Source organism: Astatotilapia calliptera, chromosome 13 (genome assembly GCF_964374335.1).
Source record: "Astatotilapia calliptera chromosome 13, fAstCal68.1, whole genome shotgun sequence".
Taxonomy (NCBI): Eukaryota; Metazoa; Chordata; class Actinopteri; order Cichliformes; family Cichlidae; genus Astatotilapia; species Astatotilapia calliptera.
This window is the reverse complement of record NC_137434.1, coordinates 5,244,918-5,317,006: the sequence shown is the minus strand read 5'-3', so window position 1 is coordinate 5,317,006 and position 72,089 is coordinate 5,244,918. Positions and strand designations below refer to the sequence as shown.

The window sequence follows — 72,089 nt, the reverse complement described above, 5'->3', positions numbered from 1 at the left end:
CAGAGGAAAGCTCAGGAGAGTCTCCTGGGGAAATCATTTTATTACACCCTCTTCTTTTTCCAACAGAAAATTTTGATCCCTCTTTAACCCCTTAGTGTGGCTTTCTCTGTGCAGGCAACACATGCTGTGTGTGTGTGTGTGTGTGTGTGTGTGTGTGTGTGTGTGTGTGTGTGTGTGTGTGTGTGTGTGTGTGTGTGTGTGTGTGTGTGTGTGAGGGGGTGAGGGGTTTCCCCACAACTGCATAGCAGTTATCTATACATGTGGTTTGTATATGCTGTTGTAGTATATCAAATCATACATTAAATCATAAGTGCAGACACATGCAGGCTTTCTCACAAGTTTTCTGAAGGCACATGTGCACAGGCCTCCGGCTCATGCACGGGGAGTGTGAAGGCATGGAAAATTCCCCCCTCACAATGGCAATTCTGCACCTTTTCTGTTGTTGTCAGGCCCATCAGACACGGCTGTCTATGGATATGGGCAGGGCTGGGGTTGGTTATGCTGCATTGTATAGAGGATAGGGGCATAAGCTACGCCCGCACATCCATTCTCCGTTTCACCGAACAGGTTCTCTCATCTGTCACATCATCCCTTTCAACAAGGAGGCCTCCCCTGTCTCCTAAGATCCCTTTTCAGGGACAAAAACAGCTCTAAAAGGAGCTGTGGAGGGTGTGTGTGTGTGTGTGTGTGACAGAGAGAAATGGATTTAAGTTAAACACAAACCAAATCACTACCACCCACTTCCGGTCCTGAAACAAACACTGGCCTCACTGTGAGAGAACGAGTGAGCCTTACTGGCTCTGCTAAAAATAGGACATCTGGTTGGCATTTATTACTTAATAACCACAGTTACATATGCACCAGCACACATGCAAGGACGAATCAAAACATCCAGGGCGATACTACTAACAGAGTTTACTGTAAAGCCTTCAGTGTGTCCACTGAAATTCAACCTGATAAGATTCTTTTAAGACTTGTCATTTACACATGCGTAAATGACAAATACAATAACGATGCACCAGATATCTAAAAATACAGTTTTATTGAAGTGTGTGCACGATTTCCCAGCTCCTACCAACCCACACTCACACAAAGAGGAAAAAGAGACAGAGCCCAGTTGGTTTCACTTATTAACCCAAATGAAGTGGGATTGTGTTACCAGAAATGGTAAGAACAGCAGGCTTTGCTTAGAGTTTGGCACATACAGCAAGGACGCTGGAGAAAAATGGCTCGAAACAGACCTTGACTCAGTCAATGAGCTAACCAGAGAGCAGTGTGTCACAACTCATACACTCCATTTCATCAGAATCCATACGGCCGTACAGGGTAATTGACAAAAAAAGTGGCATTCAACTGTGTGTGTTTAGGTTGGTTTATTTTTCCAAGAAAGAGAAGAGATCATACCTGACAGTAACAGGGTGAAAACCAGTTTAAGTCATAATGTGTCAGACTTTTGTGTCACTGATTGAACCAGCTGACAAAGCTTAGGTTAGAAGGCTGATAACTGACACTCCAGGTGAGTGTGTTAATGCAGCTGCTCTGTAGATGCAAAAATAAATAAACAAAATGCAGGATTAGACCCTGAAATTGCCACTCTTTCCATGCAGCGAGAAGGCTCTGGGTTCAAATGTCAAATGTCAGCAGGGGTCTTTCTGAGGAGTTTTGTGCTCTCTCACAATCCCATGAGACACTTGTTAGGATACGCCTAAAAACACAATGGTGTAGACTTGAGAATGTGGTTTTCCATCTGTTGTGAAAGACTGATGGCCTGTTCAGGTGGACCTCGCCTCTCTCCCTGTGATAGCTGAGATAGACTTCAGCCATGTGAACCTATGAGCAGAACAAGCTTTCGTTCACAGAAATGATTCACAGATGATCTGAAATTCCCCCGTTTACAATGTCGGAGATTTGATGATCACGTCCGGTGATTGTGTTGTTATCATATGTTAACCTCTGCTTGCAGTCAGAGTAACTAGCATACCTGTTCTTTAACTTCTGCTTTCTTCATCTTCTCCTGTTAGACTCAGGGCAGACTGGACACCATGCAAACTGCTACTGCAAGAAAAACTCAGTTTAGAAGGCAGTTACCATTAGCACATTAGCACATTTCATTAGCACAGGGGTTTACACTGGGTATAAACCTGCACAGGTAACCAGTCTGTCACAGATAATCATTTGTACTCAACTTTAAGCAACACAAATGTTTGTCTGGACTATTTCTGCAGTTACTGACTTAAAGGCACATGAATGCTCTGGAAATGTGGGTTTTATAGCAGGACTGATGACGATTCCATCGTGAAGTCACACTTATTATGTTTCAGCAACCGTAACAATAGCATATCTGATTATACACAGTAATTAAAACGTGATTGAGATATTTTATGTTAGTATACATTTCTAGGTCAGCACGAATAAATCACTCAAACATGAAATGTTTGATGAAACGATGAAACGATGAAATGAAACTAAGAGTTTACCTCCTCAAGCCCTCCACATGTGGAAGGTAAGACCACAGTCCTCGTCACCTGGCCGGTGTAATAAACACGTCCTATAAGCTAAGGCAAAGATAAAAGATGATCATTTTTAAAACGCTACATTATTTTGTAATCTTGACATTTAACAAGGTAATTAAGGTGGATTAACTAGATTTCTACATTTCTTACTTTAGAAATTTGTTTATTTTTAGAAGGAAATTTCTTGAATTTAAATGTAATTCAAAGAAATGAGTGTTAAAAATTAATATGAAGGCCTAGATTTGTTTTGAACATCACACCCATCTTCCCAACAAAATGCTGTAACTGCAGCTCACTCGAACATCAGCTAACTTATTTTGTCCCACGAGACTAATATCAAAGCTAAAGAGTCAAAATTGATCCAGAGACCAACATAAATCCCTTTGAAGGCTCATCAGGATGGACATCAGGCGTAAAAATCAACCACACTGGAAGCAGCTAAAAGTAGCTAGAGCCAAAGAGCAAAAACAGTTATTTGCATCTTGTGTCTTGACTTAAAGCTCGCATTTTAATGTTTTATATTTTATTGTCTTTCAAAATTGCTGTAACAGTTGCATTTCAAAACAGAAATACAAATACATTTTTATCTTTTCTTTGTTTAGGGAAGCTCATTTTGTCCAGAAAATGTTAACATTCTGCTAATGCATGACGATTGGCTACTTAAGGATTTACAACATGATACAGTCTCATAATGGCATGTTTTCCAATGGTAATGACACGTTAGAGGTGTAGTCAAACACTACAGAAACTTGTAGACCATCAAGTGGTTCTTAATACAACTGAAACCTAATAATGGGGCTATGTCTGTTGTATTAATCCCTTCTACCAAAAACACAATGAAAACTGCAAATAGAAAAATGTTTTCATTCATTCATTCAATGGAGCCCCAGTTCTTGATCTTATTAAAAGTCCTTCTTATACATTTGCAAATAAAGTTACCAGTATTGACTTTGTTTTGATTCTCCATATGTTTCCTAGCTCCCAATGCACAACATGATCTTATTAGCTAACTCACCATCCAATAAAGGATAATTCCTGTTTATTTCAAAACAGGCATATTTCCCTTTATTATGGCTGTTTTGGCCTTAAGGATGCAGTTAACGGTGCCACCCGATTTTGTAAGTCACATTTCCAAAGTAGCTAGTTGTTTCTAAATGCTTTATTCATGGATTCCTGAATGGTGTAACCCAGTCCAGGTGTTCCTTTCTGCCGTTTCCTGTAACTTCCACCGAACAGGGAAAGCTGATTAAACTGACTAGCACAGCCAAGTGCACCATAGCGCTTAATGGCTTTTCGATGAGAGAACTGAAACAAATCAGCGGTTGTGGTGGGTGAGAGTTATGGGATTGCTGGAAATGACGCTATAGAAGTCATTGTGTTTGTCTTACACGCACTCTTATGTTCAAGAACAAGCTCTCCGAGGCGTACTTCTGCTCATAATTTTTATTTATGTCTTTCCCTTGAGTGTGCTTTCTACAGTCCTTGCATGCATAATTATACTCCTGCATGACCCTTCATGTCTTTCTTTTTAATGGCTTCTATGCAGATGTGTGTATGTTCCAAGTCAAACGAGGGTTCAGGGGTGGGTGTGGCTGCCCCCACCTTTTCTCTGGGTCACCTGCTTTACTGGGTAACATTCCCTCATATTCCCTCGTTTGGAGACCATTAGAGAGGAAATGGGGCTGCCATCTATCTGACCTTCCTCCCCCCTCTCCTCCCCGATCTTTCCCCAAACTCCCCCCAAGCTTTCAGAATTCCCATCATCGCCCAGCGTCCACCCTCCTTCCCTCTGTGTTTTCACAGTGTTAACAATCAAGCCGTGGCCCTGAGTGTTCCGGGGGCCTAATTGGGTTGACTGTTGGCGTTGATTGTGATGGATGGAGGGGGGCTGGAGCCAGAGCCCAGTGTGGACGCTCCTTTCATCTGCCTGCTCCAGCCTGTTGTGCAAGAAGAGCATGGAGAAGTACTGCTGAGTGCGCAGTAGCGACAGACTATAGGCCTGTGACGTTTGGACTGTGCTGGGGACAAGTATCTATTCTTCAGCTGATCCCCACTCATTGGGCAAAATCATTATAATTTGTCTGAATTTCAAAAGTCAGCAGATACTTTCGGCCAAGTTTTTAAGGTAAAAACTTGCACTTCTTCTACATTTTAAGGTGCAGTACCGGTTAAAAAAAAAGAAAGAAATTATTTTTTCTCTTAAAATTTAAGGTTTCACTTGCTGACAAGTTTAATGCTGCATATGTCCTTTATATCGGCTCTACAATGGTGCCGAGATCAGCAGCACTGGTGCCCTACCAAAGCAAAGCAAGGTCGGTCTAATGCTAAAGCTAGCCATAAGTCAAGATAATATCTTCTATTTGTCTGTTTAATAGGAGGCCACATGAACACTCGATGCTGGATGAGTGTACCTAAAGGGGGAAACTGTGCAAGTGTATACAGCCTCTCAAGCCAACAGTGGCACCAGTACCAGTACTGGCACCCGCTACAATACGGTACTTTTCATATGAATCCACTTGTTCAGCTCCATATCCTGAGAATGTTCCAAACACTCAATGCTAAACTGAAGTTTGGAACTCTAAGTTCGCTCGTCGTATGGTTGACTGACTAAAGGAAAAACCAACATTGTAGTTTTTTCACGTCCATGGAGCTCTGCTAGCGAGATGACAACCATTCTTCCAAAATACATGATTAGAGCTCTTTCCTACTGCTCTTTTTAGGGCCATTTCCACTCCTGTTAACATCTGGCCTTGTAATCCTCCCTCCAGACTCCAGTCTTGTGACAGAGCTTGTCAGAGGCTTTGAATCATCATATGTTAATCATGCCCGCATCCCTTGACTGTCGATACACTACCTGTATTGTACTGTACTGTCAGTTTGCGTCAGACCCAAGTACACGTTGGCTTCTTAACCTCCTCATCTCTGCTCAGTAACTCTGGCGCATCTTTTTGGCAGCACATCCAGAAAATTTCATTTTAAGTCCATCTTAATATTCGTCAGGGTGCGTCATCGCCGACGGCGTCACAGATACACTGCTGAAAACAGACCCACTGATTTGATCTGACCTTGCGCTTCTAGATCAAGAGATGAAAGGGGCCCAGCATACTGCCATCTTTATTATATGTATATGTTTTTGTTTTGTCGAGGCTGTGGTTAGGTAATGAAGACTTTTGAAATGAGGCCAGCATTACCTGTGTTTGTACAGCACTTAGAGCCATTGGTGGCTTACAGACCATTTGCTTATCTTTGGGGTGAGTAATGGGAGTTTGTATGTGTCTGTGGTTAAAGCCTGGTTCTGGCTGAAGTCATCAATCAACACTACCATGGGGCTGATTGACTCACGTGACCTCTGGGGGTGGTTGGGTGGGTAGACTTATTAAGAGAAAGAGAGTGCATGTTAGAGAGAGAGAGAGAGAGGGAGAGAGGTGTGTTTTTAGATTGAGCCTGTGTACGGATCTGGGTTAAAGAGGCTACGTCAGAGTCATTCTCATTTGTTTAGTCAAAGTTGTGGTCAAACTCTCTGCTATGTGATCAGATCAGCCATGGTTTGCATAATGCAACTGCTGACAACAGCAACATTGTGCAGTGTGTTTACAAGAACACGTAAACAGAGCAGACAGCAGGGCCTCTACGTACACCTGGATCTGGTGATACTGCTTGCTACATTTTCCACATGCTTTCAATAGGCCTGCAGCTTCTCATCTGTCTGTCTTTAACGTGGAAGCACAAGGCTGGAGTCTGCCGAGCAGATTTTTATACGTTTTTCCATACTGATGTAGAAATTGTGGTCTTTCATCTTCCATCTTAAAATATCCCCTCCAGACATGAAGATGTGACGGTGGTTAAAAATATTCTGCTTTGAATAATAATTTGTATCTGACAAAGATTAAAAGGTTCAATTACCTGGTTAGAAATAACCTAGCTTTCCCATGCCACTGACGGTCCATTCTCTGTGTCTGAAGTTTGCGTCTCACTCCCTGTAAATTGCTTGTTAGACCAGGGTTTACTTACAAATGACTTGTGATGTCCTAAATCATGCCAAACAAAACTTTTAGGAAACAGCGTTTTGACACTGGGAAGAATAAGGCTAAGTATATGGAGCACAAATAATGGCTGAGTTTCCGGTTCCATGCATCCGCCATGCTACATGAACCTCTCGTCTTTTAAATGTACTTTATTTCTTTGTCTATTATTTACTGAATACACATGGTCCACACCTAAACTATCCAGTTGTTAGCGTACGCCTCTACATTTTTTCATCACTATGCATGGTTAGTGTGTCTTTAATGTGACACCAGAGACTTTAATCCATAAAAAAATAACCATTTCAAACATTCTCTTGGCCGAAATTCTGCCTGATTTTGCTGTTTAGTTTAATTCAGTTCAGCTTAACTTATATAGCACAATAACAGTCAGCTCAACAATCAGACAACCCTATGACCAAACACTTGGTGACAGCGGGAACGAAGAACTCCCTTTTAACAAGACTACCCTCCAGCAGAACCGGGCTCAGGGAGGGGCAGCCATCTGTCTGTTTGTGATGTCTTCTTCCTGCTACATGGTAGCATTTGTTTCAGCTAATTAGCAACCCTCAACATGTACAGATGAATTCCCTTTGCTAATGTGTTTATAATAACCTAATAATAATGCTTGCCCAACTTCTCTACGCCTTTAAATCAAACATATTTAAGTCTGAACATAGTCTATCACCTTTAAATGCCAACTAACTGGACAAGTTTGTGCTAGTGTCTAACATTTACCTTTGCTAAATTGTTGCTATAAAATTGATCGCATTAAATATTCGCCTGCTAAATATTTGATATATTAATAATGTAAATGTGTTAACAATACAGCCTTGCAGTCCTACTTGCTTGGCTGTAGAGTATTTGCAGGAATTCTGACAAAAGAATTATAAAGTGTTTGCACTGGTGGGGCTATGTTGTTTCTGTTGCTAGTTAGATAATCAAATCCAAGCAACTTGGTGTAACAAATTAATGCATTTGAAAGCCAAAAAAAAAATACACCAAAATACCTATTTTGCTTTTTTTTAAGTATTATTCATACCTGAATTGCATCATAGTTTATACAGCAGCAATAAACATTCCCCACAGTCATGTCTAATGTTTTAAGTAACAAATCAAAAACACATGCTCTGTATTTAAGTTTCATTTAGATTACATAAAAAAGTATCCTTCCAAGTCATCTTTGATTCATGAGCTTTTTTCTCTAGATGGGTTATGTAATGAAATATACACTAACGGTTTTTACTCCCATGACTGGAGCTGGCTGTGTTCTGTAAAATGACCTGCACTCATAACAATGGGTTAGACACTGGATGACACTGCACAGGTGAGTATTACCAGTTATTGTCTCTTTTTGCTACATGATAAATGTGGTGTCTAAGCCCTCAGCTGTGTCATTACCACAAGGACAAAGTGGTATTCATTTTTTCTTGATTATTTGAAATGTTAACACAAGTTCTCTGAAGTTATAGAGTAGCATCATTATAATACACTAAAAGGTGACCTATACAAAAATGGTGATAAATGGAAAATGAACACCTTGGTTGTTTAGTTTATTCTGTTGCTTTACCACATTAAGACCACTGGCTATCTCTGGCTCTCTTCCACAGCATGTCTTTATCCTGTCTTCCTTCTCTCACCCCAACCGGTCGCGACAGATGGCTCCGCCCCTCACTGAGCCTGGTTCTGCCAGAGGTTTCTTCCTGTTCAAAGGGAGTTTTTCCTTCCCACTGTCACCAAAGTGCTTGCTCATAGGGCCTCATATTATTGTAGGGTCTACCTTACAATATGAAGTGCCTGTTGTTGTGATTTGGTGCTGTATAAATAAAACTGAATAGAATTTAAATGGAATTGGTTACAGCGATGGGAAAAAATTAACCTCAAACCAGTCTGGTCAGCCCTGGAAGCTTTTTTGTTGTTTTTATGACTGACAGTCATATGCAAAAGAAAGCTTTAACAGGCAGTCATGTGAAAACTCTTTTCCATAAAAATAGTAGGGTAATAGGGTAAGTAGCAGCCTGGTGCTGTGAATCACTTGCACTTGATTAACTGATTATCAGTAAGTGTGAGCACCTCTACAATGTTCAGAGAATCTGCAAAAAACCCAAGAGCTCAAATGTCAAAGTTCATGACAGTATGTCTGAACAAGCCACAACATTTTTGGAACAGTGTCTTTTGGATAATGCACAGCTCCACATTTGGCAAAAAACCAAACACAGCACACCAGCACAAACACCTCATACCAACTGCCAAGCACGGTGGTGGAGGGGTAATGATTTGGGCTTGTTCTGTAGTCACAGGGCCTGGGCACCTTGCAATCAATAAATCAGCTGTGGAGGAGTTTCGCTTTATATGAAAGTAATCTAGGCCATCCGTCTGAGAACTAAAGCTTGGTTCAATTTGGGTATTGCAACAGGACAATGATGCCAGGCACCGCAGCAAATCTACAAAAGACTAACTGAAAAAGAAAAGAGTCAATGTGTCACAAGGCCAGACCTGGACTAAAATCCTCCATAACGATGAGAGAGACTGATAAAGTCTCAGAAAATGAATATTTCAAGTTATTGCTGTTAAAGGTGATTCTACAAGCTACAAAATCATGGGGTAACTGTTTTCACAAGACAGCACAGAATTCTGTGAAAACTCTGATTCACATGAACTTAATTCCACACCAAAGAGCCCCCAATATTGTCATCCTGACTCCGGCCATGGTAAAGGTTGCTGAACCACCTTTAACTGTCCATTTCAGAGCTGAAAACCAAGTAATAGATATATAGTAATTAATACCATGATATAGTAATAGACCAATAACTGTAGAAAAAATATTTACTTCCTGTTTGAACGCTGGCAGTGGACCTGTCGCTGTTGAGGTCACAAAATATGGAGTTGCATTTGTGGAATGGGCACGATTAAAAGTTTAGACAGTAAACAAAATCTAGACTCCCATATTAGTCAGATGTTTTGTTCACCCATACAGATGTCCAATCAGCATCTCACAAAGGGAGGAGGTCGTAAGGTGACATAGATACATCTTGTTACCTTACTTCCTTTTTCATTCTCATTATAACTAATAAGCCCAGTTGAAATGTGTCTAACCTTTATCCAGGACACTGGAGTTTAAACATTTTATGCGGCCAATTATGATTTTCAGTTTATCTTGCTATTTGGTTAGGTTTGGCACAATAAATACTTGGTTGGGAAAGAAAATAATGATCTTGGTTAAAACACACCCTTTTCTAGCATACCGGTATGCTCCATTATTTTTTAGGTGACCAGGGTGACAAACTCTAAAGTATCAACGTAATAACTGCTTGCAAAAATAACCCGTGGGCTGAGACAGGGTCTCCAGAAAATCAACTCGTAAAAGAAAATTGTTCATCTGGCAGCAGAAACCATAGTTCCACCAAAACCATGCGCAACGATGTAAAGTCCAGTCTCAGTTGCAGTGTTTTTATACTACACTGTAATACGACACACAAGTGTTGATGTTTCTGTGTGACATGTTCCTGAAACTGGATCTGGCTAATTTAAATTAAGATTAAACTCTACAACAGCTTTTTGTTGCAGCTTGGAATATACAGCTCCACGTCTAGCAGCATGCCTTTGCATCTGTTTCATAGGAGTATGAAAACATTTGACAGTTCCCTTAACTCTGCTTCCTTCCCCAGGCGTGCCAAGCTCCTCTGCTGTCTTTTGTGCTGTATCAGAGCCATGTAAACTCTGGGATCTGCATGAAAATAAACAGCCAGCCAGGGAAGCAGACACGCTGACGTCAAGGAAGAGGACAGAATCTGATCAAAAACACATCGAGGCGAGGGTGTCCGTGACAGTCAGTCGGGATTTTATTGATGGAAACCCATGGTTAAAGATTAAAGATTATCTCGTTGCAGATTAGATTTGTAGCCAGTGCTGATGTCCTGAGCTAGGCACTTATTCCTGCAGCGCTTCCTGTGAAGCAGCAGGCCTGTGCGGGGTGTTTCCCAGGTGTGAGCATGTGTGTTTGAATGTAACCCGAGGGGAGCAGCCCTGCTGACGTCAGGGAGGAGAAGAGGATCTAATCAGAAGCACACAACAGCTGAAGAGGATAAAGACCTGGAACGGGAGCTGATTTATATTCTGATTTGGAAATCATATCTGAGGGTGAAAAGTTCCAGGTTAAATCTGGGCCGAGGTGAAGAGAGAAGCAAAGTAAATTTTGACGCTTGATCGGTGGCGGGATAAAAACACTGTGCACTATTATGTGCGTGCATGTGTGTGAGTGTGTGTGTGCGTGATACTATCCAGACGCCTGAATACTCAACACTCAGCCTATGGTGTTGATAGGGGAGGGGCGGGGCCTGCAGGTTGGAGTGACAGGTCAGCCACTTGCAGGGATCTGACAGCAGGCCAGTGGTTATCTCACTGACCTGCTGACAGCGACGCACAGACCAAAACACACATACACATACCACGTGTATTCCCTGCTGCAAAGTTTATCTTTCAGAAAGCTCCTTGATGAGCCAAAACATCAGGGCTGACTAATGTGCTGTTTGTCTTAAGTGCATGACCAAAACAGCTTAGCTTGGAGTACTGGAGCTTGAGCTGTCCTATGGCATGCGGCATCTAGATCTTTTTTGTTTTTTTAATCATTCTTCGAAGACTTGGCAGTCAGGGGAAAAGAATATAATCTTACACGCATCAAGAACTAATGACCTCTCCAAAAAAGTGCTTTAGGAGCGAGACTGGAACGACTTGGTAAAACTAAAAATTGACTGAATTTAACACTTCATAACGTCTCATTACATTGAGAACTTTTAAACATAGCCTGGTGTAAAGACTGAGCATTGAGTATACAGAGACAGGTTATGCATACTGCACCCACGGCGAGGCCTTTTGGCTTTCATTTTAAATCCAGGTTCCTCCGTAGGAAACACAGGCAGGGAGGCTGAGTTCTCAAAAGGTCCCCGTTCATGCTTAAGTCCCACAACGAAATGTGAAAAGATTGACAAGTGAAAAACTGACCGCAGTCAATCCAACACCCCCCCGTCCCTTCCCAAAAAGCACACATATTCAAACATCAAACAACACCTTGTACTGGCTGAACTCTCTCCCTTTACCCTGTGGTTTACCCTTTGACCCAGTCCAAACCTTCCCCTACAGCAAACACTCCCACTGCTCACCCCTGACCCCCCACGCACACTCAGCAGCCTGCAAAACACGAGCTGGGAATTCCAGCGTTGCAACCCTGATGTGCTGCTCCTCTGGAGGTTTTCTTATCATTTTGACCATTTCCATAATGAACAACAACAACAACAAAAAAAACACAGAGAAGCACCCAAATAATAATACTATAGGGCTTTGGAGCGTGATGTCACTGGGTGGGCGTGGAAAGGATTTTGGCCTGATGCGCCATTTTCCGGGTCCAAACAAAGCGCAAGCAAAAAAGGAGCGAAGGCACACACAACAGCCATCGTTCGTACTTGCTGTGTGGTCGGCTGCAATGTTCGATCGCACGACCGGCACGACCGGCACAGGAATAAGCTTAAAAAGGGTTTGTCTTTTTATTCTTTCGCAACCTGGAAGCAACATGAGGGAGCTCATATGGCGGACCTTACCAAACGAAGGCGTCTAGCCTGGATAGCAGCCGTGAGACGAGCTGATATCCAGTTCGCTTCCATCTCCAGATATCACTTAACTTACCGGACATTTTCATTCAGGTAAGTTCTATATATGTTCATATCACTCTTTATAGCTTAATAATATTATCGTTGGTGGTCTCGGAGGTTATAGAAATTGCGAACAAACATCGAATGGAGTGACTTTGCAGAAATACGTGCTATGTAACGATTCACTAATTCTTTCGCACAACTGTAGGGAAGCCTGCCTATGAAATGGATGTAATATCTTGCCCGATTATCAATGTGGTAGTTTGCATCAACTTTACAATTATGGACACATAATATGACAACGAGATTCATTGATAAATGTATAACATTAATTGTGGTAGGGGGTGAACCATGGCTGTTACACTCGATGCACTGCAGCTGACTTACCTTGGTTTGAATGACGACGTACTCACAGGTTGAAAATAGCCAAATCTTGGACCCAGTCGTTAGTAAATTGGATGTGCGCCTCCAGCGACTTGTAATTACGAAACTGGTTCGCAGTGTAAGCGCTTACTCCACAAACAAGATACGTAAAGATATCGGGGTAGGACAGTGGCGGTAAGTCGTCTGGGTCTTTACTCCACTGCCGTATTTCATATGGGTCCACATTTGCGATCCACTCTATTTTTTTCAAGTACCACTGCTTCGCCTCTGGACGCAATCGGTCTCTATACCGTCCGTTTTCTTTTGAGCTGCTTTTAAACATGTTTCTTGTGGTCGTCGTTCCAACACAGTGTGTTTGTTTTGATTTGTGGACCCGGAAAATGGCGTCGCGCTCCCACAAAACATTGCGGAGTGACATCAACTCCAAAGCCCTATAGTAATTCCAGGCATTTGGATGGCTGAATGTTATTCAAGCTGGTTGCAAATATGAGTTCTACATGGTGGCGTGCTGTTGCGTCACAGCAAGAAGGTCCAGAGTTCAACTCCACACAAAGAACCTACGCAAAAGTTTGCGTAGGTCCTCACACAGTCCAAAGGCATGCAGTTAGTGGGGTTAGATTAACTGGTGATTCTAAATTGTCATTAAGTGTTAATAGTTGTCTGACTCTCAGCATTACCCCTGCGACAGACTGGCTGGGTCTGTCCAGGGTGTGTCTGGCCTCTTGGCCCACTGTAGCTGGGACAGGCTCCAACCCCCACCACCTGCCTCTGCAACCCTGATAAGGATAACTGGAAGAGCACTGATGGATGGATGGATGGACAAAACATATCTCAGGAAACGAAGGTAAGGGCTAAATGTAGTTCTTGCACTCATCAGTTGTGAAAAAGGTTAAATCCAGTACTCAACACACAGATCAGACTTTGCAACACGGGATAAATGACTACAGCCAACAATTTTGTATAAAAAGTCAAGTAAAAATTTGTTTCATCCTGTGTTGCAAACACCTGTAAGCTGAGATTCTCCTGTAGTCCGTGGAATGACAACAAATGCTGACAATCAGAAATGGAGGACATGCTGTCTTTTGCTATTTTAAGGGCTGCCAGAATTGTGTATTTCTATGGTTTTGTAGAGACAGAACTGCCAGTTCCACTAACAGACATTCGATCCTGGCTACAAAAGCAAGTCAGCTTAGAGTAGAGTTAAAGTTAGGAGTGTTGATACTTTGACAGCTGTGCAAGGAGGTGTACACATTGCCTGTGTGCTTTGTCTAACCACTAACTGCAGCTTTCTATTTGTGATATTAATGTCGCCCAGAGCATTTTTATTGGTGTAAACATTTAAAATTCTACTGTTTTATTACTATGTTACTTAGCATTAATTAGCAGATATGTCTGTGTATGCGTTGTGCCCATATATTTTATAAATGCAGCTTGCTGACTAAGCTTGCTAGCATTAGCCGATAACTTGTAGCACTTTACCTTCTAGTCTAAATTTGGTTGCTTTGGGCTTCTTTAGCAGTTTGTACACCTTTTTAATGGTGCATTTAACAGAGAGACAAGTACTGCAGAATGCAAACTGTAAAGGCATTATTTATACAAATTTTCATACAACTTAGCTTTAGATGACTCTGACACTGATGCAGGGGACAATCAATCTCTGCATTCTGTCTATACACTACGTGTGTGCCACACACAGAAGCAACCACCCACACATGCCCACGTACATATCCATTGTTGACCTGAGCCACATGACAGCAAGAGCATTACACACGGCGCACCACATCCCTATCATAAAGTGTCCTCAAGACACCCAAGATGCTTCTAGCCTGTCATTGGCTCTTACAGCTGACCGCTTTTCAACAGCAGTGACACAACACCTCTCTAATTAGCCTCTTTTCAAAGTTACTAATCTGAGTAAAGACAACTCTCAGTGACACACACAAACAATAGCCCCCTACTCTCACCCTCTGTCCCAGGGTTGCCTGTTTGGAGCGGCGCTGCAGGATCCCACACACGCGTGTAAACCGGAGAGTGTGTATTTTTATGTATTTTATCTGTGTGGCGTTCAAGTGTGAAGACAGTGACCATGAAGGAAGATCGACTAAATGAGAGTGAGGGAAGACATTTCTAAAGATTTGGTAGTAATAGCAAAAGTGTTTCTGATATTTTGTGTTTGTCACAGCAGATGTCCCTGTTGTTTGTTTGTGTGTGTTTCTGAGTCTGTCTGTCACTCAGTAGTTTTGGTTGGCTTTGCTCGGGAAGGCCTGTGATCACACAACCTTAAGGACTGTGATTAGGAGGACCACTTAGAGTACGCGCACACAGCAAACGGCAAATCCCACAGTGCACTCATGCATGTGTACCAAAATACTGAAACCACTTACCAGCAGTAGCTTTGCTCACAGGCACACGGTCGCACAAACAGAAGCAAACCACTACGCACACACTTGTTCCTACGCTTGGACTGTGAAATGACACGCACGTCTCTGGATGCTCTCTAATTTCCTGCGGCCGAGCTCTGAGCTTGTGAGGTAACTCATGATGAGTGATGGTTCATCACGCTTGGTGGAGATTATACAGGGAACTTCATCCCAGCACACTCATTCCTGAGCAGATGTGTCATACGCACAAGGTCAGGAGAGTTGAACTCAAAATGGGAATGTGTGGCACATTTGCAAAACACACTGTAATCTTGTAACATAATGTCTTCATTACTCAGGTTTATTTACATGCTGTGTACAAGCTGTATTGAGCTGTTTTTACTGCGTCCAAGTCAAGTCAAAACAAGCCCGAGCCAAATCTCCGGACGATTTACAGTTCAAATCAAGTGTTAAGTGTTGTCATAGTTTTGAGATGATTAAGTCCAATTCGTGTCTTAAGGTAAGTCCAAGTCACGCCTCATATCTGATCAAAGCAAATCAAAGCCAAGGAACAGTGAAACAATCAGGACGAATGGAAGTCAAGTCTCAGCAGAATAACAAGCCCGAGCCTAATGTTACATCTTGAAGTTAGTCTACCTCAAGTCTCAAGGCCTTCAGGACAGAACTCAAAGCCAGGATAAGTGTGGGTCACTCAGAGTAAGTCTAATTAATTTTCTCACGACAATTCCAAGTCAAAATGTAATCGAAGGATTTCTAAGTTGAGTCTCAAGATAATTGAAACTTGAAGGATGTTCGAATAGGTCTTCATCTCATCCAATGAGATTTCTCACAGTTTTAAACAAAGTGATCCAGATCAGTCTTTTGCCCATTTTGTGAAATTTTATGTTAAATGTGGGTAGATGAACTGCATGAACCAGGTAGACTTGATACAATTAAATCAAGTCTCAGTTTGACTAATATAATTTCTATCAAGTGGTTTGATAAAGAGGTTTGTCACATGGATGCCACATGATGTTTGGTCCAGAGACAAGAGAACATTGCCCACCTAATTAGGTTTTTCTTCGGTGCTGAATGACAAAAAATAAGTCTGGGGATGAAGAGGAAATTTGTTGAAATTATTAGTGTTTCAGACACTTTAGCATGGAGTCTCGGGGTGTTTCCACACCTGCTGTTTTAGTCTGTTCAAATCCAACTGTGGTTCTGGTTCGTTTTGGATGTGGACCAGCTGCCTGAGAACCCTTTGGAGGGGGTGATCTTGAGCTGACTCAGCTACGACGTTTATGTTGCTTGTTATGTTGTTCTGTTAAGTTTTAGCTAAAAACTTACCGTAGCCGTGGGTGGTTTGCATTAGTCGTGGCAGTCATGGCTGCTCCTCCCTGAGCCTGGTTCTGCTGGAGGTTTCTTTCTGTTAAAGGACAGATTTTCCTTCCCACTGTCGCAAAGAACTTGTTCATATGGAGTGGTCTAATTTTCAGGGTTTTCTCTGTATTATTATAGGGTCTTTACCTTACAAGACAAATCCTTAAGGTGACTGATGTTGTTATTTGACTTTATATAAATAAAACTGAATTAAATGTCATTGAATTCTGGGATCTAGGACAGTAAAGAACACACCACATTCCTCCTGTATTCACTCTTATTGCTTCTGCCCCAAACACATCTGGTGAACAAGCAGACTGTACATTCTCACGTAGTTTATAAAGACACATTTTGATTTTCTTGGAGTCTACTTGGATTTTTCTCTGTTTTCTCTGGTTTTTCTCTGTCTCAAAAAGGTGCAAGTTCACAAATTAACTAACAGATTCGCACCAGAAAAAATGAATTCTAGGCGTAAAAACGCTCTTACATTCATGCACTTGAAAAGGAGTTTGTCGTTGTGTCACACTGTGTCAGAATCCCTCTGTGACCTGCAAGAGAACAAACACACAAATAGATGAATGAAATTCGGAACTATAGTTGCACACTCACTGCATGCAGAAGTACACGCATTTTTTTTTTTTTAAAAGCATAAAAAGTACCTAATTGCCCATTGTTTTGTAAGTGATTACAATTGCTAGTTTTGTTGTAATTCGGACTTATGTACTCTTTTGCTCCATGGTCCTGAACATTCCCCACAGCTTGGAAGAACTCCCGCATAGTTTGTGGCTGAGTCACACTCATAGCAGGTTTGCAAAGCTATCTATTTTGAGTGAGCCCATATCAAATGTGGCATCTCCTAGTTCAAAATTTCGGACTATGAATTATTATGAAACCCGTCAGTGACAAATGTCTCCTCTGGGTGCTTCCAGCAGAAAAAGTCTTGTAACAAAATCAGATAGTAAAGCACGGTGTGCAGCTTTATGATGCAAACTGGGTTTGATATTTACATTTACAAGTCTTACAATCCAAGCCAGCTCTGCAAAGGTCTGCAGGGCGCCAAAATGGCCGACCTCCTGTTCCCAGGAACTCTAACTACAGGCTTTAGCAGAAAATGACCACTTTAAGCCTGCCTCGACCGCCCTGCATGGCGACAAGCACGGTGATTGGCGGGCTGGTGACAGATGCATGCCATGATTGGTGGGGGCCGTAATTCAGGCTGTAATTTGCAAAGTGGAAATGTAGGTGACTGAATATTTTGTCTGTGTTTGTGTGTGTGTGTGTATGACAGAGAGAGAGAGAAGAAGAAGAAACATTTCTGGCAGACATGCTCAAATTGCAGCAAAGGTCTTAGTTACAGTTTTGCCTCTTCCTGTTTTTTACCACTCCCCCGTCATGTGCTTTTTCCTCTATTGCCACAATGGAAGAAAGACACTAAGTAATGATTTCATTTCCTCTTTCATTCCTTTCAGCTTCCTGTGGTCAGGGAGTTGAAAATGTCTTCCCACATGATCTGCTGATGGCATGACTGTTTCAGTTCACAGGTCAAAAGAAAACGTTCATTCATGTGTCATCACACCAAGACGTGTGATAGCATAATATGTCATTGCCATTTTAGGTTATGTATAGCTGTGTGTAGATCTAATTGTGTAGTTGAATTTGTGTGAGTGAGTGCCAGAGGTGAAATGGCACCAAAGAGGGTTTTTCTCTCAGAGGAAACAGTGGTTAGCAAAGAGGAAGTGTCTCCTCTTTGCCAGGAGATAGCTGCCCAGCTGCAGTGCTGAAAGATGGGTGACTGAAAACACACGCACGCATTCCCATGCACACACACAAATCTTCCCACCTGTTACTCAGTTACGATCGATAGTTCCTTTGATGCTTGGATGTGTGGGGATGATGGTAGGGGGCTTGGGGTTGGGTACAGGGCTACATGGCCCATGGGATCCATGGGTGTCAGGGGCACTTTGATCCTTGTTACAGCCTTACATGCAGAGCACTGTTCTCTAGAGGGGGTACCACATCCCCTCCGTCACCCCTCCTCACAGCACCTTTCCTCTAGACTGTTCCCCCTTACCCCTCGCCTCTGCCCCAGCTCATGTGCTGATCCCTGGGGACAGGTGAACCAGCTACAGAGCACGGGGAAACACTCATGGTGGAATAGCACTGAACAGTTAAATGGCATTTAATACTGCAGACTCAAACACTGACACTTATTTATAGTCCTTTAAACAAAGTCCAAACTCACCACTGACTTGCTCATTTTTAATTTTTTTGCTAATGTCACCGTGACCCCAGCACACATGCACACACGTTAAAATCTCCTCTGCTGTATCCTGTTACCGAGATATTTTCATGTGTGCGCAAAGACGTACGAGCACCCACGTACATTTTACATACACATGTAAAGGTAATTCAGTAACATCAGCCTTAGCATAACCAGATTTATGACTTGTGTGGTTCATACAGAGTTGAAATGTATTCAGTTTGAAACTAAAGAGCCCTGACACCCTAACCACAGCGCAGAAGAAAAGAAACTGACACAAAGGAGTGTAAGAAAAAAGTGAGAGATGGAGGGTAAGACAAAAAAAAAGAGCAGGGTTGTGGGCTTGTGGTTTCAACGACAGTCAAGGCCAATGTTTCACAAGATAAAGAGGAAGAAGAGGGGGCATAGAGAGAGACACACACACAGAGTGAGAAGGGAAGGGAGAAAGAGAAACACAGTCCAGCACGAAGAGGACAGCAGGCCGAACAGTGCATCCATTGTCCATGTGGCCTGGTTAACATTTTAATGAAGGAGCCACATCCACAGTCCTGCCACAAACTGCACACTGACTCACACAATGATTAACACTCTGCTAATACACTGAGACAATATCGCGGCTTACTGCAGGCTCATTGACATGAGCACATATGGACATACCGTACTGTGGACCCTGCCAATCAAATGCACACAGAGGGACACTCATTCACAGAAACTCACACATACAAACATGTGCAAGGGTTCATTTTCATGACTAGACGATATGTTTTCCTAGTTCTGGTCATCACGTAAACTCTTCTTTTTATTTGGCTTCATAAGTAACTCATCATACACAATGTAGATGCCATTTATGATGCTTTGATTTCTGGCTAGCCACATATATTGTGTATGTGTCTTTGTTTTTCTGTGGTACGTGCAAATCAGCATTTGCCCTATATTCAAGTTGCAGAGGTCGGTGGCAATGGACCTGAAGCTAGCTGCCAAAAATACTAAAAGAATACAAGCACTTATGTAATAAGAACAATCAGCTAACAATTGCCCATAAACTCAATACAAACCCATGCCATGACTTGCATGAATGCATCAACAGAGCACACTCAGTACTCTTGTGTTTTTTTTAAATAGCTTGAGCTGCTTATTGCGAAATGGCCCAGAGTGATAGATGCTGTCGATTCGTCAAAACCAGTGGTGTTTCATAATGTGTGACCCAGTACTGACAGAAGATCAGTACTGGGGACAGTGGGATAGGAGTGTGTTGTGTGTGTCGCATTAAAATGGAGGAGAATGTTATTGTTAAAAAAAAAGAAAAAGACATTTCCAACAAATGCTAACTAAGCTACACTCCTGGCTACACTGTGCCAGTTACATCATATAGTGGAGGTGATCAGTCAAGAAAAAAGCTAATGATTCCACAAGACGCACCAGAGAGCATTTTTATAATAATAATGGTTTGTATTTATATAGCGCTTATCGAAACCCTCAAAGCGCTTTACATTCACATTCACACACTGGTGGAGGCAGCTACAGTTGTAGCCACAGCTGCCCTGGGGCAGACTGACAGAAGCGAGGCTGCCATATCGCGCCATCAGCCCCTCTGACTATCACCAGTAGGCGGCAGGTGAAGTGTCTTGCCCAAGGACACAACGACCAACACTGTCCGAGCCGGGTCTCGAACCGGCAACCTTCCAATTACAAGACGAACTGCCAACTCTTGAGCCACGATCGCCCCAGACGATAAGCTGGTCTATTTTCTACTGAACCAAAGAGTCAGAAAGTCGGGATCAGGAATATCATCGTCACAGCTGAAGCTGTGTGTGGACAAAACCCGCTGACACACGCCTGGTATGACTCTTGTGTAATGCATACACCGATCAGCTACAACATTATGACCACTGACAGGTGAAGTGAATAACACTGATTATGTCTTCATCATGGCACCTGTTGGTAGGTGGGAAATATTAGGGAGCATGTAAACATTTTTTACCTTAAAACTGATATGCTACGAGCAGAAAAACTGGTTTCAAAACTACAGTTCTTCTGAGGTGTTCCCTGTCTGCAGTGGTCAGCATCTATCAAGTGTTCCAAGGAAGAACAGTAATGATGCTTTTGGCCAGTTTTCTGCTACTCAACATTGCCACGTACCAGCCACCTAAGCATTCCTGCAGACCATATACACCCTTTGATGGAAACAGTATTCCTCAGCCACAGTTGAACTAGTGCTGGAGTTTGAGGTGTTGACTTGAGCTCCATATTTCCCAAATCTCAATCCAATTGAACATCTGTGGGACAAAGAAGTCCAATCCATGGTGGCTCAACTCACAACTTACAGGACTTAAATGATCTGTTACTAATATCTTGGTGCCAGATACCGCAGAACACCTTCAGGGGTCTAGTGGAGTCTTGATGGGTCACTGCTTTTTTTGAATACAAAGGGAAACAACATGATCAGGCAGGTAGTTACAATGTTATGCCTGGTTGGTATATATGTGCATCCAGAAGAGGTGGATGAATTTATAGCTTTTCAGCACCTAATTAGAATCCGAAGGGGTTGAATCAGGTTTCAAACTCTTCTTTTTCTTGCTTTCAGCTGCACCTAGTCTTTGTGATTTTATTGAACTTTCCAGTATACCTCACAAAGATGAAAAATATTACATTTTATTGTTCAAAGACAGACAGTATATTTAGCCATTCAGAAAGAAGAATCTTTCCTCAAAAACCTTCATCCCACACTACATAATAATTAAAAAAAACTTTGGGTTGTTCATTAGTTGCTTCATGACATGGAAACACTTATATAATGACGCAAATGACACAATGATAGTTTTACTGCAAGCAACACGGGGTTGTGGTCAGAAATGTGCATTTCTGGGAACAAGCAGAGATTATCACCTGACTAAATGCATCAGGACTGATGGAAGCCCCTTCAGAGGGGGCAAAGTCATTGCAGCGCCAAAATCTGCTCGACTGTAAGAACATGTGAGATCATGAAAACATTAACCAACAAACTTTTTCTCAGGGGTTTTTGGCATGAATTAAAACCGAGTTGTCCAGCTTTCCTGACCACAATAATGTAGATGACTTGAGGAGAGAGCTTTGATTCTGACGGGGTAGAACTAATACAGCCGACTTCAACATTTCAAACACAATGACAAGTGAACATGAAAAGATTTATGCTCGTCCAAGAAATGCATGATTTAAATTTGTGGGTGAAATGACCCTTCAGATTTGCGGTGAAATAACCATAAAGACTAGCACTGGGCTTGAATCAGCCCACCACCCGTACTGCTCAATGCACAGGAAGGGAAGGATCGGTCAAATGTTCATATGCATAGGAAGGACTGCCCTTTTGAACGAGCACAAAAGGACCCTCCATCCTCTTTATTCTCCCCCATCCCCACAGACACACACACAATTACACATTACCCAAGTGATGTAAATCTGGCGGACATATGTTGAAGAGGCTATATAGGGGTTGTTTTCAAACCAGATCCAAATGTTTTTGAGAGCAGACTGCAGCAACACGTTCGTATGTGTCAGCAAAAGTTCAAGGTGCCTTATCCTGCCACTGTGTCGAATGCTGTTTCTCCTTGCCTCTCACACTCTTTCCATTAATTCTTTGTGTCCTCGCGACTTTTTAAAAATCTTTTCTTGCAAACCCCCCAAAACACACACACAATAATGTAATGTGTTCTGCAGCTGTCTCTCTGGGGGAGGCAGCGTAAGGGTGATATGATGAAGAGGGTAAAGAAAGGAAAGAAGAAGAAGAAGAGGCGCATGAGGAGGAGAGGGAGGAGGAGAAAGAGGGAGAGTAAATCTTGGGGGTCACTGCCACTGGAGTTGGATTCCTTCACACCAGCTGCTGATAGCTTATGCCTGGGAACATGTGAGTGTGACAGCCCTTACTAATGCTTCTGTACTGAAATGGTCTTGACCAGGTCCTCGTTCTGACAACAACTTGACAGGAAAACGTGAAGGTGAGGAGAACTGCAGGAATTTCTTTAATCTGAAAGAGATACAGCAGCAAGGGAATGGTGGGATTTTCCAAAGTGCGCACCTCACTGAAGACAAAGAAGCCACTGGACTTAAATGCTCTCCTAATTCCTCCAGCCCTGGAACCAGGGCGCCTTATTAAGAGTTTGCCCCCATTGCATTTAGCCAATCCCCTTCTGCTGTGACTAGTTAAATTAATTATTCTCATAGGGCTTTAAAAGCTCATTTTACCACTAGATAACCGAGGCTACAATTTCAAAACAAGGCAGCAAGGAGGGGTACAGAGGTTAGAAGGTGTAATGCAAGCCTGGAGCCAGTAGCAATCCTATTAGTCCCTGAGAATAACAGGGTGCTCTCATGGACATGGGCATTCTGGTTACAGGGCTTTTTTTAAACCTGGGATATCATGTTTATACAGAACACAGAGGAACTGTTGGCATACCCATGTAGACAATGATAAGGTATCATGTAGGTGCCTGTGTGTAGTTTTGTTGTAGTTAATCTGCCACTTCAACTCAGTCTCACTACTAGGTCATCACATATTGACACTTTGTATGTCAATATGTGCTGACCTGGGAGAAACATCCAAAGCAGTCTGTGAGAATGCAGTTAAGTGCGCTTTGCTGGTGTCGTCACTGCTGTGGGACAATGAAGGCTGTACTTCTGACAGAGCAGAGATGCTTTGGTGTCTTTGGTATCTGCTGTTGTATCTTTTGGCTGCTCCCTATAGGAGCTGCCACAGCATCCGTGTAGATTCATTCTATGTCCAGCATCCACTTCTTTCACAACAACCCTCTGCATCTCCTCCTTCCCTACATCCATGAATCTTCTCTGTTGTCTTCCACTTTTCCTCCCGTCTGGCATCTCCATCCCTCCATCCCTCTGAACCTTCTCAGCCTTTCCTCTCTAACTTTGCCTTCAAAGCGCTCAGAGTTGCCCCTGTGATGTATTCATTTCTAATTTTGTCCATCCTGGTCACTCCCAATAAAGATGTTAACCTCTTCAGCTCGGCCTCCTACCTTTTTGTCAGTGCCACCATCTCCGGATCACAGCAGGGACACTCCTCTCCGTCCACTCCACCCTGCATTCACTGTCTTATTCACCACTCTTGCATCTGTTGCTTTGGATGGATGATCCCAGGTATTTAAACTTATTACAATCACTTATTACTTCCATGTTTACCATTACACCTGTCTCCATCTCCTTCACACACACACATCCTGTCCTGCTTCTACTGACTTTCATTTTGGTGTTTTTTTTTATTGTTTTGCTTTTTAATTGAAAGAAAACTTGTGGCTCAACTTCTCCACCTCTGAGCTTAAAATCTGTCATTGGGATCAGTCACATCAGCCCCAACAAGAATTCATGTTGCAACACTGTGCAATATAGACACAATAAAAGTTTACCAACTAACCCACTTAGCAATTATTGGTTACAGGACCACTTTCCTCACATTCCTATTGAGTTATGAAGATATTCTTTTTGTTTTTTTGATGATCTACTGTAATGTGTTTCATTAATGTTTTTAAAGGGAGAAAATCAGCTAAACTTTGAATTAACCAAGTACCAAGTTTTTAGGTAATACACATATGGTATGATAATCTTATAATATACTGCTTATGACAAAATATATAATGATTAGTTGGGACCGACTGACATTCCCAGAAGTCAGGTTTCCCAAAAAAGTTGATTCTGTTGATCTGGATGTAACGTTTTCAGTGGGAGAAACATTTTGTAACTCATCCAAGTGACGTCTTCAGTCTCTATCAGGGATCAGTTTCACCAAAGAAAAAATGACGATTTTGAATTCATTTAATGTATTTATGGTCTAAAAAGGTGCAACTCATCAAACAGTCTATCCATCTATCTATCTAAGGCAGGGGTGTCCAACTTTTGGAACTCCTTTGGAACCACTGGAATAAGCTACCTCCACATCCACAGGCAAAAAATACATTAAGGACATTTGAATTTTTGGAAATTTGAATTTTGTTTTTTCTAATTTGTCTCCTTTATGGCCATTTTTCATTTTCTAAAACAGTTATCCAATGTGTTTAAATATAAAGCCGTGTTGTCCTGTACAAACATCCACGTGCAGTGAGTTACAGTGAGAAGAGTTTCAACATCGTGTTGGGAATGTCACTGACTTCTGCAGTATGTTTGGGAATGATAACTGCAGAAACATTACAATCAGCACAGATTCATTTTCACAATAAGCATTTTCAACACATGCAGTCGTGCCTACGAGGTGAGAAGCTTGTGACTTGGCTGTTTCCTGCAGTCATGTGTGTCATCCATGGGTGTGGATAAACCATAGCTTAAAGTCTACCTGTTTTCTGATTCTTCTTCTGTTTTTTTTTTTGTTTGTTTGTTTGTTTGCTTTTTAAAGTCTTCAGGTCTATAATTACTTACGTTTGTGACTTGACTATAGCACAAGCACAAATTTGTACACACCATGGGAAAAAAACAGCACCTACACACTCTGTATGTGGCTAACCATAAATTAAACTGAATCACAGCTGGGTACCTGGCAGGTACTTCAACAAGTGTGAGCCACAATGACTAGAATGCAGCAGCAGATAACATAACATTCTTAACATTAAATATCTTGAAGATATTCAGCAACATTATGAGCTTAATGTCCTTTAAATGAGTTATGATGTAATACTGAGAAATGTAATCCTGCATTTGAGTCACTCCCACAGCACTGAGTGTACTCAAAGAACAAAATGTTCTAGCAATCCATAAAGCACACGTTTACCCAACACGTACTCTTATCAGCTGTCACAGTCATGTCCATTAGGCTCCATGCCTATATATTTCTACTCATCTGACACTTATTTGCACTACACATTCCCCAACCTTAACCATCATCACTAAATATCTAACCCCAACACTAACCCTAATCTTATTCTTAACCTTCAGACTACCCTTTGAAGGTCTGTCCCACAGTGCTGGGTCCTGCCTAAACATCCCCACTCTCCAATGCAAATACACTCAGACACACACTGCGTGCATATGTGTGTGTGTGTGACACATTTCCTGCCAGGGAATCGTTGATCACCGGCATACATCTTATCTCAAGCACACACAAATGCATGGCTATACACATACCGCAAGACCAACACAGGCTCACCTGCATGGAGTTTACACTGCACACCCACACACAGTTGAGTTAGCGCTGACAGGTACAGTACACAGAATACCGGTTGGTGCAAGCACACACAGACACACAGTGAGAGAGCATGGCTGGAGGTGCCTGGTGTTGTTTTCTGACTCATATTACAGCTCGCTGAAGCAGCTCCTTCTGCTGCGGCAGCGGCTCTCATTCCACTCAAGCCACATGAAGGAGAGCTGGCTTCCCTGTTAAACAGACGCTTTAGTGCAGCACCGCCGCTGGGTCCCACCAACCTAGAGAAAGAGCGAGGAGAGGAGAAGGACAGAAAGAGAGACCCTCCACCCTGCAGCAGTGCAGCCACACCACAGCCATTATGTGCAGATTCAATGGAATCTAATGTGGAGGATGTGGCTGGCTGTATCTCAGATGCTGTTTATGTAACTGTGGGGAAGCCGAGTGTGGAATATTGAACGGAGAATAGCGGAGGCCAAGGACAGAATAAAGCCATCCATTCTCCCCTTCTTTCTTTTTTTTGTCTGTCTGGGTGAGCGCTCCTCTGCAGGACTTGTTCCAACAGCTTAATGAGCTCTTAACAGAGCCATCGTAGACAAGAAATACAATTAAAACATGGTCGTGTGTTTCAAGCTATGGCAATTACAAACTGATGATCATCTGTATGAACAAAAAGAGGGTTGTTTGGCACAGATTTCAAAAAGCAACAGGTCTATGTGTGTTCCAGGACCATACATGCAACTGTCAGCTTGACTGGGAGTGAATCACAACCGCTGCATGCTCTCCCCATGTTTTGTATTAGACTGCCCCCTAGTGTTGGTATCAGGTGGGGCATAGTCTGTCCTGCAGCTTGCTCTCTCTTTGTCTTCGTGCTAACAGGTATTAGCTCTGGGGGAGTCTCAACTTGAGCGAAACTAGCAGATGTGGAGGTGATAATGACTCTCAAAGTCCTCTTGTCCTTGGCTCGGGGAGTTTTCCCAGACCTCATGTGCTCAGTCAGCTGAATTAGAAGAACAACAAGTGCTCTGGGAGTCGGAACATACAGTATGTGTGGATGGCGATGGAAAGATGGAAAGATGATGTGAGCCGTTTGATAAATCCCTCACGTCCAGCCGACGCGATGACCCAGACACCCCCAAGCACACAGATTCCCATTCAGACCGATTTCTTTCGCTCATTGTTCTCCTTCTGTTTTTGCCAACTTGTAATTGTCTCCTGTGTCAGTGCCTGTTTATGCTGTCAAGTCAGTTAATAAGTTTAACAAAGCGAAAGGAGACGCTGGAATCTGTTCAGTTTCTGTTTAACAGCTCCCCTGCACTGTTTATCCGAGCACAATCCCAGGCACTTCATTTTCAAGATGTTCAAACACTGAGAGCGAATTTTCTGGAGCATTGGAAACAGGTGGAGTTATCTCACCACACCGCCTTGAGTAATTCCATTTAGTGCGACTGGATACTTTTTTTCCGCTCCCCAACCAGATTCATCTGACAGCTGCAGTTTTGACTCTGCAGAGTCAAAACATTCACATGAAGGAATTCACATGAAGCGCTCTTACACCGTCAGGCTAACACTAATAAATATGATGTGGTGCAGGGGCAGCACATTTTCTCAACTGTCCAGTTTGATTTACATTGCTTATATCTTTTACTTGAGTATCTAAACTCCAGGAGAAAATAATCACAGTTGTTAGTTTTCCGAGGTTGTGCAATAAACAGGAGCTTTTTTTTCATTAGGTAGTTTACCATTTTTGCTATGACTTCTAATCCTGCTTAAATAACAGTTGTCAGTGTAGCTCTTAGAAGAGGCCTAGTGGGTCATCAGAATAGTACGGCTCCTTTAATTTTCTAATTAAATGACACATATTGCACATTTTAAGAGAAAGGGTAGGATAAACTCCAGTGCTAAATATATATATTAAAATATTTCTTAGTGACTGAACTCTTTTCTCCTGGCTAAACTCTTACAGTTATATATTAATGGTAAATTACATATTTATAATGTTTGCTGAATACAGTTTCACCAGAGAGGCAACAGTGCAGAAGTACCTGCAACTTTATGTTGCCACAAGTCATTATATCCATTTAATGCAGGTTCAATTTAGTTAAATTAAATTCAGTTTTTTTATATAACACCACAGCAGTTGCCTCAAGGAGCTTTATATTGTAAGGTTAACCCTACAATATTACAGAGAAAACGCCAACAATCAGACCGCCCCCCTATGAGCAAGCAGTTGGTGACAGTGGGAAGGAAAAACTCCCTTTTTATAAATAGAAACTTCAGGCAGAACCAGGCTCAGGGAGCGGCAGCCATCTGCTGTGACCGTTTGGGTGTGAGGACAGGAAGAGTGACAAAAGACACAATGTGGGGAAGAGTCAAAGATTAATAATAACTAATGATGAAATGCAGAGTGGTGTATAAACACATTCAGTCCACCATGGGAAGCCCCAGCAGCCTAGACCTATTACCACATGAGTAAGGGATCACCTGATCCAGCACTAACTATGAGATCTGTCTCTGAATCCAAACTGGAAGGTGGTTCCACAGCAGAGTGGCCTGATAGCTGAAGGCTCTGCCTCCCACACAGCTTTAAATATCATAGAAACCACAAGTCTGAAAGGAAATTGCTCTGTTTCTGTTTCTCTCTGATGTTTCCTTAATCATCTTTTCTGTCTGTGCTGTTGCAATTGTAGATGCTCAAATTAAACGATGTGGTCAAAGTATCTGCAAAGAAACCCCTGTAAGCCAAAAGCTTAAATTTCAGATCTAAAAGGTCAGTTTCAGGCAATTTTTTCTACTCTTTCTCTTATGATGTCAGAACAGATTTGCCTAATATGGTCAGCTCATCCACAGAAGTCTCACCCCAAACCTTCTGTTTACAAGAGGAAAGACAATGAGACGAACGTTGGGTTCCAAGGTGTGGGAAGCTAAAACTGAACTGAGAGACTCCAGTAAGGCCCACAATAAACACTGTGAACTCTGAATCATACCCAACTACTTAAAGAGAGTCCAAGCATGAAAATACAGAGCTTGGAATGTGCATAACAGCATATCTGTTTTAAAGAATAATGTGTTTGTGGTTGAGGAGTAACATTAGCAACACCCTTACGGGTTGCTAAGTTTGTACTTGATTGAAACCTGACATGTTAGCACAGTGTTGTTATAGTAGCTAACATTAGGCCATGTGTGGATGGTTGGTGTTCAGTGTGGGGTAGAGGTGTGTGTTTCTGTAATGTGAGAGCCTACACCCAGTGCCCGTTTTATCTAGTGTCTCACCTCAAGAAAGCTTGGCTCCAATCCAAGACGTCACATTTAACTACAACCCTGTTTTTATAAAGTCTGGTACTTTAAGCACTGTGAAGTTTGTCCTCTGCATTTTTACAGTGGTGAGGAGAAATGTTTGCAGTGAACAATTACTCTAGAAATACATTAAACACTTGATCATTTGTCTAGTGTGGATCTGAAACAGTGCTAACATGGCCTTGTTCCCTGTCAGAGGGAGTCTAAAGCACTTATTTATTAATTACTGATCATATATTGTGTATTTTTTCACAGATGGGACAGAAATCCTATTTTACCCCTTCAAAAACCCAATTAGACCACCTGCTCGTGTGTGCGTGAGGAAACTGGGTTTTTGGTTCATATCTCCTGATTTGCCTCACAAGACTATATGGCACTTTCCAAAAGTCATTCATCTCCCTGAGCAAGGCAGGTTTCAGTGCATGCCTCAGACACACACACACACACACACACACACACACAAAGACACGTATGCATTAACAGTAGAGTGTATGTTTAACTTAGCAGCAAGAATAGTCCCTCAGTGAGAGGTGTTGATGGATGGATGTCACGAGGCAATGACTGCCTGGGTCTCCTCTGTTTCACACAGCCACATTAACTGGGTCATCAATCAGTGTGTGTGTGTGTTTCAGAACATGCACAAACACCATGTGTTGAAACTGCAAAAGTATGACTCCGTATGAGCTGGCGATACACTTATTAATAGCAGTGAACAAGCCAATCAAGAGACCAAACAGCAGGCTGATTAGTCGTAGACTTGTGCAAATAAACTGCAAAACATCTGCGAGGAAGAGGAAGGTGTGGACAAGAGAGACTGGGTGAAACAGAGATGAGAGGTAGATGAGTTTAGCTTGAGGTAAGAGTTGTACAAGTTACCCACACAATGCCCCCTCTGCATCCACGTCAGAGTCCCCGTGGATACAGACACAAAAAGGGAACACACACATGCACAAAAGCAAGAACGCACATGAATTCACATACTTATTTTTCTTTCTTTGCACTCATATTTGTCTCTCAAGTGCACCCACTAATGGTAATGGTCCCTGCAAAGAAGATCCATCCAGAGTTGAGCAGTGCTGCAGCTCAGCGGTTGTGATGAATGAAGAAAATCAAAGCTGCAAATTTTATCTGGGGCTCCAATGTGTGTGTGTGTGTGTTTCCCTTCCAGCTGTGCTCCCTGCTGGAGCACAGCTTCACAGCCCAGTCCCCTCTGATACAACCTCTGTGGTTTATATAAGAGTTGGCAGACACAATTGCAGAGTGTGTGAGTAAATTACTACGTATTTTAGTATGTGTAGGGGCAGGTATCTGTGTGCGTGCGTGTGTGTGTGTGTGTGTGTGTGTGTGTGTGTGTGTGTGTGTGTGTGTGTGTGTGTGTGTGTGTGTGTGTGTGTGTGTGTGTGTGTGTGTGTGTGTGAAACACTGCTGTAGAACATAGAGGTTATCAGGAGTGAACATGCAGATGTTTATAGCAGAGATGAAAGAGCCTGCATTTACGCAGACAATCACATGCTCACACACACAGCTAGACATTAGCATACAGGACAGCATGCATGTACAGAGTCAAACACATCCCTGCCACGGTGACACACTCACCAGTGTGAATGGCATTACACTAGCTAAGGAATCTGGCTGCTGGATGTTTCCGCCATTCCTCTGTCAACCATTCATCTCTCTGCTTCGAGGGAGGAGGGGAATGAGGGGCGAGAGAGGTGCACAGACAGCCAGATTCAGAAAGAGAGAGAGAGAGAGCCCGGGTCTTCATTCAGCCACTGGCGATATGCCAAGAACATTCTGTACTGGTTTGTTTGGAGAGAATACGTTTCTATTCGTCATGAAGCTGACCTTCCTGTCTGCTTCTCTGCCCAGTTACTGTCTGCAGGAATCCCCTCCTGACTGCTAGCTCATCTGTCTATGCTAAAAGTCTTACGGGCTCATGCTCTGGAAGAAAAACGTGATGACTGACAACAATAAATACGTCTGCCTTTATAGCTGTATGCATAAATGTTTGAGGACTGCACAGCTTTATAAGACAGTCATTGAGTTCTGCTTCTCCAAATGCCTGAATTAGGCTAGCTAGCCAAAACCCTTACAGATGCCTGGATCTGGCACAAATTCATAGAGTGACTGGTGTCAAACACAAAAAGTTTCTAAACAAGCTTTTCTCACAGACCAAAACCCAAACTTAGCAAAATCTGCCAACTAAATACAGCCAATGTTGTATTATGTAGCACATTGTCTATATTCATACAGGCAACATTTCCCTGCTCCACCCCAGCTGTCCCATAATTAGCAGCTTGTAGAACTACCTTTAGCAGCAATAACTTGAAGTTATCACTTTCTGTTTGAGTTTTTCAGTCTCTCTTGCTTCAGTTCATTGAAGGTTCAGTTCTTTGGCTTGTAGGCATTCATTTAGGCTCAGCTCTCACAGCATTTGGTCTCACAGCTCTCAAATCATTTCATAGAGTTGTATGTTTGCTGTGTTGGGGATCATTGTCTTGTTTCATGAACCAATGTGGGTGAATCTTTTTGTTGGACCTAAACCTTAACATTTAATTCTAGAAATGTTTGATGCTGCAAGGTACCAAGTCCTGTGTTTGCAGAATAATCCCAAATAAGCCCTCCACCACCGTGCTCAATATCTGATCAGATGCAACTTTGCAAACCTAAGGCGTGCCCTCATGTTGTTTTTACAGAGAAGAACCTTTCACCTGTCTTTTTCTAACTGTACTGTCATGACCTTTAACATGCTAACTGAGGCCTGCGGTGTCTGAGATGTAGCTCTTGGGATTCTTAGGGTGAATTTGGTGGGAAGATAGATGAGTAGCAGCACCAAGCCAGAACTTACCGTCAGAAGTTCAGTGGTTCAAGCTTTGGTTACTCTACATACCAAAGTAGAGTGTGAATGTTAGATATAGAAAAAGTGAAAGGGTGGAAAACACTAAAATTATATTAGTTATGAGCGCAGCAGATAAAAATAGCTGTGAATAGTGGGCAAATAAAGTAGAGTGGTCAAACATTTCCATTGAGGTAGTTACAGTTATGCGTTACTCCTTTCTACCATTAGGGGGCCCCAGACTTGAGAAAGTGTCCTATGTAGTTTAAAATTTAGTTGTACTAAATTGCGTGACATGTTAATGGATATGTTTAAAGTATATTTACCTGCCTGAGTGTCTCTTTGTCTGCAGTTTTTTCCTGAACAGACCACAGTGCTACATATGACCAACAGTCTAAACACAACCAGCTGTGGCCTGGAGTGACTGGACTGCTGGGAGCGCCCATCCCAGCAGCTTTGCTTTCTGTTCACACATACAAGCCCAAATACATTTGGTATAATATGCAATTACATATTTCTTAATGTGGAGTTAATGTTTTTCTAAAGCAAATGCTATTCTTTCCCTCTTCCTCTACTTCTTTATTTTCTTAAAGGTTCGCTCCAGGGTCTGCGTCTGTGTGAATTTTTATATGACCACGTCCTTTGCGTGTACATTTATGCGAGTACATGGTGCCCAAATGTCCACTTAGTCCAACAATCAATAAAAGCCTCTTTGTTTGAATTATATTAGAAGGAGTAGACCTCTCTATTGGCCTCGCTGCACCATAAACACCACTTATTAAACTGCATAAACTGGCATTATTCAGCACAGATCTGACAGTAAAAAATATATTTTTGGTGTCGCCTCTGGCTGGGGTATATCAGTAACAGCTTCTATAGGTTATTAGTGAGGGTGTGTGGAAAGACTGATGACAGAGGAATATGTGCTGTACAGCACGGCTATAAACAGACCATGACTTGATGTGAATTGAAGAGTATTAGCATGCAGAGAGCAATTAGAGAAGGGAGTGGAGTTCATTTGTTTGCTGTGAGAGGAGGAAAGTCAGCCAGTGCTGACTGACAGTTCACGAGTGTCTGAGCTGGAACTGGGATGCAAATAGTGATACGGGCAGAGGAACCCATGAGACAAAGAAAAAGAGGTGCACAGTTCTTACTTGCAAACTGTCAGTCAGTGTTAGCATATTAGTTTCATGCAGCATGTAAGTTACAAGTTGTGATTAGTATTTTTTGTATCTCCAGAAAAGGAACTCATGGAGACCTAAGCTGAACTTTTAAGAGCTTACTAAAGCTTTGATAAAAGGTTCAGCAACAGTATATCACTTTTATTTACTGTTAGGTACACAGTGGTTGTTGGAAAGATGAAAATAGAGTGCTACTGACATTCTGTCATATTTAGGTTGGCTCTCTGACAATGCATTGAAACCCCAACCTCTCATATCAATGCTGGCCAGAATCTGTTTTTAAGGCCAAGAAATGTTCTCCATCGTTCTTTCTCTTTAAATCTGCTGTTCTGCCTGATGCAAGTTGTGGCTTTCATTGGTGAATTTGTTTTGTCAAAGTTGCAAAGTGATGGCACAGTACTGTTTCAAACCTGTGAAATGAGCCCAGAAAGTCCTTAAAATCAGTGCCAAGCACTGAAAACAGAAGCTGAAGCTGTGGCAATGGCTTGTGTTGTGACACGTGCACACACACACACACACACACACACACACACACACACACACACACACACACACACACACACACACACACACACACACAGTATCCTTTCACACATTCAGTACACATGAATTATTCAACTGTGCTGCATTCAATTTTGTTTTGTTAAATCTTCTTTAGTTCTGTTTTGGTCTCAATCAATTAATGAGAAAAAATATTGTTCTGTTTAATAGCCATATGTGGCGCTAACTGTAAATAACAAAGCTTCCTGTAAAGACATAGCTTCCTGTTGTCCAGCAGGGGGAGAAGCAGGGGGTTTCTAGATATGTCTAGTGTGGCTCTATGGAAAAAAACTGCTTCTGTTCCCTTATCTATGACCTCAGGATACCTGATAAGTTTGTGGTCTAAGGTCTTACAGACAAAAAGCAGGAAAAATGCTTCACCATGTGACTGACATAATAGCTAGCCAATGAGCATGTCCCCCAGATTCTCAGTCCGATCTACCTCACACTCCTTACATCAGATTTTGAAATACCACATGAACAACGAAAACTCTCAGTTTAAGGATGTCACTAACCAATAGGTGATGTCCCTATCTGGTCTTTAAGTCTGACATCATTAGCTGTTTCGGGGTCCAAACTCTGCTTCAGGTCCCAAAGTCAAATGAACACCGCGGCATCACTGAGAGTCACAAGCTGTCTAAATTCTTTCATCTTTAATAAAATGATCAGTGTGGCTGCTCTACCAGGATGCCTGCGTGTCAAATTAAGTTTAACATCCAGGCATCCATGAAAACAGAATTTATGAAGTTGAATGGAGTTCAAAGTTAACAGGGAGTTAGCGCGCTAGTTTCCACTTAAACATAATATACCATGTTCTGACTGAGGGATTTATGAAAAATTAACCTCCGACATAAACAAAGACAGAAAACTAAACAGCAGTGATGTTTGTAGGATTGCTGAAGTTGGGCTGGTGGTGGCTAGCTACACAGCTATGGTTAGCATAATGTAAACACATGAAGCTGGAGGATGAACGCTAACTTTTTTCACTCAATAAAAGCTAACGTGAGGGTTTGCGATGGTTCGAGACAAATACAACTGCATGGCAGGATGCTGTAAACGGACCAAACTTCAGTCAGGAGAACAACTGAGATAATCCATCCACAATATGAGGTTAGTCATTAATATACTGCTGCATGGGCTGGGCTGTAGTTACATCCTAAGGTTTTACAAACTGAGCTTTAAAATGAACAGCGGTAATAAAAACCGAGAGAGGCCGACAGTGATCACTGACTGTTTTTAGGGGCTTTTTGAGATTAAATAGAACAAGATATAAAGCATTAAAACATGTCAAAAACACAACAGCCTTATTAAACGCAGAGTAGTTTGGACCCGGAAGCAGGGTTCATACGTCATCACTTAACAACAGGATACCTGCATCCATGTTTTATATAAAGTCTATAGTTGCCAAGCTGTCTGTCTGCCAAATGTTTCTGGGATTTGTCACAGATTTTTTTTTACTTAAAATACTCCTTCTTACAGACAGGGAAGTTGTGTAATATAAAACCGAAACAATAAGCTAAAAAACACTAGAAAGCGGGGCAGACTTGGTGGTTCATTTGTCGTTTCACGTGACACAAACATAAATTATCCATGGTTGATATTTTTTAAAAAAGTACTGATTGGATCATGTTTAACTTGCTGCAGGGTAGAAGGGATGTAAGTGTCAGCAAAACCAAATGTGCATGAGACAACAGTAAAAAACATGTTTGTTTTCCTTTTGGCGGTGCCTCTTCAAACCAGTCTTCAGCAGCCTGGGGCTATCTGCGCTTTCACAGGTAGAGCGCTCATCAAAATGAATGACAGCTGCTTGGTTAGTTGGTGGACCAGCTGATGGGGGAGGAGAGCGTGACTAACAATACACTTTACGCCTGCAGGCATTAAGTTGCATGTTAATCTTTCAAGTTGTGTCTTGCAAAATGCTTTAAGCAGCTGACTTTAAAGCCTTTTTAAAGCCAATTCAGAAAACGTCCAACTGGTTTTAAAACTTCACAAACAGCCCTGCTTGGCCAAAAAGGTCATAATTATGCCATCAGTCTTGTTTCTATCCAGCACTCAACCATGGATTTATCCATGTATATACCTTTAAATCACAGCCAATCACACACACACATAAGAAGTAAGCTGTAACACTCTGCTGTTGACTTCATGTTGACTTAGCCATTAAAGGCTGTAAGACGTCTGAAATCAAAACCTGCGTAACTGTTTGGATTGGATTGAGCGTGCATTATAAGTGTACACTTGAGCTGTGTTAAACACTTGTACTTCTGACACACGCAGGTCGTCAGTGCAATTCATAAAGAGAAAAACAATTCATAATAGCGCGTTGCTCTCGCATACTCTCGCAAGAAAAAAGAGGTAAACAACAACAATGAACATAAGCAGTGAAAGTGAAACTCATATTTCAGCAAAACAAGAGCAGACTCGGGCTTTGGTTAAAGGAAGATGTTGTGTAGGCCTGTGCAAACGAGTGCAGATGGGTGATTAATTGCTCTGGCTCAGATGAAACAATAAACAGAGCGAGAGCTGGATTGTTCCCGTCAACCTAACGGTCATGTCAGCCTCTAACATCTTGATTTCAACATTCTTCCAGTCTCCACATTTCACTCGTGACTCACATGTTTGCTCTTTTTGAGTCAACATTTTGAAAAATAAAGACATTTGAAAGACAGATCCACATCCTTTTTTCGTCTTTTCTTTTCCAGTCTTGTTAGCGCCCTCTGAAAATCACACAGTCTCGCTGTGTAAGAGGTCTTCATGACACACTGACACACCTACAGTAAACGTGCACACAGCTTTAAGCTAAATTCCTGAAAAAAAGCAATCGCTACACCAAGTGAAACCTCAGACAGGTTGCATGAACCCACTTGTTTTTCCATTTTACGCTTTTTCTCGTTTTCTTCTTCCTCTACTTCTTTGCTTTGACATTATAAAGACATTTCGACAGATTGTTGAAACAACGCTTAAAGTCTTCCAGATGGACTGTCAATAGGTCCCCTTAAATGAAGTCCTTGTTTTATGGAATCAAAGCACAGTCAGACCGAATTACAGCTGAGAGTGACATGAAAGGAAAGGAAAATTTCCTTTTCCTACTGTAATGCAGCAGAACTTAATATTGCTCTTTTATGATTACTCTGTTGATAAAGTCAATTAGCCATTTGAAAATGTGTGATGGTGGCAAGATGAGAGCTGAAAATACCCCAAAAATCTAAAAGGTTTTTAGAGAAAAAGTCAAAATAAACTTCCCCTTTATTAAGTGTTCCTAGTGTAGAGTTAGAGAAATGCTCCCATGGTGTTGTTTAGTGGTGCTATAGTATGACATCATCAGTTTTCAGATGGATAGTAGTGCTATCTTTCCACGTTGAACTCGTGGGATCCATAAAATGTTCATGAGAGCTGCCACTGGCACAATTGCTGGACTTTCAGGACGCTGGAGACTGAGCATCTGTTGACCCCATTACTCGGTTAAACAGTCCGGTTGGGGTCCTGGGACCTGGAAATACTGAGGGCATGACTAACAGACAAACACGTGGGTGTGTTTATCTGTTTAGCCTGATATCGTGTTCCTTGATGGAGTTATTCAAATGTGCACACACACACAGATACATTTGTCCTGTCTTTACAAAGACATTTGTTGCAAAAATATAATGCTCATCTAAATGGTCGTCTTAACATTGTTTTCTCCCCTAAAACAACTGAAACACCCTTTTGCAGTTCAAAATGAGAACTTTGCCCTGTCAAAGATAGTACATAAATACAAACAGGTGTACTGCACCCTGAACAGGTCTACTCCCTAGCTTGGGATATTGGCATTTTTAAAGTCTTTATTAAACTGTGACGTGCCTAGGCCCAGTGGGTCACCATGTGTGTGCCAAAAACTCTCTGGAATATCCATAAAGATGTCATTAACAGACTTTGCTCTATGGGTGGCTTAAATGGCCTTAGCCTCATTCAGATGCAATTATCTTCATATATTCAATAAAAAAAACAAAACAGGTCCAGCTCCTCTGGCCATTTGTTCATGAAACTGGCCGGGATGATCTATGTGTACCAATGAGTGCTAGCATCAATTTAGCAAGTAGCCTACACTTACATGCCTCCCAGTTATGGATCTGGTTTTCTTGGCTAAATCAGAGCTTCATTTGGTTCCAAAGTGAAAGGGACATTTTTTTATGTTTGTTTTTTAAATACAAAGAACCAGGTTTACACATTCCAGCGCAAACTGGGTTTCGGTACTGTCTGTATTTATAAAGAGGGCACAGTGACGAGACTGTGTATAAGAGTGGGGAAATCAAAATGTTTTGCAACTTAGCTTGTGACGTACATTTCTGTTAGTTTCTTTCTCGAGGCGCAAAATATAAGGAAGAGAATCTTTAAATCAAAGCAAATGGGTTTACTTGTGTTTGTGACATGCTGTTTACCGACAACTGCACGGATATTCAACGGCAAAGAAAGGCGGGTCTAATTTTTTACGCTTGTTATGAAGTGAACCGACAGCACAGCTTAAGCTACTCACTGTTGCTCTTATTTGAGCATATAAAAACTGCTTAAAAACGTAGAGCGTAGAAAATTAGCCCTACTTGCACCAAAAAATGCGAAAATATTCAAACATCTACATTTCGGGACAAATTCTTGTATAAAACTGCCACAAATTCTAATGATAGTGACAAACCTTTACACACTGAGTCTTTTTATTCCAGTGAACATTCTACTTTCTGCACAAAAGACATTTTCTGTGGGTGGCTAACCTTGAGCTAACCCTAAATGTAACACAGCCTGACAGTAATATCACAATAGTTTATTTTCTTCCTGATCCATAGAATAATAAAATATGATTTCCCCAGCCTCTATTATCGTTCCACATGAAACGCCGTTTAGTTCCAGGAGAAACAACCCTGCTGTCATTCTGCTCGCCATTGTGCAGTTATCCACAAAATAATATTTTCTCTCTAAATTAGCATTATGGAGTTTGCACCAGTGCTGAAGGCTTCAACATAACAAGGTTGCAAATCACTGTACACACTCTTGTACTGTAAGCACACACAGTGCGTCAGCTGGCTAGTAATTGTGTAGAGCAGTGTAAACAGGAAACATGTCGCGGGACCTCGAGGTTCGTCATCAGACCTCCCAAAGCTTCAGTACACAGCATAACAATATGAGCATGACACTAAAAATACACACACACTTGTCAGCATATCTGAATTTACCTTCAGTGTGAGAGAGTGCATGTGGGCATTCGTGCATGCCTGCACATGAACGATTCTGTGCGAGTTTATCTACTGTATGCGTCTGTGTGCGTTCATGTGGATGTGTGTGTAGCTGTGTTGTTAAGGAGGCAGCAGTATAAACATACTTGTGGAGAATGGGGCAATTTCCTGGTTCCTGGATAAAACCCTGGACAAGTTAAGACAGTAAAAGAGCGAGAGAGAGAGAGGAAAAGAATAAAAGGCAATGTTTTTCTTTTGCTTCTGCTCAATGCTTTACAGGAAATGGTGGAGGTTTTGTAGATTAAATAGGATCTCTTTCATTTGCAGTTTCGGGAGTTTTGGATGCATTAACACTTTGCTAGGCTTCACTTCCACTAATCAGAGCCACTGAACTGGACCTGTTTACCATGTTTGAGGTACACACCAGTCAAAAAGTTTGTGCTTTAGTTTTTTATAAGCCCAATTCTAATATTTTATTGGTCTGTTATTCAACCCTATGAGCAGATGTCTGTGCATTGCACCAGATTAGTTTTTGAAAGCAGCTTTTAAATCAAGCTTCCTGTTGCTAACTGATAGCTTGCTATCCCCTCTTCATTAAATATGGCTAAATTCTGGCTCCAAAGAGAAAACAGCATAGAGGCAACCAAGAAGCTTACACTGAACGGGTGACATCATGGTAACTGCCTCCATATCTATGTATGGGTATGGTAAACTTCTGTAGAAGGATGGATGTTATTACCTGCTTTATTTTGGACTCTTTTTTTTTTTTTTTTTTTCAGAAAATTAACTCTTCCGAAAATTAAAGCTGGCAGTTTGCTGTTTGTTTTCTCTGAATGGGATCTGACAAAGTTAAAAGTTGAACCTGTCTGCACATGCATATGCAGCTCCTACTGATGTAAACTGCATGGCAAAGAACAATGTTATCATTCTGTCATCTGCAGGACTCACACATGCACACACTCGCACACACAGACACACACACAGTGGGAGGATGAAAGCAGCACATTTCATGCATTGCTTTGGTTGTAGTAAACCTGCCATAAATTAATGGTGCGGTTCCTATATTTAGTTTGGAGCCAGGCCAAATGTTCTCACGGCTTGCTTGCATGTCTGACTAACTTTCTTCATAACTGTTTAAGCTTTAGGCCCAGGATCAGCTACACATGTCCACACACATACACATGCACATGTCATTAATGTGCGGCCCCCACTAAAACACTTAAACCCTTACAGATTACTTCGGGGGTAAGCCCTGTGATGATTTTCATTTGAAGTGTAAAGAGCCCGTTTCAGCACTGCACATTTAAAATATTTTTAAAGCTTAATTGACCACGAACATGACTTAAAATTTTTTCTCTTTATCTGTGCTCCACCGTGTTTTTCCATACAGAGACAAAGGAGGCCAGTGTGTCTGTAGAGTCTGAGGATTATGATTAACTCGTTGATTACCGAGGAAGCACTGGGGAAAGATGGAGGTGTGAGAATGAGAGAGGGAGCTGGAGAAACAATGCAAAAGATAAGGAGAAGGTGTGGGTGGGAGTCAGGGGAAAAGGTGACAAACATCTTAACAGCTAGTGATATGGTGTGTGTGTGTGTGTGTGTGTGTGTGTGTGTGTGTGTGTGTGTGTGTGTGTGTGTGTGTGTGTGTGTGAGAGAGAGAGAGAGAGAGAGAGAGAGAGAGAGATTGTAGCATAATGCCAAGCTATCTCACCTTCTTAGCAACCTGACACCCTTTTCTAATGTTATCTTTGTTTTCCATCAACTTTCAGCAATACAGTATGTATGTGACTGCGAGTGTGTGTGCATTACTCATGTTGTGGGGACATAAATCTGTTTACACTAGCACACTGTGGGGACTTCACTTCCTTATGGAGCCAAACAAACAAGTCCTCATGACATTACTCAATTTCATTCATCCTGAAATAATTGAGTCATTCAGATAAGCTCCACATTTTGAAGTGTGTGTTAGTATTTTGGCTGCCTGCTTGCCCAAAGTTCACTTATTTGGATGAGAGGGTGGAGCACAAAGTTATTAACTAACAGCAGTAAAAACTTTACAGATGCATAAAATGCATGTCTGCTAATGAGTGCTAAGTAGCAGACCAAAATTCTAGAAAATCTAGACACAGGCAATATTATGCGTCATGTAACTCAATTAAAAATGCTCCAAAAGCCACCAACAGCACAAATACTGTCTAAACGTCCCATTAGCCCCTTTTCTGTTAGGACCTTTTTGGATTCAGGGTTTTCCATTAAGCCATAGAACCTGGTACCAGGTACTTTTTTAGTACCTGCTCACCCAGGGTTCTTAGCGATCCAAGCAGGTACTAAAATTTCACCAGCCAATCAGGTATCAGCCAAAGTCCCTAACTGGCTGGTGAGTAGCGTCACTTGATGAGTCATGAGAGCGGCTTGTTCATGAAAATTAAAACTGTCATTTTTGAAACCCAGCAACGAGAGAGAAAGTCTGACAAAAAGCCAAAAACCAAGCAGCAGGTATATTTTTCCTTCGACATCTAACTTTGTTGTAGCGTTCGTGACGCATATTAATGATGTTGTGGGATGCGTCGCTATGATGACAACCATGCACGTTAGGTAGTGCCTGATTGTAGTGGAAAACCAGTTGGTCCAAGTGGAGTCGTGGTGATGCGTGGTGAATTGATCTGAGTAGGTACTAATGGAAAAGGGGCTGTTCTGTGACCCAAGTTTAACTGAGGTGAGTCCTAACTATACTGAGACAACTACTGGCTATAGTTACCTTCAATGGAGCACAATGACCTTCACAGAAATGCAAGCAGAAAACATGAATCTATAATAATGTATCAAAAGAAAATTTTAAAAAATTCAAATTGTTTGTAGCATGGCTGTTTTATGAAGATCACATATGTCTAACTATGGCCACATAAAGGCAGTAATGCAAAGGATGGTTGCAAATATGCAAACAGTTCTGTGATACAGAAAGAGAGGTTGTTTTCCTTTTGGTACATTTTAGTTTGTATCTATTTTTTGATATTACTGGGCAAGCACTGCTTGCCTTGCTTGTCCTAAGTGAAGGCCATTGTTGCCTGTATTGGAACACCTGTCAGGTGAAGCAGTTATACTCCTGATGTTAAGCCTTGTGAATAAATGAAAGAAGGGAAGTAATATCCAAACCCACGTTTTGTACCTGACTGTAAACATGTTTTTATGTTTTGCTGCAGAGTTGGATATTAAACTGTAGCAGTCTATGTAGCCTTGCTTTTGGAGCTGGTCTCAAGTTCGAGTTTAATGTTACAGTTGAGTCCAAGATTACATTTAAGTTGAGAACATTTTAGGATAAGCCCTTAAGATGGGAATATAATGGGTGTCTGTATGTAGCTTCTCAAGTTAACCCCGTTGTAACTGCTGAGGGGAGAACTGCACAAAGCATGCACACTTACTGTAAACCAGTACAGACGGCATTGTACAAAGCACATGGCAACTCCCTACACCATTAATAATTTTACTATAAGCATATGTCACAGTGCTTCTAGTGTTTGCAGGTACTAATGACAACATGCTGACACTATAATGTAAGGAAAATGTTTTTACACCTCACATCGCTGCCTGCTGCATCACTTTGAGTGATCTGACCTTCTGGAGTCAATCATGAGTCCAGCAAAACAGATATTGAAGTGAGTACAATCATTAATCCTGAATGTCAGTGTTCATGTGTGTTTGACTGATGAATAAATTCAAATTTCAAATATAGACTTTTCCTTTCTGTACAATTTGACATCATACTGCCAGAACTATAAGAATCTACACATGGTTAAAACAACTGAATCTGGCTTACAAGCAAACTAAGACGGATGAAGAGTAAAAATAAGCAACTGAAAGTATGTGCAAATACAGAAAGGATATCATACACAGAGAGATGTGATCCCAGTCTACTACTGCCAGCCAAAGATCTGTTCATCCAGAGTGTTATCAGTGTAGTGCCAAATTGATCACAGTCTTTCGTGGTTGTTTTTGCTTCACTGACGAGGTGTTATTTCATTTTTCTTTTCACATGCACCCTGTCCAGAGATTTGACTGCCTCACTCCCGCTGTAATGGAAGCAGCAGTTGGGAAACCACCTCAGCCATGGGGCTGACACATATGTGTAAAGTGAAAGTTTATTCTCTCATGCACTGATGGACCCACAGGATGTTATCACATGGTTGCAGGTTACATCAACTGAATGGAGTATTTTAGCTTCTTGCAGCTTATTGTTGTGGTTTTCTGGACCCAAATGCTACTGTTTCACTCACCACTGTCATCACTCTTGTTTCCAGACAGAAAGCAGATCAAGTTAGTAACTCCCTGAAGCATTTAATGGCAAAAGTGTCAAAAAGAGTTTTATCAGATGGCTGTCTGACTGTAAAATAGGATCTGGAGCAGGTTGCTTCCTGTTAAAAGAGAGTTTTTCTTCCCCACAGTCACCACGGGGTCAAAAGTTTTCTCTCTAATATTACGACGCATTTACCTGCTCTGAGACCACTCTTGTTGTGTACTGGTGTTACAAAAACTTGACTTCATATACAGTTGTCCTATTACGCGGTTCACCTTTCGCGGCCTTGCTGCTTTGCAGATTTTTTTTGTGCAATTTTGCATGTTTTCTTTTTCTTTTTTTTACAGCGCATTGTGTTCTGCGTCCTGATTGGCTGTAGACCATTGTCAATCAATCTCCTCCGTGCCGTGTCTCCTGTCCAACAAACAACAATGTCGACAAAACGTTTTGCACCGTCAAAGTCACCCGCGGTATCACCCAAAAGGCAGAGGAAGATGCTAACCATTGCACAAAAAGTTGGACTTCCTGACATGCTAAAGGAAGGTAGAAATTACCATATTTTTTTAGACCATAAGGCACACCAGATTATAGCGCATTAAGCGAAACAAAACAGTCAGATAAATCAAACTTTACTGAACTTATTCTTCTTGCTTCCTCCACTTCCGTACCATTGAATCATTAATGCTGAATTCTCTGGCAGCTGCTCTCTTCCCATGTTGTTGACCTGAAAACAAGGTTTGATCTTTGGTTTCATTCTATAATACTGGACTTATTTTTCTACAAAGGTTTGAACTTTGAGAGTGTTTAAACAAGAGAAAAGTTGAAAGTGTTCATGCCTGTCTGAGAAAAGTGTACAAAGTGTGTAGTGAGGGGTTTTACAGCCTTAAAACACCTATAAAAATTGTAAAAAATAAAGTTGGCTACTTTGCGTATTTCACCTATCGGGGGTTAATTTTAGAACGTAACCTCCGTTATAAACGAGGGACCACTGTACAGCAACTGTTATTTATCAGTCTGTACAGGTTAACCCTACTTATTATTTCACTCCAAACAAAAATGAGGTGAAGTGAATTTGCTAGAAAAAGTAGCATGTAGTGGGGTAGAAACTAATATTTTAAAACTCAAACCAGAATTATCCACTATATCCGTCCCATATATGCTTATGTGATTTACAATTGGAACCAACCCTTTAACACTGTGCTTCATGGGCCACAACCAAGCAAAGAAACTTTCAGGCTTTTGCAGCAAAATGAGCCAAGCTCCCCCGATCCTGAGACAGACTTATGATTTATGAGTTCATATTGCCACCGAAACTCAGTGGTATTAGAGTACTCAGAGCAGGAGTGATGTATGCTGTGAGATGGATTCGACTCTCATAAACGTACAGATTTGTCTGATTCTTTTCTTGGCTCTGCCTTTGAACTGCGACTCGTGTAATAAACTCTGAATTCCAGCACAATTTCCTGTCCCACTGGAAGATGCTTTGATGAGATGAGATCAGAGTTAAACACGTACAGAAAGGCACATACAGGTCCACGGTACACAGCGTTTATCTCACACACATGCCTATGATTGCACACACAGCTAGGCACACTTAGCTATACAGACTGATTATATGCATCGCGGGCCCCGAGGGGAATCCAGATAAAGTTTAAGGGTGGAGGCAGAGGAGAGGATGAATAAAGCTCAAAGGCAGCCTGACACACCGGCTTACAGAACAAAATGCTCCATAAATACAGGATGTGAAAAGCAGACAGTAAATACCATCCTTGTAACAATACTCCTGAACCTTATTTACTCTGTTTCATGACCGAATGTCTCTTCTCTTCTAATGTACAATAAGAAATAACCCGTTAAGGTAGGAAAATCTGTTCCATGTTTTATAGTATCACCCCATTACAAAAATTTGGAATTAGAAATGAGCCTGAGCATCTATATTTCTATTCTCTGTAATTTAAAGTGGTGTCTTGTCTTAATCAGCAGGTCTTACAACCTGGTATGAATCCTCTAAGCTACCGAACAAGACTCAACTGAAATCCCAAAGCATTCCTTGGCAGCAGAGTGCCTCTCTTTGTCTTATGCATCTAAAAGAGCACACTGATTTACATCAGAGTGGGTCTGGATCAGATGTGCCCGTTCTTCTCATTCTCACGTCATGCTACCGTGGCACCGTCACACTACGCCCACCTCGCAAACGTATCTCCCATCTTTTTTCCACAAAGCATAACAAAATCAGCTTCGTATTTTTTTCTCTCCTGTATGTTTTTCTAAAATTTGCTGACTCTGCAGATTCCTTTTCCTTGAAAGTCTGAAGAATCGGTGACATCTGTTTAACACTTTTTCACTTCTTATTAGGTGCCAGAATTTATCCATCCATCCATTCGCTTCCGCTTATCTTTTTTCAGGGTCGCGGGGGGCGCTGGAGCCTATCCCAGCTGTCATAGGGCGAGAGGCGGGGTACACCCTGGACAGGTCGCCAGTCTGTCGCAGGGCCAACACACAGGGACAAACAACCATTCGCACATTCACACCTAGTGACAATTTGGATTAACCAATTAACCTATCCCCACAAGCTGCATGTCTTTGGACGGTGGGAGGAAGCCGGAGTACCCGGAGGGAACCCACGCAAACACGGGGAGAACATGCAAACTCCACACAGAAAGACCCCGGCCTGATGTTGGAATTGAACTCAGGACCTTCTTGCTGTGCGGCAACAGTGCTAACCACCATGCCACCGTGCTGCCTGCCAGAATTTATAATTTTGCATTTGTGATTATTTTTGAACAAAATGGTAAATGGTCTGTATTTGTATAGCGCTTTACTTGGTCCTAAGGACCCCAAAGCGCTTTACACTATACACAATCATCCACCCATTCACACACTGGTGATGGTAAGCTACAGTGTAGCCACAGCCGCCCTGGGGCGCACTGACAGAGGCGAGGCTGCCGGACACTGGTGCCACCGGGCCCTCTGACCACCACCAGTAGGCAATGGGTGAAGTGTCTTGCCCAAGGACACAACGACCAAGACTGTCCAAGCCGGGGCTCGAAGCGGCAACCTTCCGATTACAAGACAAACGCCCAACTCTTGAGCCACGATTGCAAACCCATTTGAATGAAAAGCAGATGGACATTTTCTTGCTGTACTTCAAATCGTTTAACCCTTTAAAGCCTGAACCATGAAATAATTCCTAAAAAAATGTTGAATGTTTTGAAAATGGAGGATTTATTGAACCATCTGAACCTGCACTGTTGTGTTTCACTGTGGCAGGTCATAACGTGAATTTCTTTCTGATGATAGGTTAACAAAGTAGTTTTTTCTTTGCTCACTGATTGCCAGGATTGAGAGTACGCTCAAGTCAAAATAAATTACACATTTTGATTTGTTAGGTTCAGAATTGTGATCATGACCAATGACAACTTACATGTGAATCATGAATACAGGACTGTGGTCGAGTATTTTACTCCAAGTACATTTAGTAAAGCAAATATGGCATTGCTGCTACTTCCAAAGAGGAGTCAGAAAAAAGAGAAACCACATATGGGTGAATCCACTGATTTACAAGTGGACTGTCACATAACTCTGCAAAATAAAAGCTAAACGACGGCCTCAGAGTTTCACTCTTCCAGTTTTGTCTCCCCTCTCATACACTCTTTGTCTCTTGTACTCTTTAGCCCCGGGACATTGATAAACACAGTTGATCCTGGGCCTGTGCACTGAGCACAGAGTGTTTGAAGGGCAGCCTTTCTACTCAGGACCTTGTTTATTCTGCCCGCTCCCTGTCAACTGTGTTTAATGTCACCAGCCTTTTCTCTCCCCAGCCTGTTGTTCCCATCCTGCATGTGTTTGTGTATGTGTGCATTATTAGACCTGTTGGAACAGTGAGGTATGTGTGCTGTCACATTCAGGTTAAGGTGTGTGATAGTGTGTGTGTAGTTAAGGTTAAAAGTGAACCCGCAGCGTAATCTCTGTGCTGACAGTCTAAATCCCCTGAGTGAAGTGGCTTTTGTGCAGTGAAAAAAAAGGCGTGCTACCTGTAAAGTTTGATTTCAGTCCTATTGCAACAGGAGAATACAGTGTTGCCAGCTTTATTTTTTACAATTACTGTATCTGTTTTAAGGCTGTAAAACTCCTCACTACACATTTTAGACAGTTTTCTCAGACAGGCATGAACATTTTCACACTTTTCTCTCTTGTTTAAACACTCTCAGAGCTCAAACCTGAGGTCCAGTATTATAGAATGAAACCAAAGATCAAACGCTGTTTTCAGGTCCACAACATGGGAATAGAGCAGCTGCAAGAGAATCAATGGTACAGAAGTAGAGGAAGCAAGAAGAATGAGTTGAGTAAAGTTTGACTTATCTGACTGTTTTGTTTAGTTTAATGCGCCTTATAATGAAAAAACTTGATAGATTTATGTAAATTTGACAAGCTGAACGCATTCTGTACTGGGCAGGAGAGACGGCATGGAGGACATTGATTGACCATGGTCTACAGCTGATCAGGATGCAGAACATAGTGCAATGTAAAAAGAAAAAAAAGCATCCAGAATTGCACAAAAAAAATCAGCGAAACAGCGAGGCCGCGAAAAGTGAACCGCGTTATAGCGAGGGACAACTGTACGTTCATGCACCTTTTCATGAAGTTTGCCTTTACAAACATTTGTGAGAGAATGGTTCGTTCCAAAGAGCTCACTGAATTTTAGCATGGTCCTGTATTAGGATGGCACAGTTTCTGTCTTTCCAGGTCAGTTCTTGACATTTCTTCCCTTCTAGATATTCCGTGATTAACTGTAGGTGGTATTTTTGCAAAGCAGAGTTCAGGAGCCACAGCAACTCATCCATAATGTGGCAGGCCGTGTCATGTTAGAGTGGAATGCACCATGCGTAAAAGTCATCATTGCTCTGCTGACTCAGTAACTGCACAGTTCCAAACGTGCTTTTAACATCAGCAGGAAAACTGTGTGCCAGGAGCTTCATGCCATAGGCTTCCATGACTGAGCAGCTCCTGTAGGTGTCGTGTCTAAGTGAGCCGGTACTTTTGTCCACATAGTGGATGTAGAGCTTCTGTTGTTTCCTACACAAATAGCAAACGCCATTGCTAGTATTAATAATTGTGCGTAATGTGCCTCTTTTGCCTTGGAATATCTAGTTGGTGGTTGAGATTCTTCCTTTGAGGTGATCATTTCACTTTCAGTAGATTCAAAAAATGCCAGAAGAAGCCGCTTTAAATACGTAGGAGGACACAACAATAATGTAATCTCACTTTTGAGCTGTTCCGAAACCACATGGATTTACAATTCAAGGGAGGTGCACTTCAGGTTACAGCATTGGTTACTATCTAGATTACAGGATAAAGTTTCAGAGAAGTTTGAGATTACAACATAGATTTAATGCATAGATGTAATGCAGAGTTACTCATAACAGGAGTTGCTCAGCTATGACATGAAGAGCCAGTTTTTGTGCTCATGCTAATGCCAGAGGAGATTTGGCAAAGCACTGGTGACTTTTACGCACTGTGCACATCAGTATGTAGAGACACATTTACTGCTATTTAAATCTTACAATACCCATTACTTTGGTCTTTAAGTCACCATTGTAGCAAGTTATGATCTCATGATACAGATTTGGGAAGATGGTTTGAGATAATCCTCACTTCAGTATGCCACCCACTGCACTCGTTGTGTCACGATGACACCATGCAGCAGCAGCAGGTAAGGCTGAGCAAAAGTCTGCTTTATTGCGTGAGAACTGAGAATAAGATTTCTTCACATAAAAGTTACACAAACTTGCTTTTGCACTCAGCCCACCAACATACTTGTCCCTTCCAAATAAATTTCGGGTTGTAACAGTAGCCAGTAGACAGGCATTTATGTTTTCCCCCCATTTTATCTTTCCAGGTCTACTTCATAGATTTGTATAAATCAAGCAGCAGCGAGAGACATTTATATGTTAGGTCTCATATTTGTGAGTTCTGGGGTCAAGACACACACACACACACACAAGCACGAACACACATACAAACACAACAGATGCATGCATATGCATAAAATCTCTCTATAAGTTTCATGGTCAAGATCATGGAAGCAGGGCTGCTACACAAATACATCTGTACTCTTTTCCAAACTCAAACATGCAACAGCTCCCTTGGTCCAGGCTGCACTACAGCCCTCCCCTACAACCCCCCCCCCCCCCCCCACACACACACACACACACACACACACACACATCTGCTGAGTTCAGTTCACAAAGAATTTAATAGCCAAGCAGAGGCACATCTGCAAGCTATTTCAAATGTTGCTGTTGAGTTGGACCAGGTCATGCAGAAGGACTGGACACTGCATCCACTGCGCAACCCCCCCTCCAAGGTCAGGACATCTGAAGGAGATCCAGGGAAGCAGAGTGGAGGATGGTATGTGGGTGTATGTGAGAGGAGAACAGCAGGAAACCCATCCTCTCTTTTCATGCTCAGGTGGACTTTATTGTCCAGGTTCAGTGTTAAAGCCTTCAAGTTCATTACCATATTTAAACTCTTTCAAGATTTTCTTTTTCACTGACACACCCCAGGCCCCCTACCCCCACCCAAATGCAAAACAATAGTTCTTTTGTCAAGCATCATCATTCAAATGGTGCATACAGTAAAGGCCCTTTGACATTCATATTAATGGACCTATTTCATGTGAATGAGACACAGCAGGGGGGACAGATCTGGATATTTGCATGTTTCATTAATCAGCAAACATTTGTCGCTGGGTGGGCTGCGTAAGTGTGTGTGTGAGCTTATAAATTTCCACAATTTCAGGCAGTCGATCTCTGCTGAATAGAGATGGTCTGTGAAACCGCACAAAAAGAAGTAGAAGGAGCACACAGAAAGTTTGGGTGGCCTCATCATATACAGTTATGTGTAGATGGTTGTGTAAGCGTGTGTGTCTGTGAGCGTATGTGAGGCGAGGATCTACTGTAAGCCACATGCACACACACTATCACTGGTGATGAATGGCCTAACCTGGTGAGATAGTCCCTCATGAACTAACACACACATACGCAGCCAGCTTGCAAATGGATTACACTGTGTTGAGACTAGTCATCTTGTGTTTCATCTTCTTTATCCCACACACACACACACACTGAGTCTAATCCACTGTGTATGTTTATATTGCCCGTGGTCCCCAGGATTACGGTGGCAAGTGGGGAATGCTGGGAACAGCAGGTGACGTGTCGTCAGGTGGCTTCAGGCTGCTTTCCATGACGTTAAGGCCTGAAACAGAAGACGTGTGGTGACTACACAGACCTGTGGAGAGAGAGAGAGAAAAAGAGGCACAAAAAACAAACTTAATATCATCACTTTTATATATGTGAATCAATTCCATTTGAGTTCAATCTGATTTTATTTATATAGGGCCAAAATCACATCAACTGTTGCCTCAAGGCACTTTAGGTTGAAAGTTAAAAACCTTACAATAATACAAAGAAAACAGTCATATGACTCCCTTCCCCCACGAGCTAGCACTTTGGCAACAGTGGGAAGGAAAAAGTTCCTTTAAACAGGAAGAAACCTCCATCAGAACATGGCTCAGGGAGGGGTGGCCATCGGGTGCGACCGGTTGGGGTGAGAGATGATGTTATTTTTTATGTAAAGCAGCTTGATAGCAGCTTTACATCGAATGTAGCAAAACTACCAAAACCTCTACAGTTACACAAAGTCACAAATATCAAGTTGTAGCACAAAGTCAGAGGTGAAACATCGTGACTAATGCGAGAGACGTTTTCACACGATGTCCCATCATTATAGGTACGCTCACCTGGAGGCCCTCTGCTGCCTGCCGCTAACATTTACCAAGTTTGTGTAGCCAAAATGCTGTGAAATCAGAAACACTGACAATCCACTACTACATGCATGTGAACACATAGGAACATAGTTGTCACTGGTGAGTAATTTAAACTGATATTGGACATAAGTTTGAATTATATTTATGTAATATAAGCTATCTAAAATATTACTTCCTTGTTCCTACTGCTCTACTTTTACCCTTAATGTTGCTACGTTGCTAACTTTTCTATTTTGCTAGGTCCTGTTTTTGGTTTAATTGTTAGTTGTATTTCTCTACAAACTACAGTTAGTAGTTTTTCTCATACAAACAATTATGGTTAAGCTAATAATGAATCCATGTGAAGAAATATCTAATCTGCTAAGTACATCAAACAAGCACCAAAGAGAATCATGCAAAGACACAAATATCCTTTGCTGATCACCGGGGCCAGCAGCAGTTAACCTGCCTGTCACTCGCTTTACAACTGAGGAAACCACTGTCCAAACAAGATATGCTGCCACTCTGACACTCGGCTCTGACTCATCTTCCTCGCTTTTATCACCTGCAACTCTTTCCCACTGCTAGAACCAAAGCCACTACAGAGAATCTTCCAGGTCAAAGGTCATATAGAAAGCTTGAAGTGTGAAGATGGATTATGAGATTCCTTGAAATTCTTTATTTCTAAACTGCACGTAGTGACAGGTTACGGTCATGCCAGGGATTTACAAAGGCTTTCAAGTAATGCTGTGTGATGCAGATTTTGGTATTGGTCCAACACCAGGAAACTACAGCGCCTGTATGGCCGATACCAATACTGATGCTTTTTCCCTATAAGGGCAGTTTTTGTAGAGGAGAGCAGTGTGTCGTGACTTATGAGGTGAATCATCATCATTTTGCACATTCTGAACACATTTTAATGACCTCTAAATCACTGTGATTTTTACTTTCCACAATAATTAGTTAACTCAACAAAAAATTCATTTCAGCTTTTAATGCATTTTAAAACTGGGTGTTTTTGGAGATCTGGAATGTAAATATGCCGTCTCTTAAGCACTTTAAATGTATTATATAAATAAATCAGACTTCACAGTCAACACAGAAAGGTTCAGACAGTGGAAGTTTGATGTATATATTCTCATTCCCCCACAAAAAGAATTAATTTCCCATAATTCAGTGGGCTACATGCTGAACTTAGAGAATAGAACCAAAATATTGCTCCTCTCTGATATCTGTACTATTGGTATCAATACTATTGATATCTGGATTGATCCCCCTACCTCTACTTTCAATCCAGTCGTTAAGTGATGACATGACGAATCCTACTTCCGGGCCTAAAGTAGTCTGCGTTTAATATGGCTTTTGTGTTGTTAACATGTTTATGTATTTTCTTCTATTTGATCTCAAAAAGCTCCTAAAACAGTCAGCGATCACTGTTGACCTCCCTCGGCTTTTATTACCGCTAATCATTTATTTAAGCTCAGTTTTTAAACCTTAGGATGTAACTACAGCCCAGCCCATGCAGCAGTATATGAATGACTAACCTCGTATTATGGATGGATTATCTCAGTTGTTCTCCTGGCTGAAGTTTGGTCCTTTTACAGCATCCTGCCATGCGATTACATTTGTTCCTGACCACCGAGAACACTCACGATAACTTTTATCGAGTGGGAAAAAGTTCGCTTGTTTATATTATGCTATCATAGCTGTGTCGCTAGCGGTCACGTAGCACATCATTATATACCAGCTAGCCAAACTTCAGTAACCCTACAAACGTCACTGCTGTTTAGTTTTCTGTCTTCATTTATGCTGGAAGTGATAGCAGAGCTGTACGTTTTAATTTGTTTCCAAAACCCCGCAGTCAGGACATGCTATATTGTATTTAGATAGAAGCTAGCGAGCTAACTCCCTGCTAACTTCTAACTCCGTTAAATGTCATAAATTCTGTTTTCATGGATGCCTGGATGTTAAACTCAATTGTTACACCTGGTAGAGCAGAACGCTGATCATTTTATTAAAGATGAAAGACTTTAGACAGTTTTTCAACTCTCAGTAATGCCATAGTGATCGTTTGATATATGGACCTGCAGCGGAGTTTAGGCCCAGACACGGCTAGTGACGTCAGACTTAACGACCAGATAACATAATGTGCATGTAAACTGCTGCCGGTGTAACACTACGTTTGTGTCTTTTACAGGTGTTCTACTGTCTTACAGTGTATATATAGCCTACTGGTGCCAGGCTACATTATTACTGTAAAATTTCCCAGAATTTCACGTGAGACGATACTGACAGTCATCTTGTCCATAACGTCTGTTTTTGCATGCAGACAGGCCTTGAAAAATTGTTAACAGGCACAATAATGCAGTGTTTTGAGAACTGGTTACCGAGCTTGCCAAGGGAAAATTTATGATGGAAGGATGTTTCTGGTTCCCAGGGCTATTCAAAGCATTAAGCCCTGAATCCACGTGCCAACACAGAAACAGAAATACGTATCAAAGGAAGAATGGCTGCTAAACATAAGAACTAATGTCCAGTGGAGCAGAAATGCTTTGGAAGGATTTGAAAGAAGCAGACAGAATGGTGTATCTGCGGGTTTTATGGACAGCACAGATCAACATTAGGCTGAAAGGTGCCTCCATCAGACTCCACACATTTCTATGAATGTTCTACCGCATGGGAAGGCCAAGTCACTGATGGCTGTTTTGAATTTTAGGATCAAAATGGCTTTTCAACATAACTGCCCATCTCTATGCAAAACCACCATTGGCTGATTGTTAATCTCATGCGAAGGAAAGGCAGCTGTAATTATCTCTTCCTTTCAAATGACAGCTGCTTGGACTTCTCTTCAGCCCGCACGAGTCCTCTGGACAACTTCTGTTAAAGCATCTGGAAAGATTTACCCTACAGAAATGCTTTTTTTGGTCAAATGTTTTTCTAATAGGTATTTTGTGATTTCATCTCGCTTGGTAGCTACAGTTTTGCAAAGATTTTCCTCATGCCAAACTACAGGTTTGTTCTCAAATGACCTGTGGACCCACGTTTAATTATGAGAGACAGAACAACAGAACAAATACAGACGGGTGGGGGAGAGAGAGATGAGGAGACATGCATGTGGTGAGGACGCCAAGAGCTGTAGGCCTGAGTTTGAAAAAAAGAAAGATTGGAGAAGAAAGACAGAAAGTGAAGTAGGGGGCGGACGTGAACAGAAAGCAGGAGGGCGGCAGTCAGTTATATAAGCCAGCTCAATGAATCACTGCAGAAATCAGAGCTATCAGACCGCTGACACAGACAGACTTGGCCGAGGAATTGGAACAATATGAGGAGTAACACAAATGATAGGGCCTCTTGGCTGTTGAGTCATGTTGTTTCTTACCAGATCAAAGGTCGATCATCTAGGTCCAACGCTGCATTCATTCCTGTTTCCTTGTAACTCCTTTTGTCACATGCAAGTCCCGGCACAGGAGCTGTTGATTTGCACATTTACTAGTAACTGGACTTAAACTTCTGGCAACCCAGTTCTGTTGCTCATTTGCCAAAAAATCCATTAACATAGTTTTGTATTTTACCCTAAGCAAACTGAAATAAAACAAACCCGTGTGTGTGCGTGAGCTTGTGTTAGATTTAGGTGTAGATAGGGATTAGAGATACATGTATAGGATTTCATCCCCTTAAACCTAACTTGGGGAATGTGTGTTTATACCCTTGTATTCCCTGTTTTTGTGCCTGTGCGTGTGTGTGTGTGTGTGTGTGTGTGTGTGTGTTGCGACGCCGTAGAGGAGCCTGGCTGTAATGATCCAGCACAGTTTGTTTGCACAGCCACCCAAAGATCCAACAGGTCCACAGATTCAATCAAGGAGGATGTGGTTTCACTTCTAATTTTACACAAACCGTCTCGGCTATGCTCTGGATGACTGTAGAGTTGAGAAAGAATGAACATAGAGAATGACTGAGTGGCAGGAGATATGAGTCTGTAAGCCTTTCTTCCTGCACTTGCATTCATGTCTGCATGTGGGGCATGAAGGAAAAGGATATTCTGTTTGTGCAGAGGCATGGAGAAAGTGCAGAAATCAGCGTGTGCAGTGTGTGTGTGTGTGTGTTTCAGATGTATGCTCAGTATTAGTGCATAATTTTAGTCTGCGTGCAGAACTCCTGACCCACTGCTCTAACAGCACAGCAGTAATGAGCTTATTAGTCTAGTGATGTATTTAAGGCAGGTCACAGCAGTCGGGATTATTAGCAGCAGACTGTACACACATGGACATGTGATTTAGGGTAGTGGCAGTAATTGCAGTCAAGTACCAGTAGTACCAGCAGTGCTGGAGCTAGTTGTTAGTGCTGAGGCGGTATAGTTTTGTTAATAAAGGTGATGTGTTTTTGCCAGTTTTTTTGAAATTATAACCATCTGGCGTTGACTAAATAACATTAAGCTGAAAAAAACATATTTCCTCCAAATTGAAAGTCTAAAAGCTTGTAAAGTGTCCGTTTACACTATTATGCAAACGTCCTGAGCCTCGCCTCATGTCTTTAATCAGAAATCGGGCAGTTAATTATTGTACCACGTGCAAACACGGAAACACAGTGTATAATACAACAACAGAGTTTGTACAGTTCAAAGATTAAAGGTCAATATTTAGTATGAACACCTTTATTCTCCAACACAGCCTCTCTTAGGAAAGCTTTCTTGTTACATCTTTAAATAGTCTTCAGGAAAAGTTCCGCAGGTTCTCAAAGGACGTTCTTTGGATGTTGGCCTCCTTTTGTTCTGTTCGCCACCAAGAAGATGCGGCCTTTGTATATTATGTAGCGGTCCGGGCTCTGGGGAGGCCAATCCATGGCTGAGAATGTTCCATTGTGTATTTTTGTGTTCTTTTACTGCACTACTGCATGTTTGGGATCATTGTCATGCTGAAAAATGAAACAGTCTGATGCTAATGGTGGATCAAAATCTGCGTGTCTTTATAATTTGATCAATTTTAATAAGATCTCCAGCACCACCAGCTAAAATTCAGCTCCAAACCATGAAAGAACCCTTAAACCAAGACCATTTCTGATGAGGCTTCGTGTAATTAGCCTGCTACTTCTGGTTTTGTTCTCCCCCCTTTTCCAGTTTCCTCAAAATTTGTAAGAACACATTGCACACCATGCTGTGATATGCCTGTCAGACTGTGTTCTCTATGGCATTTTGTTAGATTTCAATTCTAATAAAGAAATGAGAATAAGTTTTGTATTTTGCCTCAGGCTGCTAGTAACAAAGTGCCTATAGATACAATTTATTTATTTTTTTCACCCCTCCCTGAGCCTGGTACTGCTGGAGGTATCTTCCTGTTAAAAGAGAGTTTTTCCTTCCCATTGTCGCCAAAGTGCTTGCTCCGAAAAAAGTCAGAATTCTGACTTTTTTCTCAGAATTCTGGAAAAGAAGAAAAAAAGACATGCCTACTTTTTTTTTTCCGGTGGCCCTAATCCTCTTCTGTAGTGAAAAGCCAGAGAGATGTGTTTTGTTTTGTTTTTAATGTTATTTTGTGATGTAACATGATTTATTGGCTTGAACTGAATATAGAAAAAAATAACACTGAACATATTAATGCACCTTTCTAGAAATGAACCTGAGGCACGCCCTATAGTTTCTTTTAAAGAAAAGAGGAACAAGGTGCTTCTCTGTCATCTAGGCCAGTTTTTGCACCAATTCTGACTTTTATCTCAGAATTGTGACTTTTTTTTCAGAATTCTGGAAAAGAAGAAAAGAAAAAGACGTCCCCACTTTTTTTTTTCCAGTGGCCCTAATCCTCTTCCGTATTTCACTGTCACACAAGTTTCCAGTTTTCTCTGAGCTTGACACCAGTGACAGCAGTAATTGAGTACAAAGAAGAGTAAACACGCAGGTCAAAAGTTAAAAGCAAATATTGACCCAATGACTTGACACCGTGCAGCTCGAGAAGAGTGCTTTCAATGAGCAAGGTGGGCACAACTTTTGGGAATTTGTTACTGCTGATTCCCAGAATTGCTGTTCATTTTCAGAGGCAAAGAGAGCTACACCAGAGATCCAACTCTCCATTTGTACATGGGCCTTAAGCTTCCAGCAATAAGACAGCTATTTTAAGTGTAAGTTCCAGTTTAACTATTGGTTTCAACTCAAACGAAAATCGTCCTGACATTTACAGCACCTAGCAGTGCCGTTCACGACATAAACACCCCCATCAGATCGTGCTGGCAGAATAAAGTGCAGACGAAGAAAACAACATGGGCTCTTTGTGTTTAACTGCTTCCTCTGACTTTCACAGGCGTCTTTCTAATAACGTCTCAAACTTAATGACTTCTTCATCCTCCAGTTCCATCTCAGGTTACAGCTGTCTATCTCTAACAAAATTATACCTTTGAAAAGATTTCCAATCTCCAAAACTGGACAAAGAACCTTAGTGCCTTTCATTGTTAATTACCTTTATCAGCGCATATATATCTTAGCTATATCTTCAACTGCTTGCTTTTGCTTCCAGCTTTCATTATGGACACTCTTGAGTTTCAGCTGAACTGCTATCATGATAAAGACTCAGGGCTGGAAATCTAGAGCAGAGGCCATTTTGATTCTTCAGTGACACGTAATGGAGGCCATTGAGTAGTCCCTGGACAGGAAACCAGGGGCCGTTGGGGGTCGTTGACAGGCGTCACTGACCCCTTTCTCCACTCATCTGGGGAGAAACCAGAGCCATCCAGCTGACAACACAACATCTCTTCACATTCAGAGCTGGCCAAAGATTTGGTGCTAATAGCCGAGGAATGATGATTGTCCCCGCGGTCAGGTTTCACAGAGGAGACGTTTGCTGACAAAGGAAGGGAAGGGGGAACGTGAGCTCAGTGTCAAACACCGTGTGCATGAAAGCTCTGAGAAGTATTAGTCACATGCTTTCATTATTTTATCTTTTTGTGACATACATAATCCATGAAAGTTATAAAACTCGCAGACACTTGCATTATATCAGATAATTAAAAGTGACACTGATTATTTCCTATGGGGCTTAGGCTGGTCACACAGTGTGAAGACAACCAGCTGCAACCTGAGCTGTACTGGTCTCAGAATCTCTGCTCAGCGCTTAGTGGAACTCATAGTTCTGAAGAAATTCAACCATACTGTTAAGTGTCCAGACCAAGGTTTATGCTAAATAATAATCATAATCTTTCTTTAACCTTAAATGATTTTGCTCCAATGCACACACACCATACAGTAAACAGGTTGTATCTATCTGAGTACTGTGCGTTTACATCTCCATGTACATAAATCTGGAGCAAGCATAATAGATATTCCTTCGTTTAAAAAAAGATGTCTAAGAAGTCTTCAATGAACCATCAAAAGGCTTTGGACAAGCTACCTGAATGCATCATTTTAGCCTTTCCATAGTTCATCATCTATGCCTGCTGACTCAGGCTTCAGGGTTACTGCTTCACTGAGAGATTTCTCCACAATCTTAGACAACTTTAAGCAGCAGAGTCATTTTTACTCCAATGCTGCTCACAAACCAATTTTCATGTGTAAAAAAGTGCTTAACATTTAAAAGTATACACTATAGGGCACAACATCAGGACTAAAAGTGTCTCTCGGTGAAATCTGAGAGACACTCTTCCCTGAATATGTTTGAATCAGAAGAATAACTACACACAGGAGGAATTGAGCTTTGAATGAAGCAACCAAGTCCTTGATATTAAACTACATAATGTGGATATATAGGGTCAAATAATAGGATTATATGTAGGGATGGGTATTGATAAGATTTTAACGATTCCGATTCCATTTTCGATTCTGTTTAACGATTCGATTCTTTATCGATTCTCTTATCGATTCTTTTTTTTTTTTAAAAAGGAGAACACTAAGGTCGATTAGCTCAGAGCTTTGTTTTATATCTTCTCTTTGAACAAGATAGAAATTTAGGAGTAACATGGCCTTACAAACCCAACAGTGAGATCTTGAGAGATCCAGCCTACGGCTCTTCAATGGGGTGTCACAGGGTCCCCAGGAAAAAAAATTGTAAATGTAAAATAATAAAATAAATATTCTTGTGAGACATATCACATATTGACGGGGTCGGGTTATGTTAAAAAGTATAAATTGTTATACTTTGTTCATTGGTTCAAAGGTACCCCACACTTCTTTTTTTGTTTGCTTGTTTGTTCTGGTGTATTTTTCATTTGAACTGTTACTCTGCCAGAGTACTCATATTTACAAGATGGCATTGAACGCCCCATTGGTGTATCAGGAAAACTATTTTGTACGTATGTTCCTTGAAGGGGATTGAAGTCGTTCTTTTTTCCACCGCAGCGAAGGGCTAGGAGTAGGAGAGGAGCTGCTGTATGTTTTTGTTATCGAATCGATCTGATTGTGAAATAAAGCATATGCAGTGAGAAAGCAACTCCAGGAGTCATCCCTGCCTTAAAGCTGCAACATTCTTCTGTAGCAATAACAAAGTATAACATAAATTGTTCTGTGGCAATTACACAAGAATATCCAGTAATGTCCCTGCCCACAATTAAACACATTCACTTACCAAAAATCGGGGGCATCTGCTGTGGCAAATGGGTGCAAGCCTTTGACCACAAACTTAGACACTGCTCGGTGACATTAGTCTATCCTGGCCTGAAAGGAGACGCTACCGGTAGACTGCAGCGAGAACTGCCAGCATCTGAGCCAGACTCTGTCTGTCTCTCTCATCATGGTCACCTACATGTACAGTAATGGCAGGTTTTGGAATAAGGCAGATTGCGCTAACATAATATGCACTGTTAGTTGATTATTTACCTGCCGCATTAACGGGAGAGGACGTGCAAACGTTAGCGCTGCTGCTGGGTTGAGAGTCACGAGTCCGGAGCGGAATTAAAAACGCGTGTCATCGCGTGTTTTGTGAGCAAATGCTTTTGCATATTCGTAGTGTTTCCTCCCTTAAATGAAATATCTACTTTGCAAGTTGCCCTGTTGTCATCGGTTCTCATAAAGTATAATCAAACTTTTGAGCGTTTGAGCCGCTTAGGCGCCGTGTTTCCTGCCAGGTAAATGACGCTCCGCAACGTGGTGACGTCATTCGGGGCGACTGGAATCGATAAGGGAATCGTTTGCAAAAATGGCAAACGATTCCAAGGAATTGAAACAGTGGGAACCGGTTCTCAGCAAGAACCGGTTTTCGATACCCATCCCTAATTATATGTGTGCATCATTAAATCATTCAAATGGGCCTTTTCATATTTTCTATCACTTTGTCACAACAGTTGATACTCATATTACACACGGCCCATTTTGAAACCATGAAGTCAACATAATACTTTGTAATGTGATTTAGATATTTTTTCCACTCTCTGCTCTATGGTTTCACTGGGAAGAGGTATGCTTGTCACATCACACATCACAGGACCCCACCCACACTTGTTTAAACCATCAGTTTGTGAGCTGCAGCCAATTAAAAGAAAGCTGGCTTAAAAGGAGGGTGGAAAAATAGCTAAAACCACTTGTTTCAGGCAGGACAAACTGAGGGACGCCTAAGTAAATTAGAACTGTGAATTAGGCAAAGTTACTCTAATAGAGTACAAAAAATGCAGAGCTGGAACAACCCAATATCCAGTGATGGGAATAACGGCGTTACAAGTAACGGCGTTACTTTTTTCAGTAATGAGTAATCTAACTAATTACTATTCCTATCGTTGCAACGCCGTTACAGTTACTAACAAGAAAATGCGGTGCGTTACTATTTTTCAACACACACCCGGTTGAAGCTGTCTTCAGCTTACTGGGAGGTAGGAGTGCAAAACAATCGCACAAGTGGTTCTGATTGGCTGAGTAAGAGTAAGGTAGTAAACCAATCAGAGGTACACTTGGGCAGATGTTCACATACAAACAGATAGCACAGTAACAAAAGTCATGGAGAGCCCGGATGATTCGAAGGTAGCATTTTTTAAGTGGAGGTACAGACATTATTTTTCACTCAAAGAGATAAAAGGCAAGAATCTGTATGTGAAATGTAACCTATGCCCTGGAACAAAGTGCCTTTCAACATCAGTTACAAGCAATTCAAATCTTACGCTTCAACAAAACTGGTCGCCAAGAACGACGGTGTTGATGCTAGCAGGCGCAGCTCAAACCCAGATGAGGCTAACATGAGCTCAGCGAGCGATGGAGATGTAGCGACGCAATCCAACCAGTCTAAGCTTGATTTCTCTTCTCCACAAACATTTGTGACTGTGACACAGACTGAATTAAACAAATTGACAGCCAGGTATGTCGTTGAGAACATGCTGCCTTTATCAACAGTCGAGTCAGATTCCTTCAAGTCTCTTCTTTCCAAGATACCAACAAGAGGAGGGGTCGGCCCTCCATGCAGAAAGACTTTTTCCAAATACATCGACACCAAGTAAATGAATGTCGAGCTCAAAAAGACATTTAATGAGTTAGAATACGTCTCTACTACAGCAGACATCTGGACTGCATTTAATAAAAGCTATCTTGGTGTAACAGTACATTGGATAAATCCACACAGCATGCAGAGAGAGAAAGCAGAAGATTCAAGGGTCGCCATACGCAACATTGCTGTTGAGTTGGACATCATTCACTCACACTATGGCATATCCCACAAAATAACATAAACTGTGACGGACAATGGCTCTAATTTTGTCAAGGCCTTCAAAAAGTACCAGCCAGTTGAGGAGGATGACTGAGAATGATGAGGATGAGGTAACTTCTACAAACATGAATGATGCCTTAAAAAACAGTGTTGGTGATGAAAATGACAACGATGAAAATGTAGGTGTGACGATCACTCTGCCGCCACACCAGAGATGTGCTTCACACACATTAAGTCTCGTTTCTTGTAATGATGTTGACAAGTGGCTACTTTCACAATCAGAAACAAAGGCAGTATATAGAAGCGCTACCACAAAGTGCACAGGGTTATGGAACAAGGCCAGTCGTTCAACAGTGGCTGCAGAGACAGTGGATGGCATTATTGGAAAGAAACTGCTAGTTCCTTGCACTACAAGAATTCGTTTTATGATTCCCTGGCTCGAATCTGTGAGATTTCTCTTGTTGAGCTGAACACCATCTTCTCCAAGTTTGGGTTGACAGCCATGACAGAGCGGGAACATCAGTTCATCAGGGAGTACTGCACTGTCATAAGGCCACTTACAGTGGCACTGGACATTCTTCAGGGAGAGGACAACACTTTTTATGGGATACTCCTACCCACATGGGAGACATTGATGTTTAAGACCCTGGAGTCGAGCAGTGGCCTGCAAATTCTTGAAAATCTTCCAGAGGCAGTTGTCACAGTAAGAACTTGTATTTTTAATCAATTGCATTTTATACATATGGATGGAAAATGCATATTGTTAGTTTATACAACTTATTCTACGCTTTAGAGTTGTATGACTAGAGATCAAGAGGCAAGGGTGCTGAAATTGAGGCACAAGAAAACGGACATCTGCTGCAAGTAGTTTTATTTTCAAAACACTCACCAGTGGGATGTAAAATAGAAATGAATAAATGGAAGTTTTCACTTTGGAAGACAGTCTTTACTCGCTGGAAGACCTACACACACAAATACTCGTGTCTTGGATAATGACGTGCAGTAAATCAAGTGACACACAGATCACTTTCAAACACACTCGAACCACCACAGGGGAGGACAGACCACCGCAAAAAGCCAAACTCCATATGAGAACCAAACAAACATGAAGATTTACTCAAGACGAGCGAGACCAGACGAGGATTACGGTCGACTGCATAAACGCAAACACGAAGGACGTACAGGAGCGACTTGGATGTCGCAGACCACACTAGGCTTTAGGTTTCTGACCACAGTTTGCAGTCTCGAGATTTGGATGTAGGTTAGCGGCGCTCATCTCGTTCTGTCTGCGTTTAAAAAGCATCCAGACCTTTCGTCCTTCGTCCAACCGCAGATATCCTACAGTTTCTGCCAAGTCTTCCTTTGGCCTCCGTCCAGCAGGCAAATGCAAGCCTCCCCTCCCTCATTTCCCTCCACCGTCTCACCACCCCCCTCTCTCTCCATCTTATTTTTCTTCTTCTCTAACTGTTGTGTAAACCTCATAATTACAACCATGGGGAATTTTCATGTTTGTACAAGAAATGAAGTTTGACATGGCCCTTAAAGGTACAGCGAGCTGAGTGACCCCGAGCTCCCCTGAAAGTATTCAAACCCCACCAGAGCGAATTAAAAACGCATCGTCATTAATCTCGAGTGCCATCTTTTTTTCTTTAGAAAAGTTTTTTTTTCGTTTATTTTTTTAGAACTTACAAGGTTTCCATTCCACCCGTCCGTCTTAACGGTAAAGCACTATTACCACTAATCCTGCTGTCTGACTCGGGCCTGGGACCCTCTTCACACGGACAGCCAAGAGAGAGAAACCCCATCTGGGCCCAGCCAACCAAAACCACACGGCTTTATGAAGGACGTGTGAAAACTCTGCAAATATCTGGGTTTGGAGTAATAAGAGGGAATCTGATGTATAGCACGGAAACATAAGCGCGCCTTCTTTGTTTTTGTTCTCTTGCCCGCTCCTTCTTCATCCACTTTTCCCTCATGTATCACTGGATTTCTGTTTGCACTGCTGATACATTCTTCGTGGCTGATAGTTGTATCAAACCTAATTTTAACTGGCACAAGTCAAAAGCAAATACCAGTGTTCCAGCAGTGAAGCGTGACACACACACAGTTTTCTTTGTTTAAAGATACAACAGTGTGCCGGGGGTGTAAAATTAATCAACAAAAAACTGCCTTTTTTGTTTCCAGTCGTATATAATTGTCCACAGATCCTCATCCAGTATTTGAGTAGCAAGCAGTGCTTAATGGGCCTGCATTCTTAAAATAAGTATGTTTAAGATGGAGCACCATTTTCATGCCAGCACCCTTCAGTCACTATGACCTGATCTCTTGCAACTTTGCAAAATGTGGCTCACATCTATTTTTATTAGTGCTGGGAACAACAACTCAGGACACATAAAACTGTTGTCATTTTCCCATAACTGCAAGAAGACAGAGTTATGGGAAGATTGATTTCAAAATGTCTTTAGTCACAATGCAAATGTCCCAGCAGAAGAAACAAAAGTCATGCTGGAGCCATCCTTTCATAGCTTTTCTGAGAGCAGCTAATAACAATTCATTGTTACTACTTCAAAAAAAAAAAAAAAGATACCATGATACTCCCTACTAGAAAGTCTAACAAGTCAAAACCCTTAAGCTGTAGAATAGTAGATAACAAATCAGAAGTCTCCTGGCTTTGTCAGTACAGAGCTACAGAGGAGCTGAATATTTTGACTTTGCTTTGCTAAAATTAAGACACATATAATCTTAAGTCTCAGCATCCCACAGAAACTCATGCAAATAAGGCCAGATTTAAATCCCAGTGCTGGGACGCGTATCAGCAGGACTGGAAGGGCCACTCTGGGCGAGGGCTGGTCTAAGTGAGTTTGTATACTTCATACGGTATTTCCTTCCCTGTTTTTCAGACTGACTATTGTCAATACAAACCAGAGCCTGTCAAATATGTGTTTTTTTGCATTGTACTTCACTTTCATAATAACCAATTATGATCTTGGGGGTGGATAATAAAACAAAGGGACCCCACGCTGCGAGAAGTGACTAAACTCTCCCTGTAGTAATTTTGACTCCTTTGGGGTCATTTTGGGTGTTATCTGGGTTGCTTTGTTTCCCTTTGGTCTCTTTTGTATGTCTTTGTGGTTGTTTCCTGTGTCTCACTGGAGTTATTTTGTGTGTCATTAGGTTTGTATCAAGTCTCTTTATGTTGGCATGTGTCTCCCTGTGGTCTTGAGGGGTAGGTTTTGTGTCTCTTTGTGGCGCGGTTGCGTTTCCTTTGGGATCCGAATAGAAAGGTGCGTTTAACAGCGCTGAGCAGCAGATTATGTCATATTTAAATATAATGATTAGTTATGTGGTCAGCAAAAGCAACTCAACATATGTGGCTCAAAAATGACAGCGAGAGATACAATAACTTCCAGTTTGGTTTGACTATTTTAGACGTGGAGGCTATGTTTTGTAGTCTGTGGCCAGAGATTCAAAGAGCATCCACACAGGAAGGCCCACGCAGCAATAGGGTGACCAGAGAACATAGAATTTAGTGACCTAGTGAGTCAAGCAACTAAAGTGACAACCAGTGCTGGTAAAGGATACCACTGATTATCATATGAAACTGTAATAAATACTTTAAAGGCAACAGGAGCCTGGAATATGCACTATTATCCAAAAGAAAGTGCCATGAAAGCACTTTCTGGCTGGTGTTTCAGGCTGATATGAGCTAAGAGCGAAGGTTATATTTATATACTTGAAATGAAAGAAAACTTGACAGAGTTAAAGTGGTAAAAAACTTGAGGTAGCCTTAATAAACAGTTCACACAGTATGATTGAACTGCTTATCTTTCCCATTAGCATTTTAAGTCAAATTTACCAGTATCAAATGAATTACAAGGTGTGATTCAAAAGGTTTAGGAATAAGCCTATGAGTATGTAGCAGCAACAAACATGTAGCAGCAAGCTAACACAAAGCTCCACACAAAATTCCTGTAAACACATTACATTTTTAAGTAAATTCACTGATTACATATACATACATTACATATAGAGATATGGACATTACTTTAATTTTTATTGCATAAAAGTCCAGGACAGAAACAACCACATTATGCTGCTAACACAACTTCGGCTCTGCACTGACAGAATGCTAACGCAAAGGTAGCAGAGAAGTTATTATAAAGCTGTGTAAGCTGACCCCCAGCAGCCAGAGCCTGAACTTTGTTGCCTGAACAGCAGGTAGCAAAAACAGTGATGAGCAGTCAGGTTTGTGGCCTCCATTTCTACCTGGTCATGTTTCTAAAGTAAAATCACGGTGACGATCACTTTGAAGTCTCTTTGGGCTAGTTTTCAACTTTGCTTTGTGTTCATACATAAAAACTAAAAGAAAGGTTGTATGTGTGTCTTCATGTGTTCTTCTATGGAACTGGAGCTAAGCTTTATATTGTTAAAACTAGTAACAATGAGGCAATGCATTTCAGGTCATTTTACTGAGCATTGAGAAAGTAATGCAAGAAATGATTTTAAGGTATGTACTGCATTACTTTTAAGAAAAGTAACAAGAAATGTGTAATACATTACCTTCTTTAAGTAATGACCCCAACACTGCATCTTTCAGTCAGACTGCTGTTTCAACCCACAGAAGTCCTCTTGAACTTCTTTTGCTTTAATTTGACCATAGTTCATAAACTTGTATGAAAAGCAAACACAGACTTCTCTTTATAGCAAACCCAACTTTCGTGTGGAACATCATTGGATCTAATGAGACACAGTTCCATCACAAAAAAGAGGGCTCTGCAAAGATCATAGTTGTTTAGTGGTAAAATTTTACATGTACTAGCCTGCGCCTCATATGCGGTGAAACTGCTTTCCTGTAACACTGAAATTGAGAATGGCTCTCAAGGACTCTGTATTTTCCTCTTAACACCCTACAACACTGCTTACTGCGGCATTTTTTAAGTGCCATTATTAGGTGGTATTATGAGGTGAATTACAGTATATCTTCGAACACACATGCTTACTTCAATAATACTATAAATGTACATAAAGGCTCGCCTCCACACACATAGCACTTGGTACACCCTCTCTTTACATCTCAGATACTGATAGACCCCTATTACTTTAATATGAAAATTACAACCACATGGAATTTCTCCCATGGTTCAAACATACAGCGGCTGGTGACCACACTGTATGGCAGCCTGTCGCTCCACTTCTGTGTTTTTTTTCACCCTCCTCCCCTCCACTGATCAGGCACTTCAAGCTTTGCCAACCATAACACAGTTGGCACAGGACTTGGCCTCCCATCACTGCCGTGCACGCAAATGTTGTTTCACTTCTTTCTTCTCTTTTTTCCTCATCATCTGTTTATTTTTTTTCCTTACCTAATGGAAATTTTGAGGTCGACTGGTGTTGCCTGTTCCGGGCGAACAGTTCCAAGCACAAAGGGTAGGATGAAGAATGGACGGAGGGTTGAAAAAAGACAGTAAGAAGTCGCTGGGCAAATTCAGTTTTTTAACCAGCATTGAGGGAGCTTCAAAACATCTCCCATGTGTTCTTTATTTCAGCTGGGGTTCGATTGCAAATGGAGTGAGGCGAGAGCTGGCTAGACCCTCTAGCCGACACAGAAGTACTCCACACACACACACACACACACACTGAGAGACGTACATACACTGTCCCCATCCGCCAACCACATCCACTGACTACAAACCGATACAGAGCAGGGGGACTGTACTTTCCCAGACCCTGCTGCCAGTTTGGACTTATTACATTACCTAGATTTACTTTATGACAGTACAACAAGACATTGTGGTTTACAAGAATGCAGGACTGTCTTACAAAGCCATGAATATACACATAGTGAAGATTACAGCCATCCAGGGGAGGCAATTGAGAACACTTTCTCTTTTCCAGGAGCAACAGTCTGGTTCATATTCAGCCACTCTCAGGCCTGAGAGATGCCAGGGGGCTGTTCGCCGCTGAGCACAACTTCCTGGCTTGCAAAAAGGTAAACAAGCTTGTTGATGAAGGGGAAATAAATGATTGTTCATTTAACATCTTTTCATCATCTCGGATGGTCAAAAAGATTGAAAAGATCATGTAGCACAAACTCCACAGTTCATGTTTATATTATGAAGTTTTCTGGCCAAAGCTACTTTTAACATCCACCTAGTTACTGGCGACTTGAGGGGTACGAATAGGGCTTGGGTGAGAGTGATGTACATCAATTTTTATAGATTTTTTTTACATATTTGGAACATACAAATGGAAAAGCTTTTAAAAGAAAAACTGTAATGCCAAAATCAATGTGTGAAACTTCAACTGAAAAGCAATATCTTCTAGTTTAGAAAATTTCCATATCTTGCAGGTCAAACTGGAAGGATTCAGTTATTTAAACTTCTGACACACGTGAAAGAATGAAGGATAAAGCCAGGGTATGTATGTGATATGCACCATAGGCATTAAAATAACACTCTGGCTTTGAGCCTTCTACAATTTCTTTTCACTTTGCCATCTTTATGGCATTATGACCTGTTCCTGCCTGTTAGATTTCTTGGCTTATTGAAAAGGCTGTCCGCTCTTCCCTCTATTCTTAGTTCTCATTCCCAAGGTGTCAGATACTGATGTTTTTACCAAAGTCCCTTGAATCTCACCGACACACATAAGTTGTCTCTCTTGCTGTCAGACTGCAGCAATAGACAGACTTGTTCTGTCCAGTCTTTAGGTCTGACATCATTAGCTGTGTCTGGGCCCAAACTCCGCTGCAGGTCCCAAAGTCAAACAAACACTGCAGCATCTCTGAGAGTTTAAAACTGTCTAAATTCTTTCATCTGTAATAAAATGATCAGCGTTCTGCTCTACCAGGTGTAACAATTACATTTAACATCAAGGCATCCACCAAAACAGAATTTATTAAATTTAATGTTAGAAGTTAGCAGGAAGTTAGCTCGCTAGTTTCCATCAAAATATAGTATACCATGTTCTGACTGAGAGATTTCTGAAACAAATTCAAATGCACAGCTCTGTTATCACTTCCAACATAAATGAAGACAGGAAACTAAACAGCAGTGGCGTTTGTAGGGTTACTGAAGTTTGGCTAGCTGGTATATAATGATGTGGTACGTGATCGCTAGCGACACAGCTATGTTAGCATAATATAAACAGTGAAGCTGGAGCATGAACGCTAACTTTTTTCCACTCGATAAAAGTTAACATGAGGGTTCACGACGGTTAGAGACAAATAAAGTTGCATGGCAGAACAAACTTCAGCCAAAAGAACAACTGAGATAATGCATCCACAATACAAGGTTAGTCTTTAATATACTGCTGCATGGGCTGGGCTGTAGTTACATTGTAAGGTTTTAAAAACTGAGCTTTAAAATGAATCGCAGCAATAAAAACCGAGAGAGGCCGACAGTGATCACTGACTGTTTTTAGGGGCTTGTTGAGATTAAACAGAACAAGATACAAAGCATTAGAACATGTTAAAAACACAACAGCCTTATTAAACGCAGTAGTTTGGGCCCGGAAGCAGGATTCATCAGGTCATCACGTAAAGACGGGATTATTTGCCTTATGGTCACAAGCCGTATGGACCCCTTGAGTAAGTGTCACTTTTTTGACATGCACAGTTAATGTTGTGAAGATATCTACTATAATGTTTCGGTGACTAACTCTATCCAGCGAATAAATGGTAAATGCATATAGAAATATGTTTTTCTACTTTACCTGAGCACTCGAAGCACTTTACACAAGTAGGATTCACACACATTCATACAAGCAACATGGAGGTAGTATCTTGTCCAAGGACACTTGGCATGCAGACTGGAGAAGAACCACCAACCTTCCAGTTAGCAGACGACCTGCTCTACCACCTGAGCTACAGCCACCCCAGTAAAAATAGACATAAAAAATAAGACAAAACTAAGACATAAACTGAAGACTCCTGGCTGCGAAACATGTGAGTTACTCCACTATCAAACCGCAGTGGCCTCAGCTATCTGTGTTTTATATTGCCACGGCTCGCACATTGACATCTTTCTTGGGTGATTTCTTGGTCACGATGTCGTGCATGGCTGACCATCAATGCATCTGCTGACCATTTAAAAAGCCACTTTTGAATCTAATAATACTGACGGGTGCAGATTTAAAATGAGAAGCTTGCCGTAATGAACCAGAATCTTTCCTAAACGGCATGAATGGATTGGCTGCCAGTTTGTGACTTAACTAAAGATTTGTTCCCATCTATGACATAACCTGTGCTCACAAGCAACAGTCCTGAGTTTGTAAGCAAATGACTATTACAAATTACAACGAACACGTCTCAGTTTCTCTTTCATGCTCGCTGCTTGTCAGCCTCTGATCCTTCCAAGCAAATGTTTTGTTTCTTACTGCTAGGAGGGAAGGCAGTCATGGAAACTAGCATATTCCAGATAAACACAGGAGGTGAAGCCCTTCTCTGTTTGCTCTGCTGTAAACATGAAAGCACTTTCATGCTGGTGGAATGCTAGCGGCCTGCGTGCTCCAGAGCGCATATGTGCACTTTCATGCATGAACGTATACGTCTGCTTATCCTCACCCTTTAACGTGTCAGCACAGTCGCTCAAGCCTCTGCATATCTACAATATGAATGCAATTTGTGAAGAAAGCAAGCTCGCTGGATGCCATATGTAGCGCGAATGTTGCATCAGCAGGCAGGGCATATAGCTATTACAGTCTTGGCTTCTGGTGTGAGGTGTTGCTTCAAAGTTCAGCTGCAGCCAAACTGTCGGGCCGAACAAATAAAGAAACAAAATGTCCGTGGTTAACATCAGCCAGCCAAAGTTTTTCTTGTCATTTAAAATAAATGGATTTCTTTAGGCTTTCGTTTGTTGTGGTGAACATGTATCCAGCATTTAAGGTATGTGGTTGTCAGGAGGGTATACATAGAAACAAAAGGCAATAAATCCAGTTTGCAAATCTGAGAGAGTGGTTAAAAGTGCATTTTTAACATTATTGCAGTATTTACTTGTCAAAGAACTTCTGACATTGTTTGAGGCCCCACTAACTACAAGGATACTTAGTTCCAAATCACAACAACAGTAAACTTCAAGACACTTTGTATTGCAATTCATAGACCCTACAATAATAGAGAGACTCTAGAAGTTCTCCCAATCAGACCATCTCCTATGAGCAAGTACTTGGCAACAGTCTGAAGGAATAAATCCTTTTTCACAGGAAGAAGCTACCAGCAGAACCAAACTCAGGGAGGGGCAGCTATCTGCCATGACTAGTTGGGGGTGAGGGGAGGGAGACAGGATAAAAGACGCACTGTGGAAGAAAGCCAGAGATGAATTATAACTAATGATTTAATACAGAGTGATGTATAAACAGATGAAATTAGGTGAATGTAAGTGAAGAGCTCAGTTCATCATGGGAAGGGTTCAGGGTCACCTGATCCAGCCCGAACTATAAGCTTTATCAAAAAGGAAATGGTGTCTCTCTCCCATATCCAAACTGGAAGCTGGTCCCACAGAAGAGCTGCTTGAAAGCCCTTCTACTCTTCATAGGGACCACAAGTAAGCCAGGAGTCTCAGAGTGAAGGGCTATATTGGGGTCATATGCTACTATGAGGTACGTAAGATAAGATGGGACCTGATTATTCAAGACCTTGTATGTGAGGAGAAAGTTATTAAATTTGATTTTGGACAGGGCGCGAATGAAAACAAGCCAATGTGGGAGAATCTTGTTCTCTCTTTCAAGTCCCTTTCTAGTTAGTACTCTCACTACAGACACGGATGCTTTGAAAAAAATTACAGACTCGAATATTTTTTCATTTTTGAACTTTATAGGAGGTGAAGTTATGAGAAAAGTCTGCCTTTAAAACTGCACCAGATCGTCAAGGTATGAATAAACATAACTTTTCACAGTACTTGGCTAACAGACTGTTACGAGCACTATGGAGAACTTGTCACATGCCTTCAGTGAGTTTTGGCACTTTCAGGACTTTCTAGACTCACTTTCTAGAGTAACTTTTAAAAAAGTAATGATTTTTTACAACGTGTAACCATCCATCTTCTTCCACTTATCTGGGGCGCAGGAACAGCAGCTTAAGCAGCGAAGGCCAGCCCTCCCTCTCCCCAGCCACCTCCTCCAGCTTGTCTGTGGGAAGACCAAGGTGATCCCAGGCCAGTCAAGAGATATAATCTCTCCAGCGTGTCCTGGGTCTGGCCCAGGGCCTCCTCCTGGCGACACATGCCCGGGACACCTCACCCAGAAGGCATCCTTGTCAGATGCCCGAACCACATCAACTGGCTCCTTTCGATGTGGAGGAGCGTCAGAGATTAATAACAATTGTGATTTTTTTTCCCAATGTGTAACAAAAACCGCAAAAGGTTCTGAAAGAAAGCAAAGCCATCTGCCAGCTCTACGGCATTTTACTACAAATATACAAATGTAAAAATGGTTGCACAATAAAACTGCGCTCAAGTGACCAAAACCCACTGACTAGGTTCATTGCAATGAATGAACACAGCATATTGCCCTTTTATTTTGTAATATGACCAGTTGAACTGCCTTTAAAAAACACTGGGTCCCTCCAGCTTTTAAACTTTGTTCTTCAGCTGTAACAAAGAGCAGCCTATGATCTTTTAATCTAGACTTATTATAACAGGTTCCCTTGTGACTCTGATTATGCTTT

General features: G+C 41.6%; 4 long non-coding RNA genes across 6 annotated transcripts in view; 1 reads left to right on the top strand and 3 right to left on the bottom strand.

Annotated features, from left to right (window-relative positions):
- The window catches only part of LOC113035464 (uncharacterized), a 28,261-nt gene extending 2,439 nt beyond the window's left edge, over positions 1 to 25,822 (bottom strand). The window contains exons 1-5 of one of the 3 annotated variants that reach the window (XR_013901052.1): positions 25,685 to 25,815; positions 16,792 to 16,852; positions 2,478 to 2,555; positions 1,982 to 2,055; positions 1,359 to 1,830 (exon numbers count right to left, since the gene is read on the bottom strand). This is a non-coding gene — a long non-coding RNA (uncharacterized LOC113035464). Of the gene's footprint in view, positions 1 to 1,358; positions 1,831 to 1,981; positions 2,056 to 2,477; positions 2,556 to 16,791; positions 16,853 to 25,684 lie in introns of those variants that run through there. The other 2 variants (XR_013901050.1, XR_013901051.1) reach the window with 2 other exon arrangements.
- Positions 25,823 to 49,264: 23,442 nt separating this feature from the next.
- Positions 49,265 to 54,346, bottom strand: LOC145419788 (uncharacterized). Its single transcript, XR_013901130.1, has 2 exons — positions 54,211 to 54,346; positions 49,265 to 50,317 (listed from the first exon to the last, which is right to left on the bottom strand). It is a non-coding gene; the product is annotated as an uncharacterized LOC145419788 (long non-coding RNA).
- A 4,220-nt stretch (positions 54,347 to 58,566) lies between these two features.
- On the bottom strand, positions 58,567 to 59,888 carry LOC145419749 (uncharacterized). Its single transcript, XR_013901090.1, has 2 exons — positions 59,620 to 59,888; positions 58,567 to 59,541 (listed from the first exon to the last, which is right to left on the bottom strand). It is a non-coding gene; the product is annotated as an uncharacterized LOC145419749 (long non-coding RNA).
- Positions 59,889 to 67,085: 7,197 nt separating this feature from the next.
- Positions 67,086 to 71,888, top strand: LOC145419720 (uncharacterized). Its single transcript, XR_013901049.1, has 3 exons — positions 67,086 to 67,418; positions 67,779 to 67,845; positions 71,490 to 71,888. It is a non-coding gene; the product is annotated as an uncharacterized LOC145419720 (long non-coding RNA).
- The last annotated feature ends 201 nt before the right edge of the window (positions 71,889 to 72,089 follow it).